This window comes from Hevea brasiliensis, chromosome 9 (assembly GCF_030052815.1).
Source record: "Hevea brasiliensis isolate MT/VB/25A 57/8 chromosome 9, ASM3005281v1, whole genome shotgun sequence".
Classification (NCBI taxonomy): Eukaryota; Viridiplantae; Streptophyta; class Magnoliopsida; order Malpighiales; family Euphorbiaceae; genus Hevea; species Hevea brasiliensis.
Genome location: NC_079501.1, coordinates 15,646,341 through 15,717,435, shown reverse-complemented (window position 1 = coordinate 15,717,435; position 71,095 = coordinate 15,646,341). Strand labels below are relative to the sequence as shown.

At 33.9% G+C, this 71,095-nt stretch overlaps 6 protein-coding genes across 8 annotated transcripts in view; 2 read left to right on the top strand and 4 right to left on the bottom strand.

Moving 5' to 3' along the window:
• LOC110663892 (protein EARLY-RESPONSIVE TO DEHYDRATION 7, chloroplastic) overlaps nt 1–10,163 on the bottom strand; it is a 14,299-nt gene extending 4,136 nt beyond the window's left edge. The window contains exons 1-3 of one of the 2 annotated variants that reach the window (XM_058153146.1): nt 9,036–10,163; nt 8,548–8,714; nt 8,032–8,137 (exon numbers count right to left, since the gene is read on the bottom strand). In XM_058153146.1, the coding sequence (XP_058009129.1) occupies nt 8,127–8,137; nt 8,548–8,714; nt 9,036–10,129 (1,272 nt within the window). In that variant the 5' untranslated portion in view covers nt 10,130–10,163 and the 3' untranslated portion in view covers nt 8,032–8,126. Of the gene's footprint in view, nt 1–8,031; nt 8,138–8,547; nt 8,715–9,035 lie in introns of those variants that run through there. The other variant, XM_021823367.2, reaches the window with a different exon arrangement.
• Nucleotides 10,164–13,123: 2,960 nt separating this feature from the next.
• On the top strand, nt 13,124–18,580 carry LOC110643223 (nuclear/nucleolar GTPase 2). The gene is made up of 11 exons (XM_021795516.2): nt 13,124–13,518; nt 13,729–13,862; nt 14,307–14,436; nt 14,855–15,015; nt 15,390–15,491; nt 15,592–15,696; nt 16,302–16,430; nt 16,526–16,666; nt 17,367–17,467; nt 17,841–17,898; nt 18,008–18,580. Exons 1-11 carry the CDS (start codon nt 13,290–13,292, stop codon nt 18,395–18,397), a joined length of 1,680 nt encoding a protein of 559 aa, XP_021651208.2. The 5' UTR covers nt 13,124–13,289; the 3' UTR covers nt 18,398–18,580.
• Nucleotides 18,581–19,643: 1,063 nt separating this feature from the next.
• LOC110643212 (MLO-like protein 4) lies at nt 19,644–25,548 on the bottom strand. The gene is made up of 15 exons (XM_021795493.2): nt 25,031–25,548; nt 24,885–24,942; nt 24,582–24,778; nt 24,255–24,371; nt 24,098–24,158; nt 23,867–23,973; nt 23,064–23,138; nt 22,605–22,690; nt 22,202–22,251; nt 21,122–21,162; nt 20,859–21,029; nt 20,736–20,771; nt 20,350–20,417; nt 20,171–20,231; nt 19,644–20,086 (listed from the first exon to the last, which is right to left on the bottom strand). Exons 1-15 carry the CDS (start codon nt 25,157–25,159, stop codon nt 19,739–19,741), a joined length of 1,605 nt encoding a protein of 534 aa, XP_021651185.2. The 5' UTR covers nt 25,160–25,548; the 3' UTR covers nt 19,644–19,738.
• A 1,940-nt stretch (nt 25,549–27,488) lies between these two features.
• On the bottom strand, nt 27,489–33,894 carry LOC110643215 (receptor homology region, transmembrane domain- and RING domain-containing protein 1). Its single transcript, XM_058152138.1, has 13 exons — nt 33,845–33,894; nt 33,224–33,333; nt 32,840–33,070; nt 32,202–32,597; nt 31,938–32,035; nt 29,829–29,926; nt 29,055–29,105; nt 28,707–28,901; nt 28,524–28,604; nt 28,359–28,438; nt 28,179–28,249; nt 28,036–28,089; nt 27,489–27,749 (listed from the first exon to the last, which is right to left on the bottom strand). The coding sequence occupies exons 1-13, from the start codon at nt 33,892–33,894 to the stop codon at nt 27,642–27,644; spliced, it is 1,623 nt and encodes a 540-aa protein (XP_058008121.1). The 3' UTR covers nt 27,489–27,641.
• Nucleotides 33,895–33,913: 19 nt separating this feature from the next.
• LOC110643230 (uncharacterized) lies at nt 33,914–37,839 on the top strand. Of its 2 annotated transcripts, none has more exons than XM_058153145.1 (10): nt 33,914–34,077; nt 34,254–34,398; nt 34,604–34,694; nt 35,331–35,486; nt 35,608–35,846; nt 35,970–36,101; nt 36,588–36,655; nt 36,741–36,802; nt 37,229–37,367; nt 37,475–37,839. In XM_058153145.1, exons 1-9 carry the CDS (start codon nt 33,965–33,967, stop codon nt 37,360–37,362), a joined length of 1,140 nt encoding a protein of 379 aa, XP_058009128.1. In that variant the 5' UTR covers nt 33,914–33,964; the 3' UTR covers nt 37,363–37,367; nt 37,475–37,839. The 2 variants fall into 2 exon arrangements, with proteins under 2 accessions (XP_058009128.1, XP_021651216.2); XM_021795524.2 differs by having other exon boundaries at nt 35,289–35,486.
• A 953-nt stretch (nt 37,840–38,792) lies between these two features.
• Nucleotides 38,793–43,052, bottom strand: LOC110643226 (V-type proton ATPase subunit E). Its single transcript, XM_021795518.2, has 6 exons — nt 42,810–43,052; nt 42,529–42,629; nt 41,770–41,926; nt 41,232–41,428; nt 40,795–40,894; nt 38,793–39,054 (listed from the first exon to the last, which is right to left on the bottom strand). Exons 1-6 carry the CDS (start codon nt 42,909–42,911, stop codon nt 39,019–39,021), a joined length of 693 nt encoding a protein of 230 aa, XP_021651210.1. The 5' UTR covers nt 42,912–43,052; the 3' UTR covers nt 38,793–39,018.
• Between the last annotated feature and the right edge of the window lie 28,043 nt (nt 43,053–71,095).

Genomic DNA, 71,095 nt, shown 5'->3' with positions numbered 1-71,095 from the left:
ATTGGACTTAATTAACTTTGATCTAAAAATAGACTAAGGATTAAAAAGATTAACAGATTGATTAAAAAATCTAATGGGTCTTAATTAATTTTAAAGGCACAAAAGTAGGATTGAGTTAATTAAGACACTCTTTGTTTCACTCGAAAGAATATTCAAAAGATTTAAGAATTAATCTCCTTGAAACCTTTGATTTCCATGTGTTTGGCTAACCAATTTGAAATCCCAAAATAGCTTAAATATGAACCCATTAACTCCGGAATCGCATTTTACCATTATTGATTATTAATCGATTTTAATTACTTGCACTTTTATTCTTGCTATATTGCATTTAGCTCAATATATTTCTTATAATTTAGTGAAATTTTATATTCAACCAATTTTTTTATTGAATTAACAATTATACTCCTTAATTTTCAATCTCTTCATCTAATTGAAAACACAACTTTTGGTGAGAACGATATCTTTTTCTATACTACTTGAACGATCCGTATACTTGCGGTTGGGCCACATCAAGTTTTTGGCGCTTTGCCAAGGAGTTGTTGTTTGATATTAGATGATTTGGTTGATTGGTTAATTTAAATATTTTCTTTTTAATTTTCTTTATTATTACTTTACTTTGTGTTTTTCTTTTTGAATTTTTCTTTTATATTTCTAATTTTGTTTTCGTTTGCTTATCTTGTGAGGTTCATTGAAATGTTTCATGTACAAGTCTTCACAAGTTTTGCTCAACTACATTTGGAGCCCTTTTATGCCACTTGGGGAAGATTCAATGATATAATAGAGATTTTCTAACCACAACCTTTCAAATCAGTCTCTAATTCTTTGTTTCTACAATAGTTTGGATGAAGCAACAAGAAATTAGTTAGATTACGGAGTTTGGGCATCTGGTGATCACATTCTTCAAAGAGGACACGAGGATGTCATTCACTTATTGAATGACATGGCGGATTTTGATTACCATTGGCATTGGGACCCACACTGCAAAGTTGGAGTCACCAATATCCCCCATACCACTACCAATTTAATATTTCACACCAACCATTTGAGTTTGAAGAAAAGAAAGGAGTGGGACTTGATAAGGAAAAAGAAAATTTTGAAAGTTTCTTTAACCAATTATCGAAGATTCAAGAAGATCAGCAAATGAAACTCAAAGAAATAATAGTTAAATTGGATGATCTTGAAACATCAATGAATAAAAATAAGCTATCAATCAAGGGGATGAATGGACCTTATGAGAAGGAACTAAAAAATCAATGTGAGGACAATGAGTTAAGCTATGACAAATCTTCATGGGAATTTGAATCTGCAGAAAAAGTGGAGCCTCAATCAGGAAAAAAAAAAGCATTGAATATGAGTTTCCAATAAAGTTCCCACAAGAAAAGAAGTTACTTGAAGAAGAAATGGAATTTAAAGTTGAAGAAAACAACTCTTTTATCATTGGAGGGTTATTGGAAGAGGGCTTATATGTAAATGAGTCAGAAATAAAGTTGGTAGTTGAGGAAATTGATAAAACCATAGACTTAAGCTCAATGATGGTGCCATACATACACCACCAGAAGACCCTTTTCTCTCATGGATACCTCCTTCACCATTTTATATCTTCCATAAGCTAAAACTTTCTTCAACCCAAGCATATGATTCCACTCCAAGTGTTGTTCGTGCTACATGCAATTTTGCTTCAAATTTTACCAATCTTGAGGACACTTTATATCAAGATCCATATGTCATGCTATATAACAATTATTATGGAAGGAAGCCGTTTTTTGATTAGCATATCTAAAGGGGTCAAGCTAAAGACCATAAATTAGCACTCTTGAGAGGCACCCCAAGTTTTTTTATTTTGTTTTGGTTAATTTTATTTTATATGTTTTGTTTTATTTTATTTTCAATCACCTCTCAATTCAATTTTTGATAATTGTCTCATTTTATTTTATACAAACGCTTATAAGATGGAAAATACAAAATTGTAGATTGAGCATATTTTGTCAAATTGACAATAAGGAGAGCTGTTGTCAAGAGTTTACATTCTATATCGAGACAGCATTTAAAGGAGTTCATCTCTTACTTTTCATTCTAAGGGTGTGTTTGGTATGAGGTTAATAAGGGTTAATAATTAACCTTGTAATTTTTAATACTATTTAGACGCTTTAAAGTAAGTAGGTTAATTTTTAACCTTATTAATATTTAACCTCCTTTTAGGGGTTAAATGTTAACCTTAGGGTGGGTAGGTTAACAGAAGCTAAACACACTATTTATATATCCTGTTTCTATTTCTTCTCAACTTGTTTTATTTTTTTGGTTCCTTCATCTCCAAAAACTCTTCCTCTCCTACAACAACAAGAAAGTACGCTTTGTTTTTCAATCACATAAGCAAGACTATAAATTTTCTGGGTGTAAAAAATATAGATTTCTATCTTGTTTATTCCATTATGAATTGAAAAAAATTATATATATATATTCAATTTTCCTTTGCTTGCTATGACCTAATGAAATCTGTATATATAATCTGCAAATTGATAAAATTTTTTCTTTTTGTACTAGACCAATCAAAACATACAGGCATCTCTTGATCTATATATATATATATATATATATATATATATATATATATATATATATATATAAAATAAATTTTTTAAATTAAATTATTTACAAATAAAAAATAATATTACCAAAAATAAAAATAAAAAAATAATTTTGATATTTGTTATTAAAATATAAAAAATAGATGTTTATATATTTTCATGTGAGCTCAATTTTTTAACCTTGTACCAAACATCATTAATTGTTACACCATTAAATATCTTTTACCCCCTTAATAATTACTCCTTAAATTTTACAAGGTTAACACTTAACCCTCAATTTTTTAACCTTATACCAAACACACCCTAATAAGTAGTTGAGGTGATGTAACAAATTTATTTTCTTGATGTTGATTTTTGATGTGAGAGGGTGTGTTTGGATTGAAGAGTTGAATGATTCATTTATTTGTGGAATCGAGAATTGAGTTAGTGTGTATATTTTGATTTTAATGTGTTGGGTTTGAATCCAGATTTTTGATATGGATATTTCTTATTGCAAATACTGATTCGATTAAATTTTGAGCTTTGGAATGTGTGTTCTTTGAATGAGAGTGAGTTGGCATTATTTGAGATGATTTTTAGTATTTTAATGTTGCTTATTAAGTGTAAAAATTTAGAATTCTAAAGAATTACTATTCACATTTTCTGTAAAATTAACTGTTCACAAGGCAAATTCTACAAAAAAAAAAAAAACTATTTACAGAGCAATTTTGTAGTAATTAATACTATTCACATGCATATTTGTGTAGAAACTACTGTTCGCAGCAGAATTTGGTGCTTTTACTTTGCAAAATAGTGTATTCGTTCATGTTTGGTCTTAATTTTGATGTTAATGGATTTTATGCAGTTGATATTTTTCATTTCAATTGAGTTTTAAGCACCACCAGCCATTTTGGAATGCATTTTTAAGTTTGCAAGACTGTTTATGCCTTTTATTTATTCTGCTAAAAAATGCACAACCTACTGCACAACTTATACAGTTTTACTGCCACAGGTTTAGTTCTGTAAAATTTACTATTCATCGTGTATATTTTTATAGAATTTCTGTATAATTTACTATTCATAGCAGTTTTTGTACAGTCCATGCACTAATCTATGTAGCAACTCTTTTTTAAGAAATCCATTCACTTTAATAGCATTGTTGAGAGACTTTTTGACCTTAATTACCTCTCAATTGTCAATTCTTTATTCAAGGTAAATTCTTTTCCCTTTATGCAACATGTTATACATCATTACCATCACAAGTAAGCTTTATTTATATTCTAATACTGTGGGATATTTCATTTTCATTTTATGCAATTGCCTATTTTATTCCTTACTTGTGATTTATTAATTTTTGCACCTTCATGAGTCTTTTGAATTCCTTCATTCATTAAATCTTATTATTTCTTTTGACATGGAGGACAATGTCCACTTTGAGTTTGGGGATGTATATAAAATTTTTGCAAAAATTTTTAGAATTTTTAGTCTAAGTGCATTTCATTTCATTTCATTTCATGCAATACATACATCATATATTCACAATGTAAATAGTATACATACATACATACATACATACTATACCATGCTTCATATAGTAATCATATAGAAATTTTTATATAGATTTCTTTTATTTAGTTAATGCATTACTCAGTTTTAGGAATCATATATTCATAAAATAAAATTTTTGCTAAGTCCCTTGAGTAATGAGAGTTACTTAGTAGAGTAATTTAGCCTACCTTTGATTGGGTTTGTGGATTGAAAATTTCCTAAGAGATGCAAAGTCTTTAAGTGTTTACCTTTGCCTATATCTTCTTAGCAAAAAAGTCACCCAACTAGTCATTTACAAATGAGAGTGTTTAGAAATAGCTATAAGATAAAAGGTAGTCAAATGATATCTCACCAATCCTAGAACAAATTTTCTAAACCTTTTAAGGCGAAATACCAGCCTGTACTTGAAAAGAGAAATGATTAGGCATTCTTTCATTAAAACCTCTTATTTTAAACCTTTGGCCCCCTTTAACCAAAATTATTATTCTTTGCAAACCCCTTTGAGCCAATATTATACATATTTTTCTTGGAACCCTTACTTTTACCTAGCCAACAACCAAATGCTCCAACCCTTTTTCATGAGAATAAGTAATTATAGAATTTGGTACACTAAAAAAAAAAAAAACATATATTTACAAATAAAATAAAATATATATTTTTGAAAAGGAAAATAAATGCATACCATGTTGTAAAAGTGCTAGTATATGTATGTGCAATCCACTGTTATTATTAGAATTGAAAGAATCCGCCCAAGTTAATGAAGAAAATGAGTTTGGGGGTGGGATTTTTAGGAACAATCATCAAGAAAAGATGTAAGATACAAATTTAAAGTGTAAAAGAAGTCCCTTTATTTTGTGCATTTTGGAGCATGTGCTAACACTGAATTATTTTTAGTGTCTCTTTTCCTTTTCATATTATATTATATATATATATATTATGGTTATCTAAAAAAAGGAAAAATAAAAATATATTAAAAAAAAAGAGAAAAAGAAGAAAAGAGTGTACCTTAAGTCTTCAAGGTTGAACATTATTCTCATGCTTTAAATCCTTTTTAGACTATTCTTAGCCTCATTTTAAACCTCTTAGCCCCATTACATCCCTAAAAAGACCTTTGATCTTTTGATAGTACTTGCTTCATTAGTAGAGATAGAGGTAGGAAATTTGCCTATGGGATTGAAACTTATTCATACATTCATCAAATTCCACCATTTTATATAGAGGCACTTTAGTTATTGATTATTCTAGAGTTCTTTTTGCGCATAACTTTCTCTTATGATTAGTTGGTTTGGGAATTTTGAATGATTAATTGATTTGAGGCTAAGTGGTGAAAGCTTAGGTAAAACATTAGATTCTTTGCATCTTGAAGGATAGGTGATGAATTGTTGGTATGGCTAAAAGCGAGTTAAGTTGCTTTAGGGTCTGTTTGAATGAGGGTGAGGGAGGGGTAAATAAAGGTAAGGAGAGGTAAGCAATTATTTTACCCTTATTTGGAAAGAGATAAATTAATAGAGGGTAAGGGTAAGTAAGGGTAAGCCTTACCCTCCCTTGCCCCTCAATTCTCAATTTTTTTTACACCCCAAATTGAGGGGTAAGGAGGGAGAGATAATAGTTATGAATATTTCTATTTCTACATCTCTTAAATTTACCCTTCCTTCACCTCTTCCTAAACATAAAGAATATATATATCTCCTTACTTTTCCATTAATTCACTTCTTCCCAAACATGAGATTTTTTTTATTATAACTCTCCTTACCCTTCCCCTTCCTTACACTTTCTTACCCTTCCATTACTTACCTTTCCCTCACCTCATCCAAACAGACCCTTAGTAGGTGATTTTCATAACTCTTTAGACAAGGCACCCCAAAAATTGCATTATATTTCCAGGCTTGCTTAAGAACATGCAAAGATTTGAGTTTGTAAGTATTTGATACATGCATTTTATATAGTCATTTAAGTTAAATTTCATAATCATTTTATTGATTTCATAGTCAATTTTGGTTAATTTTAGTAATTATTTAGTTACTTTTGCATAATCATTAATTTTTTGACTAATTTGTAATTTTACTTTTGTTTTGTAGATAAAAAGTGTTTTTGAGGGACTGAAGAGTAATTGTGCAAGTGAGGAGTGGTTTTCAGGTCCAAAAGTATTAAAATGAAGCTTAAAAATTAAAGAACATAAAACCAACAAACTTGCACAACGTACTGCACAACTTATGCACTTTCACGCCAACCTTATGCAGCTTCACAAAAGGAGTTTTCAAACTGTCAAAACTCATACAACATGCTGCACAGCTTGTGCAAGTCGATTGTGCACCTTCACGGAAAATTGTCAGACATGCAGAAACTTGCACAGCCTCTTGCATAGCTTGTACAGTTCAGTTGTGCACTTTCACAGAAAAACTCCAAAATGTTGAAACCTACACAGGTAACCCGCACAGCCTGTGCATACCCTTATTAAATTTTTGAAGGTAGAATTTTCTCACATAGGATTACCTAAGACACACCATTTTTAGGCCAAGCTAGGGTTATCTGTCAGGGGGATATAAAAGCGACGCTTACCTCATTTTGCTAGGGAGAAGGAAAGACAAAGAAAAGGAGAAAAAGGAGAACAATAGCCGACACTTCCATTTTTGGACCAAAATCCAGCTTCTTCTTCTTCTTCTTCTTCTTCCTATTTTTCTACACTCTATCTATTGGGTTTATTTAGTTTTACTTTATTTTCATGATTTATTTCCTCTTTTACCTAGGATTTGTTGTACTAAATATGGCTAAAGAGTAGTTTTTCTAAGATTTTGAAGTTTAGGTATGTAATATTTAAGATATTTTGTGGATTTTAATTGGGTAATCCATATTTTATGATTTTTATGAGTTTTTATCCATTTCTTGTATGTCTAATGATATACTTAGTGTAGAATCCCATTAAGTATTGTTCATAATCCTTTGTTGGGCCACATTTGAATTAATTAAGACACACTTTATCTCACTCGAAAGAGCATTCAAAGAATTTAAAAATTAATCTCCTTAAAATCTATGATTTTCATGTGTTTGGATAATCAATTTGAAATCCCAAAATAGCTTAAATATGACCCATTAACTCTGGAATCGCCTTTTACCATTATTGATTGTTAATCGATTTTAATTACTTGCACTTTTATTCTTGCTATATTGCATTTAGTTCAATCTATTTCTTATATTTTAGTGAAATTTTATATTCAAGTAATTTCTTTATTGAATTTACAATTATACTCTTTAATTTTCAATCTCTTCATCTAATTGAAAATACAACTCTTCGAGGGAACGACATCTTTTTTTATACTACTTGAACGACCCGTGCATTTGCGGTTGGACCACATCAACTATATCTAAGTATAATCACTCCTATGGCTTCCAATCTCATCTCATGAACTCTAACCAATTAGATCTCCCACTTCTGCAATCATTTAATGTGATGTGAGTTAACTCAATTACTAGCTGAACATAACAAACATTTGAGTTCAACTTTTTCTAAAGAAAAAAATGATTAGTGGCTAAGAGTACAATTACAATTATAAATATAGACATATAATTCTTTTGCATTGGAGAACTAATCAATTAATTTCATGCTTAGCTAACTTTCTCCACCAATTAATTTATTTCAAAAATTTATAGAAGGGTTCATATTATCACTTCATATCTTGGATAAATTTCAACAACTGTCTCTGAACTTATATAGTTATAACACTACAGTCCTTCAATTTTAAAATGTAACATAAAACCTCCTAAACTTTCATATTTTGCATAATTAAAATCATTCTGACTTTTAATTACTAATTTTTCAGTTAGAAACTGACGTGAACAGCTTTCACATGGCGCTTAATCAACATTTCTCTCTCCTCTCTTATGCAAAGTGTAAAATTATTCTCTCTAAACATAAAAAAATTATTCTGTCTATAGAGAGAAAAATGATTCAATTTACACATGACTTGAGAGAAAAAAGAAAAATACCGACTAAGTTCCATGCTGAAATTGCTCAGGTCAGCGTCTAACTGAAAAAATGGTAATTGGAGGTTAGAGGGATTTTAATGTGCAAAATTTAAAAGTTGATGAGGTTTTATGTTACATTTTTAAGTTAATTAATTGTAATGTTACAACTAGATAAGTTTAAAGTCAGTTATCAAAATTTATTCTTCATATCTTACTAAAACTTTACAAACATCCTTTGAACACAGTTTGAGATGAGCTTTTGAGATGAAAAAAGGGGCAAAAGAAAAGGCCAATGAAATTTGGACAACCAAATACTTACAAAAGGCAACGCATCCTAAATAATTTTTTTAACTATTAAACTATAAACGCAAAGGATGTAATGCGGCTAAAAAAAATAGTGATAAATCGAATTCAATGCTAACTATCATTCAATGTGCAATATTAAACGAAAGGTTTAAAACTGGTAACATACTAAACCCATCCAGGGATGCAAGCACAATTTCCCCTGGCAGAAGGCCAAAGAATTTCTTGCCCACTTTTGAATTCGCAACTTTACTAGTGAAAATTCCAGACACTTTCACAACCCCAGAAAGAACTCCATTGGCAACTTTCTCCGTCCTTTTTGTCATCTTCTTAACTCTGCAAGATAATCAAAGTAAAATATCACTATGCAATTGTTCCAAATTAAAAAATTTATTAGTAAGACCACAGTTAAAAAAGCTATAACTATAGCTTTCTAGTCTATAACGGAAGGTTCTGATAAAAAAAAAAAAAAAAAGTCTATAACGGAAGGTAAGGACCATGGTCCATGGCCATCAAGGACAATGGTTCCCGTGCGGCAACAGATAAAACAGAACAAATACAGACAAAGGGAAAGACGAACCAAGCAAGTCCACAAACATCAGCAAATAAAACAGAGCAAATACAAAGTGAACTCTAAACTGCTACTAGTTTTCACACCTTCTAATCCTCTTCATAGTGTCAGGACTAATCTCTGACTTCGACTTGGGACTCATCCTTCTCTTCATGACCTCATTCCCCCATTTCATCCTATCGACAGTCACATCCCCACACCACAAAATGCCCTTAATCAGATGCCCTGAACCCGCAGCAATTACCTTCGCAGCAGTGCTACTATAATCCTCCACATTGGGCGCCAATGTGGTCCAATACGCGGCACTCTTCCCCTCCATCGACTTTTTCTTCTCCTCATAATGCAAATCGGCCGGTGAAGTCTCCTTCACTGTCAATTCATCCAACAAAGACTCTCCCTTAGCTTTCGCCTTCTCTGAAACTCTATGAACCGTAAAACAGCTATAAGCCTGTAAAATGACATCGAACTCCTTCAACAACGCCTCCTGCCCTTTGGATGCAATGGTCAAACCATAATTCAATATATCATTCGAATCACTAATGTTTTTGTTTCTACTCTTCTTGTCCTCCTCATCACTGCTCGAATCCGAACCCTGATGCTCCTTGGGCAACCGGAGGGAGAAAAAGTAATGCGAATCGTCTAGTTTTACAGCGGCCCCGTCCTTGGCTAACGGCCATTGGATCTCGTCCGCGATTCGAGCGAGAACAGCGACGATATTATCACCCTGGCAGAGGCGGACAATGGAGAGATCTCCACAAGCGAGCTCGACACTGTAGTTTTTATCGATGAGATTAAGAATGGCACCGGGAATTTTGATCAATACTTCCTCGATGGCCTCCGGCGGGGCAGAGGGGGCTCGTTGATTGTATTCTTCGGGGTCAGGGAACAGATTTTCGACGAGGTCGCGCATGTCTATGGTAGGGTAGAGGTTGGAAGATGAGGATTGAGGATTAGGGTTTGAGTGGAGATGAGAAGGGGAATCGGTATTTGATAGCATCACTTCTGGATATAGGGAATTTTTGGGACTATGGCTTTGAGACGCCATTGTTTTGTTCAAAGGGAAATGCGGAGAGAATGATGAATTCTTGCTTTGCTTGCTGGAAACGAAGGGAACGGTAACGACGGTTGAGAGTTGAAACTCGACTGATTGGATAGTGATGTGCGTGAAGTAAACGCGCATTTATTTCCCGTGGAAACGCGGGATGTGGGATACGATTTTTTTTTTAATAATTTTCTTCGGAACTTCCCGCGTTTGGGTTGTAGCCTTCTGCAGGTTAGTATTTTTTAGAAGAAAAAATCCATTTTATTTTTCTATTCGTTATAGCCTTCTGCTGTTTATAATTTTTTTTATAAGAAATATATTTTTATTAATAACAATTATTAAATGCATTATTAAAATTTAATCAATAAATTTAAGTAAGTATAAATAAAATAATTTGAAAATAAAATAAATTTTTTTAATAAGACATTTATCTTATTTTTGTGGATACTTTTTTTTATTATTATATCCAAGATTCAAATTTTAATATTTATTTCTTGAAAAAAATTAATATTTATTAAATAATTAAGTAATTTTAATAATTATACGTGATGTTACTTTAAAAAAAATTTAATTTAAAATCGTGAACCAAATTTTTTTAAAAATCTTGAGAATTGTGTTTTTAAAAAATAATTTATAAAATAACCTTTAAAATGTATTAAAAAATAATTATATTCTTATTATTTAAAAGTATAATAATTTAGTCACTCATATTTTATTTTATTTATTAATTTTTTTATGCCCTTCATCTTGCTTTTACTCACTTCTTTCACTTTAATTTCTCTTTTTTTAAAGCAACTTTCATATTAATTTCTTTTCTTTTTGCTTTTTTTTTTATGAATACCTTGATCGCCTTTAAATGTTTATGTTTATTTAAAATTAATTATATGCATTATAAAAATACTTTATAAAATATAAACGATAATAAAAAATTATTATGTTATATATAGTATTGTTTTTATTTTTTTATTATTTAAAAAAGTGATTTTTTTTAAATTTATTTGACTTTAATTAATATTTAAATTTAAGATTTTACCACTTTAAAATTAATTTTTAATATTATCGAATTAAAACTATTAATTGTTATTTTTTGTGAGGATGGGTCTATTTCCACTATTTTAATAGTTAATGTCACAACTTCTTAAATGTGATTTTATTTGTTAGACTTAACTGCCTCTATAAAATGTCATCAATAAAAGGTAATATAATTTCTCATTATATTAAGTGCAAAACGTTAGCAAGTTTTCATTTTAATTGTAAAAAATTTTTTCAAAATAAATTAAACGTAATTAATTTTCATTTTTCATAAATAGAAATGCCCCGTCATGTAAGTATGGATGTTTCCATGTAATCTCCTGTTTTCATGTAATCTCTTTTAAATATGTATAAAAAAAATCTGACAATTTTATTTTTTTCATTTTGTTCCTTTTTATCCATTTTTGGACATTATTAAATGCTGTGCAAATTTTTGTATAGAGCTCCAATTAATCACAATTATTAACTTAAAACAAAAATTTGTTCATGCATTTAAAAAAAAAAAAAATCTTGCAAAACCATAATTTAGATATTTTAGGAAAATAAAATACAAAAGGGATAGAATCTTAGAAAAAGATAAAATATGTTAAATATTAATTGAAAATATTCATATAAAAATTTTTAAAAGGATATTTTTTTTAATGTGAAAAAAGAATGGAAACATAAATAATGAGATTTTTTTGTAACTTTAAAAAAAATGAAAAATAATAAATGAAAAATTAAATAGAGAGATTTTAGGAAAATAAAATACAAAAGGGATAGCATCTTAGAAAAAGATAAAAATTTTAAAAGGATATTTTTTTAATGTGAAAAAAGAATGAAAACATAAATAATGAGATTTTTTTGTAACTTTTAAAAAATGAAAAATAATAAATGAAAAATTAAATAGATACTATATTAAAATTTTATTTGTGAAATGTGAATAGTTAATTAATTTATGGAGGAAACAAATTATTCATAATAATAATGAAAATATTTTATATTTTTATATAAAAAAATTGCATTAATTACACTACAAAATGACAATTCATTTTAAGACTTGTTTGATTTAATTTTATAATAAAATTTATTTTATTTATAAATGATTTTTTTATTTAGTATATTTTATATTAAATATAAAATTTATTTTAAATAAGATAAATTTTATATTTATAGTAAATAAAATAAAATAATATATAATAAAAATAATATTTTTGCCACTTGAAATAATTTTGTTATTTAAAATATATATAATTTTAAATTTAAAATTTATTTATAAATTTCATCAATTTTAATGAAATTTAATTTTATTATAATAAATTTTATAAAAAATAATTATTAAAAATTTTAAATAAATTTTTATTTAAATTAAATATTAAAATTTTAAATTTATAAATAAATTTTACAAAATTTTATAAAATTTATTTTTACAAAACACTACATAAAAGTTAGAATTAGGTTTAAGAAGTTGTTGAATTAGTCATTTTCGTTGTGTAAATAGACTCACTTAAAAGGTAATTACCATAAACTTAATTTTATATAAAAATAATTTTAGCAGTTTTTAAATTAAATATTTATATTTAAATTTATATAAAGTTAATCAAAAAATATATATATATATAATTAAAATAATAAATATATATATATATATATATATTTATATAAATATTTAATCATGAATAAAATCTGCTAAACTCATTTTTATATAAAATTAATACACTATTTTACTTATATATTATTTTTCAAATATGTTAATTATTTGATTAAATCTATTAAAATGGTTAAAAATTTCAACTCAAACTAATTACCATAAAAATCAAGTAATATTATTTAGTATTTTTTTAACTACTTTTCTTTTTTTTTTTTTCTGATAATGATCATGAGTAAATAAATTCCATTTATTTTGCAAAATGCTATTGCTATTATGAAAATTATAATTATTTGATAATATTTTAGTTAACAAAAATTTAATTTGAGATATGGATTCAACTAATTTTATGATTATAATCAGCCAGTAATTTCCAATTAATCAGACCAGCAATTATTCTTTCTGTTAGCTCTGGGCTCTACTTTTATTTTTGTTTTTTTTTTTCCCAGACATTTCAGGCCTAAAAAACATTTGCAAAAGCCGTCGAAGTTAACTATAAAATCTTATTTCTTTGGCTTTCTGTTATTATTTTCGAAACCCTAGCTATCAGCCCAGCCTGCGGTTTCAGGCCGCCACATGCTCATCATCTCATCTCTCAAGAAATTTCTCTCTAGCAGCAAGTGAAACGAAGTGAAGAAGATGGTGAAGAAGGAGAAGAAAACGAACGTGTCAGGGAAACCGAAGCACTCTCTGGACATAAATCGCGGCAATGGAACGAACAATGGCTCGCGAAGCGCTTCCACCGTTCGCCGCCTCAAGATGTACAATACCAAACCCCAGCGCAACAGCAAGGGGAAAATTTTGAAGCATGAATTGCAATCTAAGGAGCTCCCCAACACGCGCATCCAACCCGATCGCCGATGGTTTGGTAAGTTTCCTTGATAACAAACTCATGATTTGGATGGATTTTTCATTTTTCTATTGTATTGATTGGTCCAATGAATATATAGATTTTTATATGTATTACTTTTGCAGTGATACAGCAGTTTTTGCCTTTACTGTCTAATTTTATTTATTTATTTTTTTTAAAGGAAAAAAGTCAGGTGGAGAAGTAATGGTTGGCTTTTTTTTTTTTTAGGAAATACAAGAGTAGTAAATCAAAAGGAGCTTGAATTTTTCCGTGAAGAGCTACAAAATCGAATGTCAAGTAGCTATAATGTCATCTTGAAGGAGAGAAAGCTGCCATTATCCCTTTTAAATGACCACCAGAAGGTATGGATACCTTTGTAAATTGGAACTAGGTTTGCTGTTTTAAAGTAGCACATTTATTTTGATCATTTTGATGTAGTTGTATGTAAAACTAAAGCAATTCACTGTTTTGATTAATTTTGAGAATTGGGAAATGTATATTCAATTTATGGTTTGTGGTGAAATATTAATATACTCTTGCACATAGGAACATACTCTTGGACATGCTGAATGTTCAAATTAGATACCATGTGTTTGGTGGACTGCCTTAAATTAGGAGCTCATTTACTTCCATATGATGCATGTTTTCAAATGCACTGTCTATGAGTTGAAACCTGGTCTTACAAGTCCCATTAAGGAATTTAGAGCTTTCTCTGTCTAATTGTGCCATTTAAAATGGTCATGAAAATTGATTGTTGAGTTGCATTTTCACTTGTGTTTCATTTTTCTTATTTTTAATATGTGAAGCAAGCTAGAGTACATCTTCTTGATATGGAGCCTTTTGAGGATGCATTTGGACCTAAGAGGAAGAGGAAGCGTCCAAAGCTCTTGGCAGCAGATTATGAGTCTTTAATTAAGAGAGCTGATGGTTCTCAGGGTAAATGAACGGGTTGCTTTTCTTATTCGTGGGATGGGGAAAATTCCCCTAGGTGCCTATTTATGTTATATTTTTGTTTCATTTCAATGTAGTGTGTGTGTGTGTGGAAAATTCCCCTAGGTGCCTATTTATGTTATATTTTTGTTTCATTTCAATATAAGGTGTGTTATGTTATATATTTGTTTCATTTCAATGTAATGTGTGTGAGTGCGCGCGCGCGCGTGCTTGTTTCATTTCAATGCAATGTGTGTGTGTGTGTGTGCGTGCGCGTGTGTGTGTGCATGTGTTTGTTTCATTTCAATGTAATGTGTGTGCGTGCGCGTGTGCGTGCGTGTGTGTTTAAAGATCTGAATATTTATGGATCAACAAAGAAATTAAAGGCACAGTATGCTGAATAATTTCCTTTGTAACTTTGCAGACGCTTTTGAGATGAGCCATGGTACTATTGCATCTGCAGAAGGAAGTGAAGGAGATGGATTTAGGGAACTGGTTCGGCATACAATGTTTGAAAAGGGCCAAAGTAAGCGTATATGGGGTGAACTGTACAAAGTTGTAGACTCATCAGATGTTGTTGTTCAGGTTATTCCACTTTTCTTTGGCCAAATGAAAGAACATTTAATTCCTTGTTGTTTCCTCATTCATGAAGAAAGATATTATTGGGGGAAAAAATCTGAGATTAAGCTTTATTGTCTGTTTTGGCTACTTTTTGAATTATGATGTGAATGGTATGACATTAGGCTGGTGTGCGATGTGTGCATTCCTGCTGTGCCTGTTATATTTTCAGGCTTATGGAGATCCAGTTTATGGATCTTTCTCCAGAAAGTTCCAATTCCAATTTTCATATGCATATGCTTTGTTGTTGATTGCCTAGGCTCCTTTCTCTTTTGATGAGTCATTTATTCAGATGATTTGAAGAAGATTCTCAATCCTTTTTATTTGTTTATATATTATAGGTTTTAGATGCCAGGGATCCCCAAGGTACGAGGTGCTATCATTTGGAGAAGCATTTGAAAGAGCATTGTAAGCATAAGCACATGATTCTTCTGTTGAACAAGGTCATATTCCATATTTGATCTTATGATGAGGAATTACTGTTCATTCTTTTGCTTGTTCCCTTTGAAACTTTATTAAAAAATTGATGCTCCCTTTATCCAGTGTGATCTTGTTCCAGCGTGGGCTACAAAAGGTTGGTTAAGGATATTATCCAAGGAATATCCAACTCTTGCATTCCATGCAAGCATCAACAAGTCTTTTGGCAAGGTACACATCAATGTGGAATTTAGATGCACTGAAGTGTAGTTGCTGCAGTTTTTACCTCTTAAAATTCAATTTTGAACACAATGACATGCTTTTCCCCTATAAGCCAACAGTCTGTAGCATGCCTCCTCATCTGTACACGTTAATCTTGAATTTAGATGCGCTGAATTCTCCCTTCTGATGTTTTTGCATCTTGCAATTCAATGAAAACCATGATGGTTTTTGCCCATATAATCCAAAATCTGTACCATTTTTTGGTATCGAGATTTTGCACTTTGCTTTTAGTTGTTCTTGTTACATGATGCAGTTTCACACTTTCTCCCTTTATATAGACTTGCATTCTGTTGTTTAATCTCAATTGCCCATTTACTCTTCAGGGAACTATTTCTTTTATGCAAGCCTGCTGCATATATATAAGATCATAATAATACTAGAAAAAATATGAAGCAAAAAAAAAAAAAAAATCTACCTTCAGATTTTTCAAAATTGTTTACTCTTCTCTGTGTGTAAACTTTCTGTATTGCATCAAATTCTAATTTTCAGTCATTTTGTTTAAGCATTTTGTATTCTCTATCCAAATTTGTCGAACTTATTCTTGTTAAATTCAGGGCTCTCTTCTATCAGTATTGAGACAATTTGCCCGCTTGAAAAATGACAAGCAAGCAATATCTGTGGGATTTGTTGGGTATCCTAATGTTGGGAAGTCATCAGTTATCAATACACTGCGCACTAAGAATGTAATACTTCCTTTCACTTCTTGTTCTAATTAGATGTTGATGCAAGCTATTAGGTGATACAATTTAATTGATCAATTTATTTTCTTCTTTATTAGGTTTGCAAGGTTGCTCCTATCCCAGGGGAGACTAAGGTCTGGCAGTATATAACATTAACAAAACGGATTTTCTTGATTGATTGCCCTGGAGTTGTTTACCAGAACAGCGACTCTGAAACTGATATTGTATTAAAGGGTGTGGTATGTGGCTTGTCTGTTTGCCTATGAAGTGATTATCTGCATGAATTTTGCGGCTGTTAAACCATTGTTTTGGTTCTCTGTCTTGTCTGAGTATTAATTCTTTTTGCAAGGTCTTATGCTTAGTTTTTGTTCATTTTTTCACTCTTTTTTTCTTTTTTTCTTTTTTTTTGGGGCCGGGCGCGAGGATGTGTTTGGTTGAAGGTGTTGGTTCTGATAAGAAATCATCGCTGAAGGCTAAACCAAATGGGCCTCCACGCTCTGTAGCACGAGATTTTGAGTCTTGCATGTCTACCATTTCACCGCCAAGACGTCATGAAAGTGAATCGTATTTCATGAATATGATATCTATCTAGTATGATGTATGGAATATATGACAAAGGTGGGGTGTTGGAGTTTCCTGGAGGCTTGTATTAAAGATATGCCTACTTTTGAGACAGTAAAGAATTGTATTCTGTGATTTCAGAACTACTCATTGGATGCTAGGTGGAGACAAATATCATTAGAAAAAAAAAGCTGAGCAACAAGAAATAATGAAAAGCCATTCCCATTTTGGGAGAACATAAAATTGAAAAATGAGCCTAGTGTTTTCATTAGTTTCTGTTCCACTAGATGTGTGCTCAAATCTCAACCTTCCCTTCATTATGCTGATCTAATCACTATTTAGCTATTTATATTTGTGTATGACTGGGGCCCTCTACAGGTACGAGTAACAAACTTGCAAGATGCTGCTGAACACATAGGAGAAGTCCTGAACCGTGTCAAGAAGGAGCACCTTGAAAGAGCATATAAAATAAAAGATTGGTAAGCTGCCATTCGTCTATGATTGCTTTGTTCTGCGTTAATCAACTACCTAAGGTCTTCTGAATCCAAATGAGTTTTCAGAGCATTATGGCCTTGTTTGTTTACACATCATCATTCCTTATCGTCATAAGATCTGTAGCCATAATTAGTTGTACCAATTTCCACTTCTGAAATGATGTATTTTCCTTAAAACTGCTGTGGTGTATTTGTGTTCCAACAGATGAAAGAATTTCTAGGCGTTAAAAATATCAAGATTTTTTTCCCTTTATTGCTAGACATTTTCCCAGCCCTTTTGGCTTTTGAAATCAATTCACTTCAATGAAATTAGATGCAGAAATGCTGTGAATGAACCATTACATCTTACTGTTGTCAGGGATGATGAGAATGATTTTCTGGTTCAGCTGTGCAAATTAACAGGCAAACTTTTAAAGGTATATTTCATTTTTTAACGCTTAATTTCGGGTTCCATAGTTACAAAAGCAAGTACCTTTGAAAAATCGTATAAATGCATGTTCTGAAATCTGAATATGTTGATTTCAGGGTGGTGAACCTGACTTGATGACTGCAGCAAAGATGGTCCTTCATGATTGGCAGAGAGGTAGGATACCTTTCTTTGTCCCACCTCCACAGCAAGAAGAAAGCAACTTAGAGGAACCTAGTACATATGGTATAGATGAGGAAGCTATGGAAAATAATAATCAAGCTACTGCAGCTTTTAGAGCCATTGCGAATGTCATTTCATCTCAGCAACAAAAAAGTGTCCCTGTCCAAAAGGATCTTTTTTGCGAGAATGATTTGATAGCTGATCGGCTTCCAACCGCTGAGGGCGAGTTGCATGTGCAAGCATTAGGCATGGAGGATGAGATAGCTAACAAGCTTCCGGATAGAGAGGGCAAAATAGACGAGAATGTCGGAGCAACTGAATCATAGCTGGCAGGATTTTTCTTTATATTTATTTTTTTTTATAGAGATTAATTTTGGGATATTTGGTAGATTAAGTCAGGCCTGTTTATAGCTTAAGAGGGTAAAATAGATGAAAGTGCATCTGCCTTACGGGGGCGAGTTTTTAATTATTTTTTATAGTGAGATAATTTTTAAATATTTCTTAGGTTACATGAGGCCTATTTGGTTATACTGTTAGAGTAATTATTAAAATAATATAAAATAAGAAACTTTTTAACAAACTAATGCAAAAACTAAAATTCACTAATATAATGTGGTACTGAATCTATGAATGAGTGAACCAAGACAAAGTGTAAATTAAGAAAATGTCACTCAAACTGGAGTTTTCTCCAGTAATATTTTGGTACGATATAAGTGCCAAGAAAAATGCTAAATAAATTGGCAACATGACTGACACTTTTTGGTATAAGAAAACGCCAATGACATTTTATTTTTTTATGTTGTTGACTAGGGATGACCACGTATTTTATTTTTATTTGACTCGTGATAAAATAAGTTTGGATAATATATAATTGAATTTAAAATAAATATAAATTTAAAAAATAATATTTATTTTAAATTTAAATTGAATTTGAATATTTATATGTTGAATATGCGTTATTTAAATTTATTTATATAAATTATTAATTAAATATAAAATATAATTTTTTATAATAATATTTATAAATTTTTATATATTATATTTTAAATAAATAAAATTTTAATGTTTTAAAGAATTATTAATTTTTTAAAATATAAATTATTAATAAAAAATATTTTTTATGTAAATTATTAATTAAAATATAAAAGATTAAACAAATTTAGTTATAATAATCAGAAGAATAAATTTTAATCGGATTTAAAATGAGTTTAAATATTAAAAATATTAATAAAATCGACTTTGAATAGAGTAATTTTTATGGATACCTTACTCATTACTATTATACTATATAATTAAATAAAATGAAAAAAATAAACTTTTTTTTAATTCACAATTTATACTATATAGTTGTTTAAAATTAAAAAATAAATCTAAAAATTATACAATAATAATAATATAAAAAAATTTTTAACTGTGTAAAAAAAGTGAGTAGAAGAAAAGTAAGATAATTTATAAATTAATTCCATCATGTCAAAAGATACAGGCAAGTCCCTGCTTTTTAATTTGTAATAATTTTAATCCCTAATATACATATTAGTCATTGTGTCTAAATTGGCTGTCAATTTTTTTCAATTTAAAATAATTTAGTCTTTTAAATTTTATTTTATTAATAAAATAATCCTTACATTTGATTTTATATTTAAATAATTATATATTTTATAAAAATATTAAAGATTTTTAAATTCTCTCCCAGGCAAATTATTAGTACTACTGTTAGCCTGTTGAGCGTCGGCCTCTTGACATGAGGTTGGTCTATCTGCAATTCCTGGTGTGCTTTTATGCTTGCTGCTGCTTGAGGCAGAATCACTGTTTTTGCGCTTATGCGTCGTAGAACTCGAGGACTTGAATGATAAACCTTTCAGGTGTGCAGAAGTGGAACTATGTGAGGACCTAAACGGTATCCCATTCAGGCGTGCAGAAGAGGAACTGTGCCTGGCCCTCACTCTCCTTTTCCATCCATGCAGAGATTCCCTTACATTTTCAGAGATTACAGTTTTCTTGAACTTTGCATCCATCTGTAATGCCATAAACCCACAAATGAGATAAAGAGAAAGAGCAGAACAAGAACCTGAAAGAGGAAGAAAAAAAAAAAGTCCCACCTGTGTAATGATTATATAGAGTGGGAATGTGATGAAGCTGCACCAGAACTGGGTGACTACCCTGCATTTATTGTAAGATCAAAAGTCAAAATAACATTTTTGCCCCCCTTTTTGTGGTCAGAATTAAGTAATATTTGATTCAATGAGATCAGAGAATATGCAGAGAGATAACAGTTTACCCGAATATCAACCTGACGATGACAAACAGTTCATTACTCATGAAACAAGAAGAATCTCTGATCTCCCACTGCAAATGAAAAATAACATCTAGCAAAACAAAATCTGAAATGCAGGCTATATATCTATCAAATATGAAGAATGGACTTATGAAGCACAAAATAATAACATTTCCCGCGATTATGGTCACTTTACATGTCATAAAATATCAGAACATTCTGAAAATTAGGATGGTCAAAATCTCTTTCACAGACAAAGGCTGATGTGGCGTGGTGGAAGTGTAGATTTGAGCTTCAATTCCTCAACGATGTTGCCTAATGCTCATGTTACATATTATTTATTGATATTTAATTTGCAGTTATGCTACAATCTATCATCAAAATCTTACCAGGGACCATATGAATGTTGCCATCTCAAATGCATTCTGCAAAAACAAATGATCATTGAAGGATAAGATGTAATTTTTGTAATAAAAATTCAAGGCAACATAGATTGCTATTGCTTCGCTCACCTGAAATGATATTAATTGAATTAGCCACAAAAGAAGTTTAGGCTTCCCAAACCAAAATAGCTTATCCCTAAGGTTTAACTGCTGATTTCCTAACCCTGTAGCTGCATCCAAGATTTCAACAGCCAACTTGATGACTACCCGGTGAAGTTTTGTACCAATTAGCAGTATTAACTTTTATTTCCAAGAAAACAGAAGCATATCAATATAGAATTATCAAATGCATGAAAAAATAAAAATCAAAGGAGACGTGTTTGAGGACTTACAATGGCAGGAAGAAAGGAGAGCCAAAAGTAAACCTCAGTCTCTGAACAAAAATTCAGAAAATTGATTATCTCATTAATGATATATGCAATTAACTTTCATAATAGAATACTCAACTCAACTAAACCTTTATCCCAAAAATATATTGGGGTCGATTATATGGATTCTTTTTCTCCACTCTAAATGATTTTGGGTTAAATCCTCGGAGATGTGTAATGCTTTTAGGTCATGTTGTACTCTCCTCTAAGTCAGTTTAGGTCTACCCCGTCTTTTCTTCCTATCTTCTAACCCAATGTGCTCTGCTTGTCTAACTGGAGCCTCCATATATCTACGCTTCACATGACCAAATTACCTCAATCTCCCTTCACTTAACTTATCCTCAATTAACAACACTCCTATATTTTCTCTAATACTCTAATTACGGACTTTATCTAGTCTAGTGTGACCACTCATTCACCTTAACATTCTCATCTCCACAACTTTCATCTTAGACACATACCCATATAATATGGCCAGTCGTATGGCTGTACGGTAAAATTTTTCTTTCAACTTATTGGGAATCTTGCGATCAAATAAAACTCTCGTGTCACGTCTCCATTTCAACCATCCGGCTTTAATCCTGTGACTAACATCCTCCTTATATCCCCCATCTACTTAACTTTCATAATAGAATGGTTAATAAAATTTAGTTTGAAGTGCATTCCTGTATTTCCTAAGGATATGAATGTATTTTACAAGAAATTTGCTATAAAACCAACACCAAGAATGGTGCTGATATAAAATGACAAATTTCATGTCTTTGATTATAAAAGTTTGCAGCACTATTATTTAACAAAAGCCTGAAAAAGCAAAAAAAATGTCATTTCTAACACACGTAAAACCCATTTAGGCATCTAATTTCAATTGGAAGGGAACTTCAATAACATGAATTTGGACAGCTGGAAATGAAAACCCATGCATTCACAGGTATGCAACTAAGATCTAAGATGGTGTTTCCTTGCTTCAATAGAGCTCAAACACTGTAAAGGCAATGCAAATCAAAGATGACCATTCAATATGGTTTTGTTGAAAATGCAAATTACCATGGAAATCCAGGAAAATGCAACATATAGCATAGATCCAGAGAGGCAAGCTGCAAGAGAAACCCAAAAAAGGGTAATCAATTTAATTTGTATGAGAAATAATAACAAAAATTTGGAGCCCAAACCCAACCCCCCAAAAAAAAGAAGAATTTTAGAAGGCATTCTACAGAAAGACAATATTGGAGTTGCCAGAAACTTCCATTTGCCTCTAATTTCAAAAAATTTATGACCAAGATGTTGACTATTACCTAAATGCCAATATTTGGAATATACAATCAACTTGTACCTGCAATGCAGGCATAATTCACACTTAACCTTGTTGAGCTGCATGGTCTTCAATGCAGCTTTTGGACAGTTAAAATATGTTTGATTGATCTATTTGCAGAAGAATCTGAGATATTACCTAATGCCAACAATATCACGAAATTCTTCCTCCATGCTTCGAAGCATATAACTATGAAAATCATATGCCAAAGGAAGTTCATGTGTCTGCAAATAGGAAAAGACATTAAAGACAAATTTGAGTCAATTACTAGGCAAAGCATGCTCAGCCATATTCCAGCTGCTAAATAGATAGATGAGAAGTTCTATTATGATTTTCTTCTTTTAAAGATGCGATCATTTTGCATCAATAAGATCTCAGAAGTAAAAACAAGCTCTTTCTTCTACTACTATGAAACACTTCCTTTGCACCCAACAAGATGTTGATTTTGTCACATACATGATTCCCTGGCTATTCAAGCCCTGCCCTCCACTGTGAGTTAATGTGCAGATTAAGTGGAAAAGATAATATAATAAGCTTATCAATTATTCTTGATCAAAATATATAAGAAAAACTCTAGTGGATTTAGAAAGAACCTACAGTGATAAATCCATAGCGCAAAGCCATGTAATCAGCGTAGTTTATAGAACTCCAGAATTGTCGGCTGAAACAGAGCTGCAAATTGACATCTTATCATTCAAGTAATTGCTCAACATTAAAATATATCCAGGTAAAAGAAGCATCTGTCAAGCTACATGCATCTGTAATCAGAAATGCAGAATCTGATCTAAAGCACAGACAACTTTCATTTTCTTTTTTCAAAAAAAAAAAAAGAAGGAAACTGAAAGAAAATCCAATTGAATGGATTAAGTAATATTTCAAGAGTTAAAAAATAATAATAATAAGAGAGATAGCGAGAGAGAGAGAGAGAGAGAGAGAGAGAGATCACATAAATTTTCACACAAGGCACCAACATGTGGATTCTCAATCTCACAAGTAGAATCTTCACCGAGAGAAAGAAAAGGAGAAGGTTAAAGGTAGAGATTGGTGACACTATACTATGATCAGGGCATATAAAAAATAAAAAAGCAAAATGATAAAGTGAATTTTAGTTACTGATCCTACTCAAGACATTTCATCTGAAGAGATCTTCAAAATCATATGCTTAATATAGATACCTTTTGTATTAATGATGTATTCATTTGCACACTAAATCTTACTTAACTGGCTCCTATGGCTATGGTTGAAATTAATTAACAGCATCACTGCCTCCTAGTTCCCTCTCTTGTTCCTAAAGGAAATAAATATAAGTAAAATTTTTAGAAGATTTGGTCTATGTGTTACAAAACCATGAATAGGAATCATAATGAAGGGTACATATGAGTTTGAGCAAGTGAAAATACCAGCCAAACAAGCACTCTGTGCCGACTCCATGGATGGGATGTATGGTGAGAGATGAAAGTAGATAATCGTGAGAAACTTCTATTAAACAATGCAGCTTGAGAATAATCTGGCACTCGGAAAATTTATGCAATTTATTTATGAAAGCATTCAAGAAATGGTAGACTCAAAATAGAAAGAAAAAAAAAAAAAAGAAAAAACTCTTTATCATTTTGGAATATAAAATTCTGTACCAGGTGCACTCCGAGTAGCCATATCCCTAGCTTGTTTTTCCCAAATTCTCCAGCTATAAATCTGAAGAATTAAAATGGGAAGTTCGAGCTCTCTTGAGAAATGTTAATTTTTAATGGCATAACAAAATAAATTGTACTCGTAAGAGAATACAGGAACCTTAATCATGGCCAGGGCAACGGCAATAAAGCTATACAAAACATGGATAATGCCCAGAACAAACATCAAATGGTGAAGCTGCTCCAGACTTTCTTGTGAAGCAAAAGACTCATGACCCTTCAAAACATATAACATATCGATGTAAGTTAGAGCAAGATACAGTTCTTCTTGCAAAATATGTTACAGGAACTTCTGTCACATGCTTTGGTGGTCCCCACATCCATGAAAGTGGCTTGTAAATCCTACATTTCTTGGAGTGTTAATGTATGGATGTAAAAAGTGTATCGAGTGCTCCGAATAAAATCTTAAGATGTAGAAAAGAGTTACCTCGGGGCAGTGATCATGTTCCTGTCTATCAGAGGAATTATTTGAATAACTTGAAGCTGAATCAACCCTGCCTTCCAATTTGTATATTGCACATGGGAAAAATCTGCTGCTCAAAGCAGATGTTTTGACACAAATCTTGGCCACCAATACGACCCAGTGACCCATCAGCAATGACAGAAACCCAAAAAGCATTAACTCTGCTCACAGATTCACAATAACAAAAAAAATTTCGGGTAACATCTTTTAACAAGATTTATCAAAGAAAACCCACTATTGGATATCCATTGAGTTCTTGTTACTTACCATCTTTGATTTTTTCCAGAGCTGAAAGTAGTGCTTTCCTCTTAGTCTTATCTAACCACTATTAAAAACAGAAGAAGTTAGAAATTGGAGAAAAATCTAGAGATATCCACAAATATAAAGGGAAATTTCTTTTTTGCTTCTTTTACCTTTCCAAACTGATTCAAAGAGGCTTGGCAGAAGAACCCAAAACAAACCATAACAGTGATAACTGTAGCCAAAGCCCATGTCGGGGTTAAGGCCAAAGATTTGTCTTCATCAATCTCTACTTCATCCATTACCTAAACAGAAACTGGCAGATCCTGATTCACTTGAACTTCCAGGCATTCAAATATAGAAGCATCAATTCCAAAAATCCCATCAATCTCTTCGAATGCTTCTTATGAAGAGCTCATTTCAGAATTCAGGGCCATGAATGCCAGCAGGTGAGGGTTTGGTTGCCACCTTGAATGGAGACTGCATCCATGGGGCATTTAAGAGATCAAGCAAAGGGTGTTATGTAACAAATGGGCATGATGGGTCCCACTATTACAACACCTCCACTACCATGTCATGCATGTTGAGAAGGAACCAACGTGCCTTTGTCTTCTGCTTTTCATCTTTCAATTGGGAATCATCTCATATGAACACCAGATAACCACTGCACAGGGTAGTATTAATTTAGGACTTCTCTTTTCTTAATCAATAAATCGTCACTTTTTTTAACTCATTACCTCGTCTTATTAATTAAGAAAATATTGTAAAACGTTTAATGGCCAAAAATATATTATAATATGTGAGCATATATAAGTTAAAATTAAAGTAATAAAAGGTAAAATACAAAATTTTAATTCATTTGAAACAAGCTCTTACTTATCTTATTTAGATCCAGGTTTGAATTTTTATTTTTTCGATTCTCATATTAAAAAAAAATTAAAAAAAAATCATTACTAAAATAGAAAACTGTACTAACAATTGATTCTAATATAAGATTATTGGTCATCTCACGGGCGCAATAATTACATTATATGCCAATTAAATTTTATATCAAATATGATAATTAGTTATTTTGTAATTATTGGATCATGTAGGATTTGTTCTTTTATTATTTTCAATTTTAGCATGATGGATTTGGTCTACAACAACCTAAGAAATATTTGCAAATGACAACATTTGGCATGACTAAGTTGCAGCTAAATTAAATTTTTCTATTTTTATTTTTTTTTTTATGTAAACTGGGTTGACTACTGTCCATTAATCTGGTGGCCAACCTCTTGCTGTTTTGATAATGTGATTTTGTGACAGTGTAATAATTAATCATATAATAATTTGCCATAAGGCATTAGATTATTAATAAACTTGATATTTATTCCTTAGTTAATGCTGTGATACTATGGCGTTTTGGTGGTTAGTTGATGCCTATGATATATCATCTGCACGCTTGTCAATTAATAAGATGTTACGCTTCCTATCATTGAAAGAATCCATGCTTCCATAGCAAAGGATGTAAACAAGAAAATCATCCATCTAACATCTTGGTGATGGCAGTGTGATTATTGCCCCAGTTTGAAGCTTACGTGCGTAGATTATCTAATGCCAAGGAAGAATTTCCCAGTGGGGGGCAAAATTTGTTGAAAATTTCTATTCTCGTCAAGGCAGAAACTCATGAAGGGATCGATGGAGCAGAGCTTCAACATGTATTGCTGCAGACTATATCAATTGCTGCCCGTAAAGCCTTGCCGAAAGCTTTTTTTTCTTTTTTCCTCAGTAGTTAGCTTTAGTGACCTGAACGTAGGCAGATGCCACAGCTACCAAGCCAACAGGATTTTTCACATTTTATCCTTGCTTCAACAAGAACCAAGCAAGCTTGTGATGCTGCTTCTGATAGAGAACTGATCGAATCGAAGAAATGTATCAATATACCAGTGTGCTTTAACTCGTAAATATTGCTAGTCTCTGCTTCTGTCAAAAGCCTTGGGAGAGATGGGTAGAAAATAGAATACTAACTTGACCATTAAAGGATTGTCAGTGGAGTAAAATTCGACACTTCTTTGATTCTTCTCTGTTTTGCAGGTCTCAGATAATCTATTTGTCAAGTAATTAAACAATCTACATCACTGCTTAATTTCCTTTAGCAAAGTTACGAATAGAATGTTCACCTTTTCTCTTTAAAAGAAGGATCAGAGGTCTTGTACTTTCCAATTAAGCCCTTCTATTAAGAAAGTGATTATAGAGATTCATGTTAAGCTTAATGGCTGTGACGAGATTTCCTTTTCTTGCATAACTTTGAGGTGAAAATGCAGAAAAAATCCCTCTACACCTCTGCTTTAATTAAGTGCAATAAACTCATAATACACCAACTCTAATATATATATATATATATATATATATATATATATATATATATATATATATATATATATATATATATATATATATATATATATATTTGCATCTACACCTAATGCTTTCTAAAGATATTAGATTATTAGTTGTGTTCTGATGGACTGGTAAGGCACTGGCACAGGAAAGATGCAACATCCACCAACTTTGAGGCATCAATCCCCTGCTTATGCTTAATTATATGCTCTCTTACACTAGATTGGATTTAGAATAAAGCCAATGACGTGTGCAATGGAAGTTGCATTTGAACCTGTTTTGCCAATATATGCAGAACAGGATTCAGGATTGATTAAATATAAAAGACAGAAATCTGTGCTTATCTAGACATATGTGGATATAATATTTAGCCAAAGCAAATATTGGTAGACCATGGTAAACCTATAATAGATCAGAGTTCAGTTTTTTCCCCTCTTCTACCTTTAGGGGAAACTCGTTCTGCACCCAAGCAAGATAACCTCCTCCCATGTTGCTCGCATCCTTGAAACCCTATCATTTCAAACTAAACAAGTTAGTTTCTCACCATCTCGTCTCTCTGTCTCTCTATATCCAGTCATTGAAAAATTAGACCAGAAAAGAAAAAATGTAACAAATATGAACATAGTTTTAAAATATGGCACTCTATTGTATAATTGAACAACAAACAAAGGATATCCAAATTCAGTTTGAGGTTAATTAGGGGCCAAAAGAATACAGCAACAAAAGCGGAGAGCCTCCATGTTTAAACAAAATTTGGGCCAAAATATTAACCAAATTGCAGTTTATATGAACTTACAGCACTAAGAAGATCAGCAGCTGCATATAGGGATCTGACTCCACTTTGACAGCCCTGTACAGGAAAATAATTATATATATTACTAATACCTTGTAGTTAAATTAGAAAAATAATGATAAATGATCTTGAACTTGGAGGATTACCACAACAAGATGATCTTCCTCCTTGCAAACGGCTGAAACCTCATTCAAGAATTTTGGATTTTTCACCCTACCTAAACCCAAGAAAATATGATGTCATATTAATTATTGTTTACTTGTTTATCTGTCACATGTTTAGTGTAAAGAAATAAAAGAAAAGTGAATTAAGGGCTAAATTAACACCTTCTGGAGCGTTGAACATGTAAGGAATGTTGAATATCTTCTCTGCATGCACATGTCCTTTCTTGAACTCTTCCACCGTCCTGTGGGTTTAAAGACATTACAACAAAAAAGGGTTCATTTCCAAGAAACAGAATTGAATAATCCAATGGAAAGAAGATTATATACCTAACATCTAGATAAACGTAGCCAGACTCAAGAAAAACCTTGGCTGCCTTAACATCAACAGTGACGACTTCAGCTTCTAAGCTGTAATTTATCGGAAAGAGAAAAAACAACCCATGAGAGAACGCAGAATAATCCAACAGAAAACTTGGGCTTTTATATGTCCAGTGAGAAAATAACAGCAACCTTTTATCCAGAGAGCCCATGAAGATGAATTGGCGTTTTATACCAACACAAGTTGAATTGTTGACCTGGGGGACTTTTTTTTTTCCAGATCTGGCGGCTGTCTGATGCGTTTGCCTGTGAAAACTAGCTGCTGATATATAGAAGTCTGAGCTGATCAACAGCAGCTGCAGCTGTTTGTTGCACCTATTTGGTTTTCATGGGAAGACAGATAAGGACCTGGATAAACGTCACAATCCCGAAATTCAGGTCCCAATAACATGATGACACGTAATTTGTGAAAATGACATGGATGAATTGAGTACCAACTAACATTCAATCAGTCCATCGTAGATCATTATCCACAATTACAAAAGAGCACTGAAAATAGTGGACAGTGTGCTAATTATAGGCAATCGAGAACTTCTCAGTTCAAAAAAAAAAAAAAAAAAAGCAAAAATAACAATAAGAAAAGGGGTACCACAACCACCTTACAATAACTTTGGATTCTTTAATGTGTGTGCACGTTCCCAGGTGCAAACGAAAGAACAAGGATGGCAAGCCGTCTACATACAGAATCAGCTTCCAAATATTCATTCTAATATCTGAGTTAATTGCACCAATAAGCTCAATTTCAATTTATTAAAATAAACTTGTTTTTAAAAAAAATAAAATCAAGATTTCATTGATCAAGTTCAAAATCAAAGTTGAAGAATTTAATTTCAATTGAAATTAAGTGACTGAAATAAATCAATCACTAAAGTTGAGGGATAGTTAAAGCAATTAACGCCTAATCTCTAATTAAACTTATATTGTGCATGGCTGTTAGATGATTATAACGTTATAATGCATAAATTGCTTACTTAAAAAAAGAAGAAGAAGAAGAAGAAGCATAAATCAACCAATTTGAGGTACTTGTATAACAGCAAAATACTTCAACTTGAAGGCTTTAGGCTTTAACTGCTAGGATAGGAATGTGAATTTATGGAATGAGGAAGAACTTGTGATATGTAACTTAACAATTGGATAATAATAATAAGATATTACATAATACAAAACCACGTAGTATATACAACTGAAATTTTGAACACTCAATTCTCGACCAAGCCACCAAACCATCAATGAGGAAGCCTCGTGATTAAGCACTATCTACAACTTCTCTTTCCAACCAATATAGGAATAGGACACAATGAAAACCACCTGCCATTAGCTTGAAGCACCAAAGAATCTTTCAGGAATTGCTCCTACAGTAAAGATTATAGTAATTGTTAAAATATGATGCAGCAGCAGCAGTAGCATACCATATATCCAATTAAAACTTCGTAGACACATGAGATTGGCAAACTTAAAATGCAGTTCAGAAAGCCATCACAGATAAGCAGAAGATCTGTAACAGAACAAGGAAAATGGAAAAAGGAGTCAGCCATGAATTGGTACATGGATTGAAAGTCCAAAGCAATGCCTTCCGATTGTAACATAATTTCTTAAGGCATGTTGACCTGCATACCTGATTAAAAAGCTAGTCAAACCATCCTCTACATTTACTGATTCTGAAGCCAGATTCCCCTCTTGATCTGCATCAAGAATATAACAAGTATTAATCAAGAATAAACATTAGTTTGCTCATTGGCAAATCAATTTGTCAGGTAAAGGCAGGTTTTACTTTGTTCATATAAAATATTGGTCTCTTATTCTTGCTCCTCTCTGTCACCAGATAAATGTTGGGAAACATGGTGTAACATCCAAAGTTACTGTTTAAAACCTGCACCTTATTTCACCCCATCTCTTGGACGTGCAAATAAAATTTTCCCTCTACTCATTCAATCAACTAGGTGCCAGTCACTGGTATAAGGGCCTCATGAGTCATGACAGGCAGCTACAAAAAAAAAGATGGTAGCAATGTATATGCTCTAGTAATTTGAGTTAAATCTACAATAATATGAATTATTATTAAATATATTCTTTCTAATGCCTCACTTTTCATGTTTCTATAATGAGCTCAGCATGCCCTTCTTGTGACAGACTGAGAATCTATATACAAAAAGTGGCTAGAATGAGGGAAGGAAGGTTTTCAAGAAGTAAAGATCTAAAACTTCTATAACACTAAGTCAACTCCAGCCGGCTGTACACTTATATGTACCTAATCCAACCATCCCTTTATGCACTTATAAACAATGAAGTGACTGCCTTTCCTCGACAAAAATACTTGACAGACAATCAGTGAAGTGAACCAAACTATGCCCCGTATTTCCCAACATGCATCAGCTTCACTTCATGTCATAGTGTTGAAGCTCCAAATTTCCCTTAATGGCCACATAGCCCAATGTTCTCCTAAACTAATACAACTCAACTCAACTAAGCTTTTATCCCAAAAATTTGGGGTCAGCTATATGGATTCGCTTTCCCACTCTAAACGATTTTGGGTTAAATCCTCAGAAATTTGTTTTTCCTAAACTAATAAACTTCAATAAACATTGAGAAGTTGAAGCAAAATGTGAAAGCAGCTTCACAGTCGCATAAAGATATACTTTTAGCAGACTTCATGGAAACGACTAGCATATAGAAATGCTTATGTGGTCTTACTTAAAGCAAGTAAAAAATAGGTCTGGTAAGACAGCATGACTTACATATTGAGGAATATTCCTCCTTATTTCCTGGTTAACCTCACATCAAACAAATTTCATCATTGCAAAGTCAACACAGACACAGAGACATTTCTTCTTGTCTTATGACTGCCGGTACATATCAACACACTTGGTATGATGTGAAGTTATTGGGCAATGGAAATGTTTCCATTCTTCACATCAAAGATTGGGCAAAAACATCTATTACTGAACTCGCTTTAATGCCTATGGGCCAGAACTAACCCGCAAGTCAGTTACAGGAGGATGAGATCCAGAGCTGCAAGGAATCAGAAAGTTGGAGCAGCTTATGATGCTAATCACGTCAAATTAAAACATGGTTTATATTTTCTAATACTTCAACAAGACAATGCATATGCATCACTTAACCACCAAAGAGCTACTTTACTCTTGGTTTTGCAATTTGCTAGATGAGTTAAGAAAAAAGATGAGTTTTCATATGTGCATACCAGAAATCATGACCCTTTAAACAAATAAGATTGACCATTCATCACAAGCCATGCATTGAACAAGTGCCACCATAACAATAATTAACAACACAACTAAATAAAGGAACATACAAAATCCATGCCATGTCCATTCTAAAATCTAAGAATGATCTTTGTGCACTCACCTCAGAATATACAAATTGGGTTTTCATATCAAGCTTGCACACTGGGCAGGATGTCCCCCATTTACTCAGCCATGAGTCCACACAGCTTGAGTGAAATTCTGCATGTAAATTTAACATTGTCGTCAGAAAGTAAATCGCCTTTTTGAATGGGTGGGTCAGGGATGAGTGGTGCAGCCTTTGTAGATACACAAAAGTGATAAATAACATAAAAACCTTTAATTAAGTTTAGGAGTGTTGTTGTGAACAAAATAAATGAAGCCTTACCATGTTGGCAAGGGAGAACTTTAAGAATTTCCCCATCTTTGTAATCCTCAAGGCAAATGGCACAAGTTTCTCCATTGTGATTACAATTCAAATGAGCGGAGTGGAATGAGAAGAGGGGAAGGCCTGGAAGCATCCTCACATCCACACTTCTGAAGTGATAGTTTGTTCGCTGCCAATGTAGCCAGTGTCTGGGCACGACAAAGGCTATTATGAGGAAAGCTAATAGAACAAGAAGAGAAAGAAACGATATTGCTAAAATAGTCCATGCTGTATCACTATGAGACAGGTAAATGCAGCATTCAGCATCTTCGCCTCGAGCATGCTCCTTTAAAATTTCACCAGCTGCCTTAGAAACAAAAACATCATGCACTTGGATGCCATCAGGGTCCATCATCACTGCATGCAAGGGATTGCACATTCCATAATAAGCAAAGAAGCCAAAATTTTTTGTTTTTCAGAAAAAAAAAAAAAGAAACTATTTACAGTCAGTATTTGGTAAATTCTTAAAAACCTCCATATGTTGATGCATATATCGATACAAATATAACCCAAGCACTATTTGCTAAACACTTCAAAGAGATTGGGAAATTAATAAATAAATAAACAAATGGGAAGTCGAAGATGCTATGAAAACTCACTGTAAACCAAATTCCTCTTATCTCTATCGTCAAATACAATTGCAGCATCAAATCCCCCATTTTGAGCATTTCGAATTTTGTTCTCAAAAGGGCATTCACCTCTTACAATCAAAGCCATTCTCACTTGCTCAGTTTCGTTGAACCCAAAAGGATTACGCAGCGAAGAACAAGAGTCCAAAGGATTCGCCACATGCAAAGCTCCACATATGCCAGACCTATGGACTCCAACAGCTTTACAAAGAAGTAATTTTTAATAAACAAAAATAAATCTCACATTAAACACAAACGAGAGAGCAATAATTTCAGTTCCAATTTTCATTTTTTTCTCGCGTTTCCCAACATTTTCTGAGCAGCCACACAGCGGAAGAGCTTAAAGAAAATTACCAAATTTGGCGGGAAGGTCCGGAAAGGAAAAGAAGAAGGGTTTTAGAACAACAGTAGCCGAAGTGAATCGAATAACGTAACAAAGAAAAAGCAATACACATCCATGTAGGCTTTATCTCATCTTTTTTAATTTCTTTTCTCTAAAATGAGAAATAATTTCTCGATCCCGCAGATTCGAATTCGAACATCGGATTTCAGACGAGTAGTTCTGAGGTGGGAGTTCGAGGTTGGAGGCCAGAGGCGATGGCCATTGGTTAGGAGAAAAATGAAAAATGGATAAAAGCTCCCTGAACTTTTTGCCATATACAGTTTTATCCACTTTTAAATTTTTTATTTAATTTACTCAAATTTTTTAATTCAAATTCAAATTAATCACTATATATATATTATTTTTTTAAATATTTTTTAATACTAATTAACAAAAAAAATATAAATTACTTCCAAAGGGTTAATTTAAGTTTAAATTTAAAATTAGATTAATTGAACTAAAAATTTAAAAAGGATACAATTAAACATGAATAAAAAATTAAGGGACTTTCTTAAAAAAAAAAAAAAAAACAGTGCGCTTTTTATCCAATGCATTTCACACTGCAGGCAGAAGAACGGCTTGCCGTTTCAGACGTGATCTTATTCAGAAAACGGTATGTCGTTTTTAAGTGATAGTTTTTCATTATATGCTGCCGCCTGTGCTAGACCAAGACACCAGCAGTCAGAATCAGAAAAGCTTTAGGTTTGTGTTAGATGGAAGAAATTTCCAAGTTACCATTGCCAGAAGCTTTCCTAAATTTCCTCCAAGCAAATGGGCTTGACACTTCTATTTATACTACCAGCGATACTACCCCTCGCTATATAAGGTACCTGAGTTTCAATATCATACAATTCTAATTCCTGCGACTTATGCTTGTATACAGTTCTGTGTTGCAAGTTTCCTTTTGCTTGCTCTTCGAATTGATAGTTTGTTTTTAGGTTTGTCTTGAAAAGTTTTCTTCTTTTCCTAATTTTAGTAGTTAATTTTCGTTTTATGGGAAAGGTTGAAGCCTGGGAGTGAAGATGATCTTCAAGAGATTGAGGCAGAGATAAACTGTAAGCTTCAGAGAGTTGTTTGGTTACCTGGTTTTTATTCTCTTCCACCTCACCTTCAGATTGCTAATTCAAGGGCATACAAGGAAGGAAAGGTAATAGACCAAAATAATAGTAAGAATTTAGTTCCTGTGGCATGGAAAATTTTTTAAATTGGCTTGGAAATTTGGCAAAATTCAGTATTTGACTCATTTAGCAGTATTAATAGGTCTTTCTGCAATTGATTATAAATTTATCTAGCCATTGTGTCTATTGAGATTGTTTTATTAGTGTTGTTATTTGCTTTTTATGGTCATTCAGATTTACGGAATTGATGCGGCTTCTGGGGCTGCTGTTTTAGCGTTAAATATCTCAAGAGGAGATCATGTTCTGGATCTCTGCGCTGCTCCTGGTAAGTGATCTGTGGTTCCTCTTACAGTCAATAGCTCCGGTAGATTTAATCATGACCCTTTGTTGGTTCAAAAAATTGATCACTCCGCTAAACCCCACTCTAGCATGAAATGAATTCTATTTCTGTTTTCATACGAGAACTCATTTTGATATTGAATGTTGCATGAGTGCTGAATGGGACTCGCTTTTGTGTTTCAATACTAGCGCTTGGTTTTTCCATGAACAATCTTTGTTACCTGGCCTATCTGGGACTGTTTTGCTAGAGCATGAAGATATAAAGTTGGCTTGGTTCTGAGCTTAGGAAAAGGCAGAGCAAGCAAGCACTCATTTTAAAAAGTTTTAAATGCTGAAGAGTGTTTTGGAAGGAGCTAAGCAATGGTACTTTCTGACCACATTCATGTCAAATGCGCATCTCCACTCAAAACTAAGAACAGAGGGAATGCCTTACTCTAGAAATATCTAATTGCAAGTGGATAGTTTTTCAGAATTGAATCTCTAAGCTACTTTTTTATATCATGATTTTGGAATGCTTATACATCAGATTATCTTATGAAATGCTTGCCAAGCTTACTTGTAATATGTTCTTGATCTTCAGGTGCTAAACTTTGCATGATATCCGACCTTCTTGGTGATTCAGGATCTGTAACAGGGGTTGATATTGCAAGGCATCGCCTAGCTGCTTGTAGAACAATGCTGCAGAAATATGCACTAGGTGATAGATGCCGACTGTTTGTTGCTGATGGAACAACATTTTCCCTTATTCCCGTGACAGAACATTCAAATTCTAGATCATGTAAGCAGCTTGGAAAGTAGTTTTGTACATTTATGTCAAGCTTCAAAGTTAATCTTCTTAACTCTTAGGAACTCTTGCTACCTGTTTTTGACGTGTTATCAATCTGTCAAGTATTGAACAGGTGAATCTGGATGTCAAGAAAAGGAAGACACATTTAAGGAGTGGACGTCAAGGAGACCATGGAAAGAAAGGAAAAAAGCAAGTAAAGCAACGAAACATGCTGCTTCAGCATTTGTTGCAGAAAGTGATCGTCCCGAACTAATTTTTTATGGGCGGAATTCCGGGGTACTTGGGATTAGCAAAAGTGAATTATATCAAATTGTGTGTAGTTGTGAAGTTTTGAGCTGTGGCTATGATAAGGTGAAGTTATGTTGTAGCTTGTTTACTTTCACATATTGCACCCAATTTCAGAAAGTATTACTCTCCTTTTGATTAGATTTTGCTGAATGACAGAAGCTAGTGACCAGTTGACATTTGATTCAGGTTCTTGTGGATGCAGAGTGCACTCATGATGGGTCAATTAGACATATCCAAAAATTTGAGCATTGGGGATGGGATACCCTTCATCAACGTGTATTGAATGCAGAGAGAACTGATAGTTTGACCAATCTTCAGGTTACTTATCTATTGTTAATCACATAATAACCATTTTCCATTTGTGTTGTTCGTAATTCTAATTCTCAGTGAGCTAATGGCACAATTAGATAGTTAGTATTATGGATTAAGAACTGAAAGTTATGTAACTCCATAGCTAATATAATGGAACATTCATCTATTACTTAATGAAGCTAGTTTAATGGAAGATTCACCTATTACATAATGCTTTATGTGTTTTAATTATCTTTATCTTGGATTCCTCTAAACATCTATTAGGTGCTGAACCACTATTGGAACATTTCAGTGCAGTTCTTCCCTATGCATTTTGGGACTGAACCTTCTGTTGTACTTTCATAGTAACATTCCATTTCAATTCTTCCCTGTGCATCTGCATCTGGGGTATCGAAGTTTATGCTTTATGGTTTTTTGTCCAAAGCATATTCTCAACCTTGTGGGTGATTTATCTTTTTCTTTCACATTAGATATATTTGTCTTCTGTTGCAGTTCAAACTTCTAACAAATGGTTTTAAGCTGCTAAGACTTGGTGGTTTGCTTGTCTACAGCACTTGCAGGTGTGTTCCATATTCAAATCCATTTTTTGCAAAAAATAGTCACAATTTTATTAACTTTATATGAATTTACCTTTTTCATCATCAGTTTAACAGTTTCTCAGAATGAAGATGTGGTAGAAAGATTTCTCAAGGAAAATGCTTCTGCTGGTAGGATTCTCCATTCTCTAAAGATGATGAATCATGATCTCAATATTAATTTGTTGAGCTTTCCAATTTTTTAAGATAGAATGATCAAATTTAAAATGGTTTCCCTTCCCAGCATATTATTCTACCAATTGTAGTTCCATGAAAGAAAATTGCATTCATCTTAAGCCATAACCCTTTTTTTTTGGGGGTCGGTGGTGGTTGTGGGGGAGAACCAAAGTCTCAAATCTCTTATCCTTCATTTTGAGAGAAGTACTAGAATAACCCTGATGTCATGCCAAGTTTTTTTATCTCTTATTGTCACCATGGGGAATTTCTTTATATCTGCAGTCCCTAAAGTCTAAAGACCTTGTCTTTTTAAAGTTTTTATTACAACAAAAAAGAGCCTCATGGAGTTGCCATATAATGATGCTTCCATTAATCGTACAGAGTTGCAGGAGATAGAAGCTGCTAAAGATTGGCCATGTAAAAGTGGGGGGATACTCAAGACCTTGCGCTTTGGCCCTGTAACTTCACAAACCAGTGGACTTTTTGTTGCGAAGTTCACAAAACTAGCCTTGTAATTGAGGTTTGTAGTTCCTTGGAAGATGAACCTGCTAAATCTGTTTATTACTGTATTTCTGTCGCTAGTTATTAAGGCAGCAGAAGGTAAAATGAATTTGTTGCCTAATGCAGATTCTTCTGGTTGATGTTCACCCTATGATCCTGTGAAGAAATTGATTTTCTGTCAGAACCCTGTCGAAGTATTTGGCTTGGGTGATGGAATTAATTGGTATTATTTGCTATCATTGGAGAAAATGGCGACGCGTATTATTTTGGTTTCATGCTGTGTTGGTTAATGCTTCATTCAGGCGTGAGCAGGCGAGCAGCCCATCGAGCCATCATTCTTTAGAGAACCTACTCGGGTCAAGTTGGATTACAGTGCAAGGGCAAAAATAGAAGGATCAAGATTGTCTAATTTTGGTTGCTCAATCTTATGTAAGGCTGGGAGACATTAATTTTATGATGGAACAAGCTAATTAGTCTTGGTTTGCATGCTATTTAGTATTATTATTATTATTATTATTATTATTATTATTATTATTCATAAAAATTTGCTTTAACTCATCCCTTTTTTTATGTTAATTTTTAATTCTAAATAACTCCTAAAAGTAAAAGCACAAGCTCAACTGACTATGACGCTATCAACAAGCCATGGAGCAAAGGAAAATCAGCCCCTGAATCATGTACTGCATGCCATTAATCGTCCATCTTCATCTTCTTAAGGATAATCGAGTTCCAACCTGCAGATCTTTAGGGACCATAGATGACGCTTAGGACTTTATTGTAAAATTGATTTACTTTTAACTTTTAGGACATCTAGTGTTGTTATAATGCTGGGTAACTCTCTTTCATGAGTAATTACAAAGGCATCCATACACTCAGATGTGGCATGATCGATATGCTAAAAACTGAAAACTGATTAAAAAAATTAGGAGACTTAATAAACGAATAAATTTCATCAATTTTTCCTGATCTTATATAATTGTAATACTATAGTCTTTCAACTTTAAAATATAATATAAAATCCTCTAAATTTTCAAATTTTACGCAGCAAAATTCTTCTGACTTTCAATTATTAATTTTCCAGTTAAAAATTAATGTGAACGTCTTCTATGTAATGTGTTGTCAACATTTCTCTCTCCTCTCTTATGTAAAGTATAAAATTATTCTCTCTATACATTAAAAATTATTTTGTTTATAAAAAAGAGAATTATTCAATTTACACATGACTTGAGAGAGGAGAAATACTGATTAAACTCCATGTTGAAACCGTCCAGGTCAACATTTAACTCAAAAATCAGTAATTAGAGGTTATAAAAATTTTACTGTACAAAATGTGAAAATTGATGAAATTTTATGTTACATTTTTAAATTAAGAGACTGTAATATTATAACAAGATAAATTCAGAAACGGTCATTAAAATTTATCCCTCGATAAACATAAATCCTGCGCAAAAGACTAGACGTCGGCTTATTATTAAACAAGAGTACATTGCCATGCCCCACAAAAATTACCAGAACTAAACAAGTACCAGCTACCCTAATTTCAGAAACAACCGGATTCTGCAAAAATGAATATTAGAAAAAATACAGGACCAAGCAATTAATAATAGATTCTGATCTTTAAACACTGGACATAAATTATCCGGGGTGAAACAAAAATGTACGCCAACCCATCATGTAGCCACCTGACCAAAAAGCCTCTTTCGGATCTGCAGTGGGAAGCAAACATGGTTATAGTAATTGCTACAAAACAAAGTAAGGATATAATGTGTGTTGGGCAAATGGTAGGTTTATGCAAAGTTACTACATATAGCACAGCTACAGAAGATGTTAATTTAATTATATGATTTACGCTGTTTGAATTTTGATTGGCTATTCCAAAAATTACTAAATTTCAGCAATTTGCAGATATGAAAAAACACCAGCCAAACAACCAAGTCCCACTATCAACCTCTGAAAGTCTAGATAGGGGGAAAAAAAAGGGAGAAAAGCAACAGAAAGAGAGCTGCTCTACTCAGATTAATGAAAACATATGGAATTATGAATAGATGAGGCTTGGTGAAGAAGCTCCAAATCTTACAATGGTAACAACTTAGAAAAAGAAAAACTGGTGAAGCATTTTTAAAGCTTGATCAATTTAAATGCCAAAATTTCATGTCTTCCCTGAAAGTCATACCAGGAAAATAGGGAGGAAAAAACACAACTAAAGAAGAACAGATTTGGTTTAATACCAGATGCGGGACGCCAATGCCCAAAGTATCATTTAGAGATCACTGCCTCGTACTTCTTTGTGAAAGTAAGTCCTCAGATTTAAAGGTGTAAACAAACCAAGCTAAACCAAGTACAAAGATGTTCTAGCTGGATTTATTTAATTTTTAGCTTGAGTTTGAAATCAAAGCTTAAAATGAGATTAGTGAGTTTTAATTTAATTGTCAAGCTTGAGCCAAGTTTAATGCTCTAACCAAGCCTAAATAAAAACAAAACGTTTTACGTATTTTACATATTTTATATTAAATAATAATACTTTAACTACACAGGACTCCAACTTTACTTACAAGAGAGGAACACTCCTTTCATATTGTTTTACAGTCAATGTGATACAAAATTCCATGTTTTCTCATGATTCACGTTTCCTTATTCATGCACCCATTCAAAAACAAATATCTTATACTAATAATTTATTTTTCATATATTATTGTCAGAATCCCAAACTGAATATGACTTGAGGCAACATTCTACTAAATCTATCATTAAAACACTAAATTTTGATAGTTTCAATTTGCTTATCTATTAAGTTTTTAAAGAGTAACTAAACAAGCAGTCTGTCCACAAACATAATAGAGCCAAGCTCACCTTTGTTCATGTTCATTCATTTATTAACCGAGCCCCAAGAAAAAAAAAATCAAACTTTTTCATTTAACGCAACAAACAGATATAAATAATTTTTTATCAAGTATTTTCATGAGCCATTCATTGAGTGCACTAGTTTACTCACACCTCTATTCAGATTTAACAACTAGGAGCCAGCACTTTACTGAAATCACTCAAAACTTCTCTATTCATTGGATTATCCAGTGATAGCAAAGAAACCCATTTAAACCAACTCACACTTGGATATAGAATGACAGAAAACTAAAAGAAAATGATATTCCATGTGTGTAACCAAAATAATCCAAATTGTTAAAAGGATCTTAAGTTGGACATAATAGTAAAAGACCACTTTTTCCAATTTTGAATAGCGCCAAAATCCTGAAATATTCAATAATATAGATACCAGGGATTATTTTTTCTTTATCAAAGAATGGCCATTTTTCTCTCTTTTCTTCCCTTTTCTCAATATGAACTTCCTTTCTTTTTTTTCATTTTCAAGAATAAATGGCGCATCTAAAGAGTGCGGGAACAACAGAAACAGCAAATGACAATAATAAAAATAGTTTAATGAAGCATACCTCAGGAAGCTTTTTACGGAACACGACATCCAACCGTGCATCAAGGGTATTCTCACACACAATTTTCCCATCTCGAGAAGCCAGGACCACACCTCCAGAGCTGAAGGATTAAATACATTAAATTTAACATGTTTTTCCATCACTGGGATTTCACATAACATAGGAAACTGTTTGAGAAAATGAAATATGGTCTAATTTCAAGGCTTATCCTCAGCTGCTAGCTATTCTACAATTAACCGTATGCATTCAGAATTATAATACTAGAAGACTCTAGAAAATCCTATAAGCATTACCATGTTGGCCACCAGAAATCTACAACAAAATCAACCCAGACAATAGCTAATTTCCTAGAAATCCCATACAAATAGCAAATGATACATGAACAAGTACATGCACTCAAAAGTCTTAAGGACTTTGGGATGAAACAGTGAAATTACCAGTAAGGACCATGGGCATCATGATGACTAGGAGCAGGTGGAAGATAGACGTGATTATCAACTATGATTTCTGGTGCATGAACATTTACTTTCTCTGCATATTCCTGCTTTGCAGAATCCAGGACAGACTGCACCAAATGCAGGTCATCTTTTCGGCAGCGCAGCAGGACAGAAGGCTCCTTCAGTCTGAGCAAACTCTGGGATAATTAAAAAAAAAAAAAAAAAAATTGCTAAAATTCCTCGCTCAGAGAAATTATGGCATTTCTATTAAGCATATCCTAATAATTACGGCAATAATTTGTTTCATCAAACTGAAAAGCAATGGCCCATCTTCAAGAATGAGACCAGTGAAAAATTAGATTGTTCACTACATAATGACTTAAATATCAGGCTGTGATGATGATGCTAGATTGCTACCGATATTTACCAATTTGCTCCAATTTCTATAAAAAGAATAATATTCTTAGTTTGAAAATTCGATATAAATGTATCTAGCCCACTGAGATGGAATAGAAAGACAGCTCAGGTATTCACCAACCTGAACTATCAGATCTTTCAGAAGCTTTTTGTAAACATGATGATCATGGCTCACATTCAGAAGATCATTTCCTGCTGCCTCTTTCATGGCATTAACCACATCATCTTGGGCTTGAAGAACTTTAATTCGAGAAGCATTAAGCTGCATGGAGTATTCACTGCCAAAAACAAATACCAAGAACTTTCATCTATACCATTTTTGGGGAAAAAAGGGTAACCTTTATTATTTGTCAAAACAATTTGACAGCAGAGGAGCAGAAAGTAGCTCTCATTCAACATATGTTAGTGACAGTGAACTCCAAAATTTCAAACTCCATTCATAATCAAACTCAACTAATTGGTCTCTAGATATCTGACTACACACTCTACAAATTGAGTCATCATAATTTTTTCATAAAATTCATAAATATGTAAAGCACACATAACTCCCAATTTTTTATACCAACTCTCATGTACAATTTAGTTATGCACTGGTTGAAGTTGGGATCTGCTCTATAAAGCTTTACTCAACAGACAGGCTGATCTAAAAAATTGAGGACTAAAGAGATCAGTAATTGAGTAAAAGGGAAAAACAAACATCGATTTCATGGCTAAGAAACTTACTGATTGGCTTCATTGAAGCCAAGCAACAATAGATAACTACCAATACCAAAATACCAACTGAACAATCTAAAACTGATCTCTCAGAAATCATATTCTGACTCAATAAATATATGCCAATAGCAAAACAGCAATTAAACAAAAAGTAGAAGCAAATTACATCTTCTTTCGAACATCGACTTGCTTCTCTTTACGCTCATACTCTTGCCTGATCTTCTTCTTCTCTGCCTCTACCAGCTGCAACTTTTCAATATTGAATTCCTACCAAAACATCAAATCAAATCAAACGCCTTAAAATCACGTCAATTACACGCTCTCCCTAATCGTGAAAACAGATCAACGAAATCAAACTAAATTACTAGATTACACAAAAATCCGATAATCGCCTACAATATATATATACAGTCCTAGAAAAAAATACTACTATGGAAATTGGGTTACTTCTTCAGCAGAAACTGAGATCTCGTTGGCCTTCTCTTCAGCTTCCTGACGGATGAATCTGACCATCTGCTGGATCTGTTTGGAGACATCTGCATCGTTCATCGTGGGTGATTGAGAGAAAGAGGAAGAGGGAGTTCAGAAAGGGTAGGTATTTGCGAATGATGTAGTAGACTCTCTGTAATTTGTAATATAAATTATGATGGAGCGATGCTAAGAATGAGAGGAAGAAAAACAGATGAGTTGATAGAGGAAATTTCTGTGGTACCCCACCCGCTTTTACCAATACGGCAATATTCCCCTCACTTTTAACCAAAAGCTGCCACGTTATCGTATTTATTTAATATCCCCTAAATATATATTTATTTAATATATTATTAATAGATTTATTTAAAAAGTTAATATAATTTTTTATATTTTCATGTAATTAATAAATCATATTATAATTGTACATCCTAAAATTATATATATATGCACATAACTTAAATTAAGGTGATAATTGAAAACAAAAAAAATCAATGTGATACATTAAATAATAATGACAAGTTTATTGGGGGAAAAATTAGTAAATTTTATTTAATTAAATGTTTAGTTTTAAAAAAAATTGGACTGGGCTTGCGCGTTACACCCTTTATACCAGTGAACATATTTTACTTGGGCTAGTTGAAGCCCGACAACATGGGCCAATTCTATTAAGCATCTTATGGGCCAAAATGGGCAAAATGGATATATTTTACAAATCAAAGTTCTAAAATTGCACCAAGAACCTACAATTAATTTATACACACATTTGTATTTAGATGGAAAATTATATTTGATAGGTATGAAAATAAAAATGTAAAGTTTTAATAGGCCAAAATTAAAGGGCCCAATTTTTTTTTGTTTTTTTCCATTTTTATGATCATCCAAAAAGACTTCTTATAAAATTTAGTTGTTAATTATAAAAGCTAACATATTCAAGCATTTAAAGGAAATTATAAATATATATTTTAATGAAAATTTAATTAGTTGAATAATAATTAATAAATTATATATTAAAACGTAGTTCTTTTTTAATAATATTTAAAAGAAATAATAAATATAAAAATTTAACAATTAAAAATATAATGATTAACCTTTATTCTTTTACTTAAAAAAAAAACTCAAAATTTAAATTTATATGTCATCGATTATTAATATATCTATATGATATATAAATGTGTGAAAGGAAGGGAACATTAATTTTAGCTAAATTGCTTTTCATTATTTATAATATCTATAATTATATTTTTTATTATTTAATTTAATTTAATAATTTATATAAATTTAAAATTTTTATGACTTAAAATTTAATTATTTATATAATTTTAGAGTTTATATAAATTTAAAATTTTTAATCCTACTTATATTTAAATTCCAATTAATTAAATTTTTAAAAATAAAATTTTATAAAAATACTTTTACGATTTATATTATTTACAAAAATAAGAATGCATTTTATTTATATAAATAATTTTTTTTATGAATTTCAATATATTTTTATTTCTATCTTATTATTTTTTATGTAAAAATATTTTAATATAATTACATTTGAATTTGCGTAAATGAACAAGAAAATAAATTAATTTTGGACAGCTAAATATAAGAATTCTTTTATTGATATTTTTAAAGTTTTCTTTTAATTTAATTTTTAATAAGTTCATTTCAAAAAATATTTCATATAAAATGAATTTATATTTTTTAATTATAGATATATTTTTAAAATTTTTAATTATTACATTAATATATAAGTTAGCTATAATCAAAATTGAATTTATAAATTCTATGTAAATATTACTACATTTATATATATATATATATATATATATATATATATATATATATATAGCAATGGAAAAATATTATTAAAAAAATTCATTTTCGTTGATTTATAAAAAGAATATTTAATTAGTATGTAATATACAATAAAATTATGTGAATATAAAATTTTTAAATAATATATAATTATACATAAAGCATATAAAGTAAATTATATATATGAGAAAAAAGTTAAATAGAAAAATATTTAATTAAAAAATTAATAATTAATATAATATATTAGACTTGAGTTTAATTATAAAATTTAATATAATTAATGAAATGATTGAAATTTATAATACTAATTTTAATACTAAATTTTTATTTTTAAATAATACATTATTAAAAACTTAAAAAATGCTAATGTTTGTACATATCAAAAAATATAATAATTTTTTAAATTTTTTTAATATTATAATTTTGTTTTAGGATGGAAAATTATTATTTTAATCAAATAAGTTTATATTGAAATATAAATTTAAATTGATATTTTAATTTAAAAATAATCTAATTTTCATATGAATATAAGTATTATATCATTTATTATATTTTTTATTTATTTAAATTCAATAATTCTCTTTATTTAAATTTGACGTTTATTTTTAAAAAAATAATTATAAAAAGTTTAATTTAAAAATACGTTATAAATTAGTTTAACAAAATATTTATTATAAATCGAATAATTATCTATATATTTTTTAATACAATCATTCTAATTAAAAAATAATAATATATGTTTTTTATTTTATTAATATTGATTTTTTATTTTTTATATAAAAATAAAATTTTAGTTATTAATTTATTAGTATTAATATATTTATCAATATTATTTTTTAAAATTTTTTATCATATCATAAGAAAATATAAAACTATGAAAAATATTATATATATAATAAAAATTAATAATATTAATACTTATTGATATAAGTGTCTGCATATAATTTTATTAAATAAAATAAAAAAATCAATTTGAAAATAACTAGAAATTCAATATTATATGAAATTATACTATATTGAATTTATTTTATTATTATATGTATAGACTTTTCAATGGTGTTGGAAAAAAGTTAGATTTTTCATGTAAATTATATTTATTTTATAAAAAAATTATATGATGTTAAAAATTAATTAGTCTTGATAAATTTATGCATTTTATTATAGAATAAATTAACATGAAAATATATAAATTAATAAAATAATAAATAGTTAAATTTATATATTTATAAAAATACTCATAATTATAAAATTATATTATAATAATAATTTTTTCATAATTAATTTTACTAAAATAATTTATTATTTTCATTGACATATGTAACACCCCTGATTTTTTATATATTATTATTGGGCTACGTGTAGGTATCCTCAATTCGCGAAAATTCGCGATTTAATGGGATGCAGAATTTCCGGCGAACAGGCCACTCTGGAAAAGTCTCCGAATTGGATCGAGGTTTTGGCTACCCCACCATTGTCAGGCATCCCGAGCGCATTCCCGAAGTTGGAATCGGCAAAGGTAAACCCGAACCTTACTTTTTCGTAATTTTCTAGTGCTTAAATAGGATTAAAAATTCATAAAATATTCGTGGTAGCTTAGAAAATTACGATTCTTTTTGTAATAGCTTAGTAATATTTCTAAGGACCGCGGGGCAGAGTTTTATAATTTTTAGGGCTTATTTGAGCAGTTTTTGCAAAAATGATCAATTATAAGGACTAAATTGAAATTTTACATATTGTGATGGATGATTGATTTGATGGGCCCAGGAGGGGCTGTGTGACGTGATTGAGTTGTGGATATGTGGATTGTGGATATAGAAGTGTGTTTTAAGCCCTTTTGCAGGTTGGGTAGGTCCTAGGTATAGGGGAGACTCTGCCGGATTTTCGGCACGACTTAGGACGTATTTGGTCTTTTTCCTTGTTTGTATGGAGTCAAATTTATTAAATGATTGTAATAAAATTGTCAGGTGAGCCGGGACAGCCTTCTTCCTCCGCCCAGCCGCCTCAGTGACCACCGTCAAGTCTGTGAGTAAAATATTAATTTTAATTGTAATTTCGATATTATTATATGTTCAAGCATGCCCATGCATCACTTATATGCATATTTATGTAGTTAAACTCTAGGCACGATTTATGTTGCATTCATAACTGTTAACGTGCCATGGATGTTGTTGTGGTAATTTGGAGCAGTGTGCGTGCGTTGGCGTGCGTGTGATGTGGTGTGGACTATGGACAGGACGGGTAGTCACGGCTTGAGTTCTTCGCTGGGACCCGATCCTTCGGGGGGTAGTCACGGCTTGAGTTCTTCGCTGGGACCCCCGATTTGGTTTATTAAGCGAAAGTCCGGCTTGAGTTCTTCGCTGGCACCAGGTTGGATTTAAGAGGGCTGTATAGGGGATCAGCTCCCATATATTATGATTGATGTTACAGGGTGCGTGAGTGCTCCAAATTACCTTTTTGATGTTATGATGTGAAAATGTTGTTGATGTTGCATTTCACTCTACAGGGTGCATTAGTTTTAGATAGTTATAGAGATTATGGTTAAAATTGATATTTTACTCTCTGAGTCGAACGCTCACTCCTGTTCAATATTTTTCCAGGCCACAGGAGGATATTTTTAAGGTTAACATGCTTTCTCCCTCGCAGGTCGATTATTAATGTTTGTATAAACTTGTTAAATATTAGAATTTCCACATGTGTTAGAAATGTTTATTTGATTTGGGTATGTAAACTCAATTATTATTTTGGACCTATAAACTTAATATGCTATGCATGTTTGATGGATTGGATGAGGGAGCTGAGCTCCCATTTATTTTTATGATGTTATGAGTATGTGGAGGGTGAGCTGAGCTCCCCAATTGATGATATAACGTGTTTACAGGTCGGGTGAGTAAAAAAACTCCCCGTTGAAAGGTCCATTTTATGGCCGGACTCTGTCCGGTTGATTTCTTGATATTGGGCCCAAATGGGCCTTTGAGTTGGGTTAATGAACAGTTAGGCTTACTACGGGCCTTGGGGGCTTTAGGCTGGCCCAGGTCCTAGTGCCGGTCCGGCCCATAGGTTGGGTCATGACAAATGTGGTATCAGAGCTTAGGCTCCAGATTCATAGGGAAAAATTATCTAAGTGTTGGAAAGAGTCTACTAGGAGTCACATGCGGAGTATAGGATTCTGTTTCGTCTTTTCCTGTAATTCTTTGTTTCTAGATTCTACGTTATACCTCGGGAAATATAAGATTACCTCAGTTAGTGTCTTGATTTTCGTGGAGTACACAGAAATGTGAAATAGAGTTAGTAGACATGTGAGGTCTATCATGAGGATACGTACTCCAAGAAATGTTATATTTTTGTCAGTATGGGTTTAAATGGTGTGCCCATTTCGTGTAAGGCACGAGTACATAAAAGTGAGTCTTAAAAGTACAGTTGCCCTAGATAAGGATGAGGATACCACTCGCGGTCATCGGTAGATGACCACTGTCGTAATAAGTTTGTGATAATAGAAGATTCGGAGAGATAAGAAATTAGGAGACCTAGTGCACGGGCGTATCGTAGTAACTATACAATGTTCTCGATGTATGCGCTCTAAGCTGCAGATTACGATGCAGACATGAGATTATTGTGTAGAGCTGCGTGCATCCCCGTGGTGCTCCATAATGAGGGTGTTTGAGATGGCTTCTGTTTTGGTATAGTTATGCCAGAACAGAGTTCTATATTTGCAGAGGAGTTGGGAACTCCTGGTTAAGAGTCTAGAGTTAGAATATTGAAAGGTCACAGTTGGGTGATAACTAGAGTCAGTGACTCAGTTATCCCTGCATGAGCTAGAGTTACATCAAGAGTTGCCATCGGACTGCAGGTTTGGACTAGTTGCAAAGTAAAGGTGACACTTATAGAGTGAGAATAGTATACCTTGTGTGTATCAGTATGGAATAAAGTACAACTCTACTACCTAGAGAAGGTCGAAGCTATGAATTGATGATTTATAGAGCTATGATATGATAAAAGAGTCATTAACTTGACATGGTTCTGGCAAGGTGGTAGATGTAGTACCTTTGTTGCAGCAAGTTAGGATATAGTCCTATCTTTTCAGAATGGATCAAAGGTTATTACTGATAATGATGACTTATGGAATAGTGTCCCAGATGGGACTGTAGAGTGTGGTAGAGAGTAGTTGGCTCGGGTATCCTGGAGAGGATACAAGTTCCATTATAGGAATCATATATAATCAGATCATGATGGATGTAAATCCTTTGAATTGGATGACAGGTTTGGGTGCCCGGAATCTTAAGTTTTGGCTAGTTGAGTAAACATGGAAAATAATAATAATAATAATAATAATAATAATAATAATAATAATAATAATAATAATAATAATAATAATAATAATAATAATAATAAAATTACTGCAAAATTAGTTCTCGAGGTAGTAAGGGTATTATGTAAGCTAAAGGATAAGAATAGAGATCATACAATAAAAGTATGACTGTAATTTGCTGAGTTCCTTTCTAATTTCAAATTATTCAAAACAATAGTATAATCTAATTATAATAGTGTTAAGAGTAATAAATTAGTGAAGATAAATCACAGAAGGCCAATGGATAAAGAAAGTGCAGAATGAAAGTTTGGACAATTGATTGCAGATGCAATATAATCTAAATGCTAGTGGAAGTACTAGCTAGAGTGGTCAAAGGACCAAATCTGAGTAGCACAGACATATGATAACGCGATAGAGACTCTGAAAGATATAGTTAGCAAGTACAGCTATTATGTTAGGAAGAAGAATGGAACCAGGGATAGAATAGTCAAGTTCTATTTTGGGTAAGACAAAGGAAATAAATGAAAGGACAACCTAAAGAGCGTATAATAAAAGGAACAAAGTTAAGATATAGGATAGGCTAAGTGTTATTCTTGGCAAGGAGAATGACAATGATGGAAAACCCAAAATGGGACCACATTAGTGAGAAAAGTGATGGAGGTATAGAATACAGTAATAATGAGTAAATGTTAGAAGGTGTGCGATGGTATTGCGGACTACCTAAATAGGTAGAGAAAGAGAAGTTAGTAAGCAGTAAGTTGAATAAAAGTCAGTCTAATGGATCAAATAGGTATGATGAGAGGAAAAGAATGATAGATAATGACACATAGGTTTTAGGTTAGACTTTTGAGATAGTGAGAAGGTAGTTAGAGGTTCGTTATGAATGTCAGGCAAACATTTTTAGTGTGATCAACAGAATCACTTTGTAATGAAGCAATAACGACAGGACAATAGTAGGGGTAGAACGAAAAGTGACAAGTCTGGATGGTTATAAATCACTAGAAAGTTCAAGGATCAAATTAATGACCCTAGATAAGGGTGGAATTAGTGTTGGAAGAATTTATTAGTGAGAGAAATCTTTCAGGAATCAACAAAAGTTTAGGTGACAATAAAATCGATGTTATTTATGAATCATAGGTCGAGTATAAGTAAAGTTAATAAATTATAAAATATTATGTCAAGAAGGAAAATGGTACAGAAAGGGTTCATGCAGATGATACCTTATAGGTAGAGCATAATTGTGCTAGGAGATGATGAAATTTGGAGAGAAAGACCAAGAAACTTAGGTGAAATGTTATAATATGACAATCGGGTGTAGTTGAATATAAGAGGATATTTTCTTTCTTTTCAAGTTTAGCTTGTGCTTTTGGTTCTAGAAGGTTATATAAGGAACAGAAACTGAGTCAAGGAGACCTAGTTATTGAGAGTTTGGTAGGCACAAATTCATACATAATTTCCTGATATGAGAATGACAGTAAGTGCATACCTAGTATTAAGTATGAAAGGACGAACAGAGTAATGACAGGAGTTAAATTGAGTTAGCTACTAAGGCTTGCAACTGTTTTAAACTATGAGCTGGAGGAAATACTAATTGTGGATGAGTTTCAATAGATGAAATTATTGCTAATGGGTAATTTGAGGTTGAAGTTTGAAAAGTTGTGGGCAGTATATGTGATTATATTAAGGAGAATAAACACGTGAAGTATCTTATTTAGAATTAAGGCATGACACACATTTCCCACAAATTGTTAGTTCAGATGGAACTTATAGTTTCTGGAGCTCCTATCCATCCAGGATGAGCAATTTCCTACTAAGGCTGGTAGGGAATGATAATGTTCTGATAGTTAAGTTGGGAAAGGGGTTACAAAAACGAATTTTCTATTGTTAATTATAAGTGTTACAAAAGGTGAAGAATGTGCTGGTAGGAGAAAATTATAAGGTTAGAATCCCCGAAGTAATGGAACTAGTAATCAAGATAAGACTAAGAAATAAAAAGAAAGTTAAAGTTGATGATGGGATAGACATCTTTGAAGGAAAAGGTGTAAGGATGAGATAGGACTAAAATTAAGGAATAAATACAGCAGGTTGAAAAGATACCAATAATACCAAAAATAGGAAAAGGGAAGTGGATAAGATGCAAAGGACAGGAAGAGAGCTCGATAGAGTCAGTTATAATGATGAGGATAAGGAGTGTCTAACCACTGCCCCTGTGTTAACACTACCTATGAGCGGTGAAGGATACACCGCAATCGTGGACGCCTTGAGTTGGCCTAGGGTGTGTTTTGATGCGGAATGGAAAAGTAGTGGCTTATGCTTCAAGGCAGCTGAAGAGGCATGAGCAGAACTATTCCACCCATGATTTGGAAATGGCAGCTGTAGTCTTTGCACTAAAAATCTGGAGACACTACCTGTATGGTGAAGTGTGCGAGATATACACCGACTATAAGAGTTTGAACTACATCTTCCAACAGAGGGATTTAAACTTGAGACAGAGGAGATGGATGGAGCTTCTGGAAGACTATGATTGCACCATCTAGTACCACCCTGGGAAGGACAATGTAGTAGCAGATGCTTTAAGCAGAAAATCTTCTGGCAGTTTGGCGCACATTTCAGCAGAGAAGAGACCGTTGATTCAGGAAGTACATGAGTTGATGGATCAAGGTTTAATCCTAGATCTTTCAGATGAGGGGGTCTTGTTGGCTCATTTTTCAGTGAGGCCAGACTTGCGAGATAAAGTTAGAGTTTCCCAACGCAGAGACCAACAATTAATGAAGATCATAGAAAGAGTACAGCAATGTGAAGGTGGTGAGTTTGGATTTGCCAATGATGGCGCCCTAGTGCAAGGTTCTAGGATATGTGTGCTCAATGTGGACAACCTCAGGAATGAAATCATGCGAGAGGCACACTATACACTGTACAATGTCCACCCAGGTTCCACCAAAATGTACCATGATGTGAAAGATAGTTACTGGTGGAATGGCATGAAGAAAGACATAGCAGACTTTGTGTCCAAGTGCTTGACTTGTCAGAAGGTGAAGTTTGAACACCAGAGACCGTCAGGGAAGCTGCAAGAGCTCCCTATCCTAGAATGGAAGTGGGAAATGATTACTATGGATTTTGTGACTGGGTTGCCTCGTACCACGCGAGGATATGATTCGATATGGGTAATTGTAGACCGTCTAACCAAATCAGCTCACTTCTTGCAGAAGACTACATACTCTGTGGCACAGTATGCCCGGCTCTACATTCGAGAAATAGTCAGATTGCATGGAGTTCCTGCTTCCATAATATCTGATAGAGGGCCCCAGTTCACTTCTCGGTTTTGGAGAAAGTTACAGGAGGCACTTGGCACACAGTTGAACTTCAGTACGGCTTTCCACCCTCAGACAAACGGACAGTCCGAAAGGACAATCCAAACACTGGAAGACATGCTTCGCATGAGTGTTTTGGATTTTGGATGTCAATGGGATGAGCAGCTAGCTTTGGTGGAGTTTGCCTACAACAACAGTTACCATTCCAGCATAGGGATGGCACCCTATGAGGCACTATATGGAAGGAAGTGTAGGTCTCCTCTGTGTTGGACGGAAATGGGGGAAGCGAAGGTGCATGATGTAGACCTAGTGTAGTACACTTCAGAGGTAGTTCCTTTAATCAGGGAACGATCAAAACAAATTTTCGAGAGGCGTAAGAGTTATGCACCCTGACGAGGGATGTGGAGTTTGCGATGGCGACTATGTATTCTGAAGGTTTCTCCAATGAAGGGAGTCATGAGATTTGGAAAGAAGGGCAAGTTGGCACCTCGCTATATTGGACCTTTGAGGTTACGGATAGAGTTGGAGCGAGCTCACCGCTGGAGCTACCACCCAACCTTTCTCACGTTCATCCCGTGTTTCACATCTCCATGCTCAGAAAATACATTCCAGATTCTTCTCATATACTACAACCAGATGTAATAGAGCTAAAAGAGAACTTGACATTTGAGGAGCAACCTGTAGCCATAGTGGACTACCAAGTGAGACAGTTAAGATCAAAACAGATCCCTATGGTTAAGGTTTTGTGGAGGAGCCAGTCAGTGGAAGAGTGCACCTGGGAGTCAGAACGGGACATGCGTAGCAAGTACCCTTATCTATTCAATGTGTAATCATGTACTTTATTCTGCCTTGTGTAAAATTCGAGGACGAATTTTTTTTAAGGGGGGAAGAATGTAACACCCCTGATTTTTTATATATTATTATTGGGCTACGTGTAGGTATCCTCAATTCGCGGAAATTCGAGCTTGTCCGGATTCGTGAATTTCCGCCGCATGCACTACCTACCGGAAAAGTCTCCGAATTGGATCGAGGTTTTGGCTACCCCACCATTGTCAGGCATCCCGAGCGCATTCCCGAAGTTGGAATCGGCAAAGGTAAACCCGAACCTTGCTTTTTCGTAATTTTCTAGTGCTTAAATAGGATTAAAAATCCATAAAATATTCGTGGTAGCTTAGAAAATTACGATTCTTTTTGCAATAGCTTAGTAATATTTCTAAGGACAGCGGGGCAGAGTTTTATAATTTTTAGGGCTTATTTGAGCAGTTTTTGCAAAAATGATAAATTATACGGACTAAATTGAAATTTTACATATTGTGATGGATGATTGATTTGATGGGCCCAGGAGGGGCTGTGTGACGTGATTGAGTTGTGGATATGTGGATTGTGGATATAGAAGTGTGTTTTAAGCCCTTTACAAAGTTGGGTAGGTCCTAGGTATAGGGAGACTCACGGATTTTCGCACGACTTAGGACGATTTGGTCTTTTTTCCTGTTTGTATGGAGTCAAATTTATTAAATGATTGTAATAAAATTGTCGTGTGAGCCGACAGCCTTCTTCCTCCGCCTCACCGGTGACCACCACAAGTCTGTGAGTAAAATATTAATTTTAATTGTAATTTCGATATTATTATATGTTCAAGCATGCCCATACATCACTTATATGCATATTTATGTAGTTAAACTCTAGGCACGATTTATGTTGCATTCATAACTGTTAACGTGCCATGGATGTTGTTGTGGTAATTTGGAGCAGTGTGCGTGCGTTGGCGTGCGTGTGATGTGGTGTGGACTATGGACAGGACGGGTAGTCACGGCTTGAGTTCTTCGCTGGGACCCGATCCTTCGGGGGGTAGTCACGGCTTGAGTTCTTCGCTGGGACTCCCGATTTGGTTTATTAAGCGAAAGTCCAGCTTGAGTTCTTCGCTGGCACCAGGTTGGATTTAAGAGGGTCAGATAGGGATCAGCTCCCATATATTATGATTGATGTTACAGGGTGCGTGAGTGCTCCAAATTACCTTTTTGATGTTATGATATGAAAATGTTGTTGATGTTGCATTTCACTTTACAGGGTGCATTAGTTTTAGATAGTTATAGAGATTATGGTTAAAATTGATATTTTACTCTCTGAGTCGAACGCTCACTCCTATTCAATATTTTTCCAGGCCATAGAAGGATATTTTTAAGGTTAACCTGCTTTCTCCCTCGCAGGTCGATTATTAATGTTTGTATAAACTTGTTAAATCTTAGAATTTCCGCATGTGTTATAAATGTTTATTTGATTTGGGTCTGTAAACTAAATTATTATTTTGGACCTGTAAACTTAATATGCTATGCATGTTTGATGGATTGGATGAGGGAGCTGAGCTCCCATTTATTTTTATGATGTTATGAGTATGTGGAGGGTGAGCTGAGCTCCCCAATTGATGATATAACGTGTTTACAGGTCGGGTGAGTAAAAAAACTCCCCGTTGAAAGGTCCATTTTATGGCCGGACTTTGTCCGGTTGATTTCTTGATATTGGGCCCAAATGGGCCTTTGAGTTGGGTTAATGAACAGTTAGGCTTACTACGGGCCTCGGGGGCTTTAGGCTGGCCCAGGTCCTAGTGCCGGTCCGGCCCATAGGTTGGGTCGTGACAACATACTTTTATTTTCATTAACTTAATTTAAAAATAACAAATGCACATATAACATATATATCATAAAAAATTAAAAATTATTATATAATTATAATAATAATTAATATATTATAATAATAATAATATATCAATATAAAAATTAATAAAAAAATTATATATAATAATATTAAGTTATAATATATACAACAAGTACATAAAATATGTAATGCACATTTAAAAATAACTAGTCCAACCTAAATAAATGAAATCTAATTAACAAAAACTTGACACTTGTATCCATAAAAATTTATATATGGCATAATTAAAAAGTAAAATATTTAGATTTTATTAATTTAAAATATTTAAAATTTCATTTTAATTTTTCTTCATTATAAATTTAATTATTGATATTAGATAAATTTCAACTTAATTAAGATAATTATTCAATTTATGAAAGCCAAAATATATCTATTTAATAATAAATTTGTTCAATTTTTTTTTTTGTTTTCAGTAAAAAAAAGTCAAATATCTAATTGTTCAAACTTCATCATTGAAGAAAAATATTCTTAATAATGTGTTGTCAATTATGTTTTTTTTTTTAAATTATAATAAAAATTTTAATAGAAGATTGAACATAAAAGTTTGAAGCTTTGAGATAGCAAAACTCATTCTAACAATTTGTATTCACTAATAATTTATGCTTGACATAATTAAAAAAATAAATTTATTTATAAATACAAGATATTTGAAATTATAAAAAAAATGAAATATTTAAATTTTCATTTTAATTCATTTTCTTTAAATTTTTAGTATAAAATATTTAAAATTTCATTTTAAATTTTTTTTTTTTTTTAATATCAAGTTGATATAAAAAAAAAAAGTTTTTTTTTTAATAGTAAAATCATGGATTAGAAGTCTTAGATCAAAGGGCAATTTTCCTAACCAGAACAAGGGGACTTCAATCAAATCATAAGAGGCTATTTAGCTATGATTCAAGCAATCTCCAGTAACTCTAAATTTCTGTTAATTCAATGAATTATCTTAAATATTTTGCAGATAGGCGATTGACAAAGATGTAATTTGTTTTCAATATGTGAATATGCTTTATAATGGGTAGCCCATAGTCTTGCCTTCATGATAATTTTTTCTAATATAATATTGTGTCTCAAATTAGTTTTATTTGCAATGAGATAATTTTTGTGAGATTTTGTTTGGCATTTCAATTACATGTATCCATTATTAAATCTAATGACTTAAAAACTAATAATCAAAATTTAAAAATTGTATCCACTATTAATTACTACGTAATATAACTAAAAATAATAATTTTATTTAATAAATAGATAAATATATTGTCATACCTTATCCTCCGTAAGGCATAACATGATCTCGTAGTACTCCTAATGGATTATCGAACTTCGCCCATCGATAACTCATTAAATATACTACTAAGGATTTTAAAACAATTTCCTTTTATTTTTAAAGTGGTGGGTAATTTTTAATAGATATTAAAATCCTTTAATTAAAGTCAAATCATAAATCAAATTTTTAGTTAATTTAAAATCTTCGTAATTTTTATAGAAATTTCATCAGAGTGCAGTCTATTTAGGAAAATAGTTTTTCAAAAACCTGTGAAAACACTTTCAATATGCAATTAATCCCTCAACTCCAATATTCTCAACTCAAATCAATTTCAACAACGCAATTCAAACTCAATTCAATATTATTTCTAGCAATTCTAAAAAAATTTCAAAATAACTGAGCATTTCATAATTTGAGATAAGAGGTTTATATTACAATATTTTTACATATCAAAATAATTTACAAACTTTATTATACAACTGCTCAAGTCCGAATAATGTACATACATACAGTTTATATACATTAAAATAAAAATTTACAAAGGAGTATAATCTATATACCCTGCAAAATCTAAATTGCAGTCACTTATAGTCACAAGCAGCCTACTCTACTACTTTATCTGCCTCTCCACCTGCGACAATAATGAAAAGCTATCGCTAAGTCAATGTCTCAGTGGTGCACAACATAAAGAAAATGATAATTTAAACAACAAATAATTCACAAGTAAACCACTTGATATGTTAACACATAAAATCATGCTGAATTTCGAAAATCTGGAAATTTCTTAAAGGAATCAAATTTCATTTTATAATTCACAAAATAATTTTTTTGACAAGTCACACAGCTTAATCATGACACCAATGTCCAATTCGTCCTAATAGCCAACGGCTAATGAGGAATACCATAGCTAGCTAGCAAAATATATGAGTACTCATCTTATTCGTCCTCAACTGGCACACAATTCAAAACAAATTCGTCCTACTAGACAAGCTAGTGATGAATTCAATCAATTAATTATAATCGCTATGGTTTCAAACTATTTTGCAAGTTTTCTTAGCATCAAAGTATCCATCAAATTACATTCAAACTAATTTCTCAAGAATTAAGTCAATAGCATATATATTGTATCATTCAACATTTTTTATAGACGAAAGCCATAAATTTATTTCACAATTTAATCCAATCAAAATTCAAATTGAAAATCAAAAGAAAGCAATCGTTGTGTACAAACTTTTTATGAGTCGCCTCTTAGCCTTGACTCACTTTCTCTTTATACTTCCTAACGTGTTTTTCTACTGAAACACACAATTTAAAGTATTTCAGTACTCTATTAAATCACTTCTAATAAGAATTTCTAACAATTAAAGTTTTGCATACTTAATCTACCCAATACGATTTATAAAGTTTGGGTCCTTTACATTTTTTGTTATGGTGGTATTATTCATTACACCATTCAAGTTAAAATATTGACTTTTCCATCTTTAATAGGCATATTAATTCTAAATACACCCACATACCATATTTTTTGTCATAATTATGTTGGCATTGATTGCCAATCTAAATTCAAAACTTATTAGGAGGAAATTCAAAAATTCAGATTTGGTCTCCTAAGTTTACTGTTCCATTGGCCTTTTTTACAGTGGGAATTTGGCTAAATGTCCTTCATCAAAGTTGTTCCTTATTGTGTCTAGTTTAATTACCTTTTTGAATCACTCCATTTAGAGTTTTGTATCTCAAGTTATGCTATTTTCTAATGTGGTTATCCAGATTGATAAAATCCAGAATTTTGGGCACAATTCTGATTCTAGCAGATTTGAGAACCAAACTTTGGGTGGTCATTGACTAGGTTATGGTCAGAATTTGGGGTTATATTCTTTACAAAAATTGTTCTACTATGTCATAGCTTTCTAATGGTTCAAAAATCAGGTCATTTGGACTTTTTACACCAAGTTATAGCTATTTGAACAAGTACTGTTCATATGGTCAATTATGTACAGGGGCAAGGTGTATAATCCGGATTCAACCCAGTTTTCCACTAACTTAAGGTCAGTTTTAGGGCAAGATTTCCACATGAAAATTGTTGCATTATGTCTTAATTTTCATCTCCAATTGGCCTTACACCAATTAGAGCAACATAATTCAATTTATGGCCACCTAAGTGGACCAAGGTCAAACTGCCCAGTTTGGGGCAGCACCCCATTTACCATTTCAATTCAATCTATGCATTCAATCACACTTTAAATTACACCAATTGACCAATTTAAACCTCAATTAGGTCAATTGGCAGCAATTCCCCAAATCCCTAATTTTTCCCCCAAATTTCCAATTACCATAAACCCTAATTTTGTAATTTGCTACATTTCATGAAATTAAAATGTCCAAGACACATTTCTATACTCAATTGAACTTAGATACATACTTAATTGAAATGAAACACATCATTTCCCCAACATCCATGGCTGGCCGAAATCCTCTATGGTTCTTTAACTTAGCATTTTGTTTTAATTTTCTCCAACTCTAACTCAAATTAAATGTCTAAAGATAAATTTAAAGAGAGAATTAGGAAAATCTTCACTAACCTTTTTGATGAGCCTTTGAAGTTGCAATTCCCTTCAACTTTCTTCAATTTTCTTTCTCCCAACTTCTTATTGGAGTTTAATTTGAAGGTTTCTACAAGTTTTACTAGGGTTTATGGGATGGATTCAAGCTTTGAACGCTTGGAAAAATCTTGGCTATGGAGGAAATTAGAGTGAAGAAAGAGAGAGGAGAGATGGACGGTAACAAGGAAGAAGACACTTTTAATTTTTGGGTTTTTTAATTGGTAATTATCCCCTTCATATATTTATCCCATAATTTAAATAATTAGAAATTAAAATGTTTAATTATGTTATGCTTACATAGGTTTGATGATGTTGTAATTCCTTTATTTCAATTTTTTTTTTCTTTTCTTATCATATACCTTTCCTCTTTTATACTATTTTTCAAAATATTATTTTCCTATATTTTATTGGACATTTAGGTCATAAGTCACCTCTAAGGGTGAATTGACCAAATTAACCCTTATCGGTTTAATTTGATTTTCCAATAACAATGTATTGCTTCTTGAACCCTGATCTAATTATTTGACCTAGTTCTCAAATTTTTTTTGTGGTTCTTTCATTCCCCCCTAGCTTCGCAATTATCCCAAGCCTGCAGTGTCACAATATCCCATACAAATTTAGGGTTTTGACTAATCTCGTAGTCACTTTCCGGTACGATCACCCATCGTGTGACCCCGGCTCATTTAACCTTTTATGCTTTATTTTTTTTTTTTTTGTATTTTACCTTCAGGTAATTGCTATTAATTTTTATTTAGCACTTTTCTAGATAGTACAGACATACGTTTAGATATCCTGACTGTCCGGATAGAAATTAGTCACCAAAACAGTAGAAGCTTAATATAAGAGTGTTACATATATATGTAATTTAAAAAATATAAAATATTTAAAAATTTATTTTAAAAATAAAATTAATTTTATTAGATAAAACCTAACTCAATTTTAAAATTTATTTTAATTTTTTTAATTATAATTTTAATGATTAATATTAGATAATACATAACTTAATAATGTTACGTTTGTCGCAAGGGGTTTTGCGGTCGCCTGGACGATCACTCACCGAAGTGGGAAAAAGTGAGGAGTCGCCACCTTAGTTTTGAGGGAAACTAAAGAAAACCATTTGAGAAGTTAAATTAAAAATGAAACCACTTCAAAACAGAGATTCTAAGTTCGGGGTCCGTAAACGGGTGGGGAAGGTGTTGGGCACCCCACCTTCGTCCCTTAATAAGGGTAAGTAGATTTAATTCTGCGTCCTTTATAAATTAGTTAGGAGGGCTTAGGCGGCAATGTTAATCCTTTTGGTAGAAGGAATATTTGATTTTTCACTAAATTTGGATCACCCAGATACATAAGTAAATGAGACAACCTTAGTGAATGGGTGTGAGAATCGGATAAGAACTCTCCTCCAATCTCTTTTAAGTTATTTATTAAAATTTTGAGGGGAGACCGGATAAGAACCCTCCTCCGATCTCTTTTAAGTTATTTATTAAAATTTTGAGGGGAGACCGGATAAGAACCCTCCTCCGATCTCCTTTAGAGTTATTTATTAATGTTCCGAGTTGAGACCGGATAAGAACTCTCCTCCGATCCCTATTTAATGTTTATTAGAATTTTGAGTTGAGACCGGATAAGAACTCTCCTCCGATCTCTATTTAATAGTTATTAAAATTTTGGATTGAGACCGGATAAGAACTCTCCTCCGATCTCTTTTAAATTAGAATTTTGAGTTGAGACCGGATAAGAACTCTCCTCCGATCTCTTTTAAATTAGAAAGGAGCCTGAAAGGGATTTTTCCGATCTCCCGAATTTTGGTGTCCTAAGAACCTAAGGATAAGGATCCTTAAATTTAAAGAGGTTGGGGATAAGATTTCTCGATACCTTTTGGCTAGATGGGGAAAACTAGACTTGATTTACCGACCTTCCATGTATTCATTTTACCAATATCTATTAACATCCGATCTATTCTGTTATGTTTACTTTGGTTCTATTTCGCTTTATGACATCTTGCCGAATTGCTGTTTACGTCAGCCTAATAGTTTGGCTATCTTCCTGACGTGTTATTCATGTTCTCTCTTTTAAAAGAGACCCCTAAGTTGCAGCTACCTACGTTTACCCAACCATTTACATACTACTAGGAGTTAGAAAACTTGTTTTCAGAAATGACGGAGATCAATAAAATGAACTGATCACTAAAAAGATGATTTGAGAGTGACTTTCTTTGGGATTGCTTGTGCAGAAATGATCTTGAAGAAAATCGCAGATGTAAGAAGAACAAGGAAAATGCGGGAAATAAACGTAGACACTTAATAAAACAGTAGCATGAACTCTTACAACAACATTTTTCTTGGGTTCTCTCGTACAAAATAATCTTGAAGAAAATTGCAGATATATGAAGAACAAAGGAAGTGCAGAAAATAAACGTAAACAACGAGATGAACTCTTACCTGTGATGAGCCTGGTCTACTAAAATAGTTACGGGGTGGCAAACAGGGATGATACAGAAGGCTGATTAGCCAGATGTTGGTGTTCTTCGTGAACTGGAGGGTACTTAGCTAAAGAAATGAGTGATATGAAGTTGATCTTGGGCAGTGAAAACAGAGATGATAAAAGACAGAAAGTGAGAGTATGACCAGATAATGAACAAACTGGAAATATAGGGTTCCAGTATTCAAAATCTCTTCAAGAAAACACTTCAGAAAACTAGTTTCCAAAGTCCTTTTAATCAACACTTCTAAATAGCAGAGTAACAAACTAAATGAATTTTCAGAGTTCCTCTTGCTATAATAACAGCCTCTCGTCTGTTTTTCCGTCCCTCACTTGAACAGTTTTTATGCCGGTATTTATAGGAATCGGGTGCTCTTTGTGAAGGGTCAGGATTTATTTGAGGGAGATGGAGGGTCGAGATCTCGAAGGACATGATCGGAGGTTCAGGAATTAAAGAGAATCGAAATGAATGGTTGAGATCACTCTTCATAATATTTGTCCTTTTCTTCTTTCCATCTGACGGTCCAGTTTCCTTGTCCGAATGATCCGAGGGCTAAGAGTGAAAGACGCCGGTATTGTCGTCTTCTCTCTTGATCTAAGGGTTCCGGTTTGTCCTTACAAGTGGGATCAACGGTGGAGATTGGGATGTCTGGATCGTCATGACATACCCCGCACTGTCAAGATTGCGGGGATTCTTAGGCGTGCGGTGGGGATCGCGTCGCCACGCTTTAACTACCTCGGCTCGATTTCGGCGGCGGTTATTGGGATTTGTCTTATTCTTTTTGTCTTCCGATCCTCCCTAGCTCCTATTCCGATCTCTCATGCTGATCTCCTATCTCCGATCTCTATTATCCCTTAATCGACGGATTCGGTCCAAGCATTAATTACATCTCGATTCTCAAGCGTCCGCTGTTTTCCGCCGACATTAAATGCCCATTTCCCCTATATATACCTGTCGACGGAGACATTTTCTTCATCGACTTTCCTCTCTTCTTGTCGTTCTTTCTCTGTTCTAGCTGCTCCGGTGGAAGTTCTGTCTATTACTGTGTCATTGATCTTTTTCCGATGAACTTCTTGACTTACCGACTGAAAATTCACGATCCCGGTGATCTAATGACCTTTACTGATGATGGTGAGAGGACTGGATTCGATCGATGTATTGCGGACTTTGGTTGTACCGATCTCGAGTCGCTCTCACGAGTTCATTCGGCTTCTCATCGCATTGGGTGTTCCGGCGGCGTCTTTCCTCCACATTGGGTGTTCCGACAGTCGGTTCAGTGGTAACATCGGTGGCGATGTCTCTCATCTTCATGGGAGTCATAGTCACCCCATATGAGCTGCACATCTATCCGATGCCAACAAGGTCTCTGGTCAAACACATCTTTTGATTCACCACAAGACTAGGCTCTGACATAGGCCTTTTAGATTGGATGGTCCACCGGTCTCTAGAGATCGCCCAAATGATGTAATCCTGAAATGTAATCAGATCTCTAGAGATTGCCCAAATGATGTAGTTAGACCTTTATTGTAGTCCGATCCCTAGAGATCGCCCAAATGATGTATTTTATTTTCAATGCAATCCGATCTCTAGAGATCACGAAATGATGTGATCAATGTTAGTGTAATCCGATCCTAGAGATCGCCCAAATGATGTAATCGAACTTTTGAAAATAAAGACTTTATTTTGTGGTTATCATCTTATTATTTTTGCATAGATTATTTTCCGATCTCTAATGTGGTTATCCGATCTGGTTCTTTACGAATGACACTTAAGCGATCCTTTATTCAAAATATTTAGTTCATTATGCGATCTCTAATTAACCGATCTCTGAACATTCGGATATTTGAGAGAAGTGTCGAGCAGTGTCGAGTTCCACCAATCGATCTGTTGCCTAGAACCTCGCGAGCATTAAATGCTCGGACTAGTATAAATAGGGGTGGGAGGTTAGCGGTTGTTCTCTCATTCCATTTTCAATCCTCTGCTCACAACTTGAAGTTCTCTCATTTTCTCAAGTTCTTCCAGCGCCGATCGGACTCGGTAAGGGCTTTGATCCTCTTTTAATTTAAATTCTTTGTTTCTTTTGAAAATGAGCGGTGCAGAAGGTCGAGAGTGGCGAGCCCTCCTTCGATTCGATTCGTGGTCATAAATGCGAAGAAGAGGCGATCGGGCCAGCGTTCAACAAGAACCTCCGGGGCCTCCGTTCCAACTCGGGCGGGTCATACCATCGAGGCTCGCACCTTCTTCAAGGAGAGAGACCCTTCCTATAGACGAGCTTCCGTCGGTTCTTGAGAATCCGATCTGCAATCGTTTGTTCAAGAATACAATATTTGTCTGATTCATATGGTGATCAAGTGCCATGGCGATCTTCGTGTCGATCACTCTTTTGAAGAGAATGACATGGTCATGGTGTCACGAGGAAACGATTAAAGGCGATCGAGGTTCCCTCTAGCCGATTTCTATAAGGAGGTCCTAAAACTTCACGAGCATCCATTGTTCAAATCCACCCCAACTCGTGGCGGATCTTGGTAGCTTTCAGAGGTCTATGCCGAGCTAAGGGAATCGGACCTACGGCTAAGGTGTTCCCAGCTGCCTGGACTAACTCAGAAAGGATGGCGAACACCTTTGGTTCTTTCAGTGAAGCCTCATTGCGGACTCTTTTCCGATCTGCCCTCATCCCTTAAGAATTGGAAGAACCGGTTCTTCATTACGAGGAGTAAAGATCCAGCTGCTTTGAGGACTTTCCTCGTATTTGGTGGTACCGAGGGCCCTGCCGAAGCACATTACCACGAGTCAAGAGGAAAGCTTAATAGTGATGGAGCTGAAAAGTCGGGCCGCCACTTTAAAATATTCTGTCCAAATGCGGTGGCCGAATCGCACCATTGGACCATGCAAGCGATCACGGCCGAGATCGCGAACTTCCGCTCTCGACCTCGGCATTGGTATTTTCTATATCTCGGTTCGGGACCTTAGCGATCTCACTAACCTCTTTTACGTGCGGTATGGCGGGTGGTGAGGTTCTAGGAAGCGGAAGAAGGAAAGAGAGATTTCGGAAGGTAAAGGAGATGAAGCGTTGAGCGTCTTCAAACACGATCCACGAACACAGGAGATACAAAGAGACCCGCCTCAACCTTGGTCCGCCGACCATTGAAGGCTGTCGAGATCTCCTCCTAGATCGGAAGAAGCGACCCCGCCTCTCGATTATTCCAAGCACGGAAATGGAGCCTTCTCAATCTTACAGGAGGACCTCTTCTCGTGGCGCTCGAATCTTGATCATTGCTTGAAGAATAACGGTGTTAGGGAGAACTCCGATTTTGCCAAAGTCACAGGATCTACCATCTTCTTTCAAGAGGATCGGGACAGGCTATCCGGAATGGTCTCGATGATATCTTGACTCGAACCATGAGCTTGAATGTGGAGTGTCAGTGAACCGGACCATGGTTGAGAAAAGATTCAACGTGCAGGTAAGGAGGTCGGGAGGAAAAATCAGGAGCTGGCTTCCCTCCGATCCCAAATCTCATCCGCTCGAGATTATATATCTCAAGTCGAGGGGCGGGCAAAGTACCATGAAGACCGGTGGCGAAAAGTCTCGTGACACTGGTGAAAGAGAGCGGGCTCTCGGAGAAGTCCGGGCACTTCAGCCATGACGGCTCAGTCGCTCAACTTATAGAGGAGCTTAACGCGAAGGATAAGGAGCTTACGAGAAAGACAAAGAGCTTAAGGAAAAGATGAAGAGATGGTGTCGGGAATAGCGGAGCCTATGTGAATGCTCATAAGGATCTCTTGGCCGAACTCCAAAGCGCTACCACGAAGAGGACTTCTCTGGATGGATGACACGGCTCCAGGGCGGCGGCGAAGATAGTGAGGAGGAAGCCGAAGGTGAGGAGAGAGGGAGAGTGATCCAAATGTAGATCAGTGGGGTGATCCCCGGCGAAAACTTGTCTGATTATGACATGAAATGAAATGCCTCTTTGTTCAATGAATGATTGTGATCGGAAAATTTTAAACCATTGTTTATGCGAGTATTTGATTGTATGAGCACAACAAAACAAAAACTAAATGTGATTATTAATCTAAGTATGAGAGATCGGAAAGCACTTTAAGCATGAGATCGGTAGGAAGAAATCTTTGAGCGGAACTTGATCGAAAATTTAACTCGAACACTTAAGATCGGAATCCTCATTAAATCGAATTAAAACTTTAGCTCTTAAACCTTGGAAAGGAGGTCGGCAATAAAAGCGGTAGGAAAAGATCTAGTGCCGATTCATTTTATTTATCAACGAGATCAGGAATATACTTGACAGGTCCGGAAATTCGACAACGGGTTTGAGAGGTCGGTAAATGATTTGAGAGATCGGCGAGGCTTTAATGAATGTGAGGACTTAGCATTGATTCAATCCTTTGTGAGGAGAGATCGGAAATGTGACCGCCTATCAAAGAGGGATCGGAAACGTGATTAGCTGTTCAAAGAAGAATTTTTATTGATTCTAGGGGTCGGCCAAAATATGGTGTCGACAGCTGCCCCTCTTTACATAATTTCTATTAAAGGAAAATTTTCCGTATAGGAATTATGTAAAGATTCCGACTCATATTTTGGACGATTAGGTGTTTGAAGTTAAGGAACTAAAGCACACCTAAGTTAATGACCTAGAAATAGGCAACAGAAGTTAGACCCAAATTAACTTGGATCAAAGAATCGGGGAATAAAAATTAAAATCAACTTAGATCAGGGATCCAGAGGTTGATGACGGAAAACGTAAACTGCAGGAAATTAAAATCAACTTAGATCAAGGAACCAGAGGTTGATAGCAGAAATGTAAATTGCATGAAATTAAAATCAACTTAGACCAAGGAACCAGAGGTTGATGGTGGAAATGTAAATTGCATGAAATTAAAATCAACTTAGATCAAGGAACCAGAGGTTGATGGTGGAAATGTAAATTGCAAGAAATTAAAATCAACTTAGATCAAGGAACCAGAGGTTGATAGCAGAAATGTAAATTGCATGAAATTAAAATCAACTTAGATCAAGGAACCAGAGGTTGATAGCAGAAATGTAAATTGCATGAAATTAAAATCAACTTAGATCAAGGAACCAGAGGTTGATAGCAGAAATGTAAATTGCATGAAATTAAAATCAACTTAGATCAAGGAACCAGAGGTTGATGGTGGAAATGTAAACCGCAAGAAATTAAAATCAACTTAGATCAAGGAACCAGAGGTTGATAGCAGAAATGTAAATTGCATGAAATTAAAATCAACTTAGATCAAGGAACCAGAGGTTGATGGTGGAAATGTGAATTGCATGAAATTAAAATCAACTTAGATCAAGGAACCAGAGGTTGATGGCAGAAATGTAAATTGCATGAAATTAAAATCAAATTAGATCAAGGAACCAGAGGTTGATAGCAGAAATGTAAATTGCATGAAATTAAAATCAACTTAGATCAAGGAACCAGAGGTTGATGGTGGAAATGTGAATTGCATGAAATTAAAATCAACTTAGATCAAGGAACCAGAGGTTGATGGTGGAAATGTAAATTGCATGAAATTAAAATCAACTTAGATCAAGGAACCAGAGGTTGATGGTGGAAATGTGAATTGCATGAAATTAAAATCAACTTAGATCAAGGAACCAGAGGTTGATGGTGGAAATGTGAATTGCATGAAATTAAAATCAACTTAGATCAAGGAACCAGAGGTTGATGGCAGAAATGTAAATTGCAGGAAATTAAGATCAACTTACAAGGCAAGTCTAACCCTGACACATGAAGTTTTCCTTGTGAAGTGTACTTAACAAGATACGAAGTAGATGATTAACGGAAAAGAAGTTGCAAGACTTGACCTATAACCCCATTTTCTTCAAATGCCCCTCTTACATTCCGATTTTCTTCTTTTTCTTTGGAAAGCGCCCTCGCGGGTTTTCACTTTATTTACTTACATTTAACCAGCAGCGCCCTTTCGGGTTTTCACCTCTAGTTTTTTTTTTTTTTTTTTTTTTAACGGCCATTCCATGCAAATATAATAATAAAGTTTGTGTGGTTATAAATTTTTTAATTAAAATATTATGGCAAAAATTTAAATAATTAAAAGAACATTAAAAAAGGAAATTATTAAAAGGTGAGTAAATAGGAAAACAAAAGCGGAAGGAATAAAGTATGACTTTATTATGGTGAAAGGAAGGTACAAGGATAGATTTCACATAATCCTTATAGTTGGTTTTGAAGTCTTTTAAGCGCCATTATTTGAGTTCTCTGAAGCCTCTGTCATGTGGTCTCCATCCTTGGTTTCATACCCCCTTCCTTATTTCTCCGTTTTGGTTCTTGGGATGCCCTTTCGGTTTTCACCCCAAGTTTTTTTTTTTTTTTTTTTTTTTGGGCGCCCTTTGGGTTTCATCCATCACTTGTTTATGCATAATACCTCTTGTGATGTCGGCATTCACGAGTCTCTGAAACTCTTCGCCGTCCATTTGGGTCAAGATCAAGGCTCCTCGGAAAATGCCCTTTTAACCACATAGGGTCCCTCGTATGTTGGTGACCATTTGCCGTGGATCGTTTTGGTTTGTGACACTTTCTTGAGAACTAAGTCCCGGTTTGGAATTCGGCGTGGCGACGCGTTTATCAAATGCCCTAGCCATTCTCCTCGATATAATTGCCCATGACATGCATTGCTAACCTTTTCTCATCAAGCAAGTTTAACTGATCCAACCTTGACTGAATCCATTCTGACTCATCAATTCCTGACTCCTTCAGGATTCTTAGGGAAGGGATTTCAACTTCAATGGGCAATACTGCCTCCATACCGTAGACCAGCGAGTATGGAGTTGCCCCGGTCGAAGTCCTCACGGAAGTCCGGTATGCGTGAAGAGCGTAAGGGAGCATATCATGCCAATCCCTATATGTGACCGTCATTTTTCGGATTATCCTCTTTAAATTTTTGTTTGCAGCTTCCACTGCTCCATTCATCTGGGGACGGTACGGGGAGGAATTGAGATGCCGGATTTTGTATTGATCACATAATTCTTGAATCTTTGGACCATTCAAGTTCTTGGCATTATCAGTGACAATTTCATTCGGGAGACCATGCCGGCAGATGATGTTGCTTTTGAAGAATTTGAGGAGCGTGTTACTGCGTGATGTGAGCATACGGCGTTGCTTGACCCATTTGGAGAAATAGTCGATGGCCACCAGGATGAATCTGTGCCCATTGGATGCCTTAGGATTGATGGGACCAATCACATCGATGCCCCACATTGCAAAAGGCCAAGGTGAGACGAGGTTGAATAACTTGTGAGGTGGTACATTTATTGGATCCGCATAAATCTGACACTTATGGCACTTTCGGAAGTACTCGACGCAATCCTTTTCCACTGTGGTCCAAAAATACCCACGTCGCATGATTTGCTTAGCCATCATGTGTCCATTGGCATGGGTCGCACAATTTCCCTCATGTGTCTCAAAGAGGATTCTCTTTGCTTCTTTCGCATCTACACATCTCGATGGTCGCCGTTGGAGCTCCTCTTGTATAGGGTTTCTCCACTGGGGAAGTATCCCAATGCTAATCTCCGAATCATCTTCTTTTCATTTCTGCTTGCCCCCAAAGGGAATTCTCTGGTTTTACAGTAGACCAGGATGTCATGATACCAGGGCTTTCCATTGGGCTCTTCTTCAATCATAAAGCAATAAGCTGGCTCATCCCTTGCTTTAACCCTCAATGCTTGAGTTGTCTGCCCTTCTTCCATTTGGGCCATAACGGCTAGAGTAGCTAAAGCATCGACAAATTGATTCTTGTCCCTGCTCAGTTGAGTGAAAGAGATTACCTCGAATTCATTGATCGACTCGATGAAGTACTTACGATATGGGATCAACTTGGGATCCTTAGTTTGCCATTCTCCCTTGACTTGATAAATTATCGAGCCAGTCTCCGTACACTTCCAACTTTCGATTTTCATTTTGATAGCGACTTGTAGACCCATCACACAAGCTTCATATTCTGCGACATTGTTGAGTGCAGTCAAACCTCAACTTGGCTATCGGGAAGTGCTTTCGTCCGGGATACGATGCGACTCAGATTCCGTTTCGGATAAATTGTTGCTCCATCAAAATACATTTCCCATACATCGGCGGGCCCCTCTTCTTGCGATCTACTTCATTAATATGCTCGTCGGGAACTCAAAATCGAGCTTCATAATCACGGATAGGATTTTTCGCTAGGAAGTCGGCGATCACGCTACCTTTCACCGCTTTTGGTCATGTAGACTATGTCGTCTTTGGGAGAGTATAACCTGCCACTTGGCTATCCTTCCTGGCACGAATGGGCTTTCAAAAACATACTTGATAGGATCCATCCTGGAGATGAGCCATGTCTTGTGATTCAACATGTAGTGCTTGAGGCGATTTCTTTGTCGAGCTAGCAGCGACAAGTCTTTTCTAAGGAAGAATACCTTGACTCACAATCGTTGAATTTCTTGCTTAGGTAATAAATGGCCCTCTCTCTTGGCGGTATCATCATGTTGTCCCAAAACACATCCCATTGAATTCTTTGAGCGCCATGTATGCAGATCAAAGGCACACTGCCCGCAGGTGGAACCAATACCGTGGATTTGTGAATCTTGCTTGATTTTCTCAAAAGCCTCCTGGCAAACTGAATCCCACTGAGTAGTGTTATTTTTCAGTAATGTCGAAAATAGGCTCGGCTTTGGCGATAAGATTAGAAATAAACCTCGAAATGTAGTTGACTTTCCCGAGCTGCGCACCTCCTTTCTGTTTTGGGGATGGCATTTCTTGAATAGCTCGAACCTTATGCGGATCTACTTCTATCCCTTTCTAAACACTATGAATCCCAACAACTTTCCCGATTTAGCTCGAATATGCATTTAGCGGGGTTGACTTCAAGTGGTACTTCACGAGCCTTTCGAATACCCTCCTCATCACTGAACGTGGCTCTCTTCTCCCCTGGATTTAATGATCATATCATCCACGTACACCTCCACTTCTTTATGCATCATGTCATGGAATAATGTGACCATTGCACGCTGGTAAGTAGCCCCTGCATTTTTCAACCCGAAGGGCATGACCCGATAGCAGAACACTCCCCATTGAGTGATGAAAGCGGTTTATCCTTGTCTTCTTCGTCCATTGGGATCGATTGTACCATTAAGCCCCGTCAATAAACGAACACCTAACCAATCCCGCAGCATTGTCAACTAGCAAATAAATGTGGGTGAGAGTGAAATAGTCTATCAAGATAGCTTTATTAAGGTCCATGTATACAACTCACACACTGACTCTCCCGTCTTTCTTCATTCTGGAGCAGCGTTAGCCACCCATTGGGGATATTTGACCACTTCCAAGAATCCGCGTCATCTTGTTTCTTGACTTCATCCGAACCTTAAGCGGTGTGTGGGATTCATTCTCCTTAGTTTACCTTCACCGGAATTGTTCACGGATTAAGGGAATTTTGTGCGTTACTATCTGAGGGTCCAAACCCACCATATCCTCATAGCTCCAGGAAAACACGTCGAGGAATTCCTTAAGCAGACAGATCATATCTCCCAATTCCTCACTCTCCACTACCTTAAGTTCCCTTTTTACTTCCTCCGTGCCTAAGTTTATTGTGCGCGTTTCGTTTTCACAAGGCATGAGGGAGGGTTCATGTTTTTCATCGTCTTCTTACGTAAGGTCTTCCTCAGAATCACTTGAAGTAATGGCGATTATGGGGATTTCAAAATTAACGGAGGATTTTCTGAATCTATTGGATTATTAGGTGCTAATTGATGAATGGT

What these genes read in the sequence shown, in the direction of transcription:
- LOC110643223 (XM_021795516.2), top strand. Translation starts at nt 13,290, where the DNA reads ATGGTGAAGAAGGAGAAGAAAACGAACGTGTCAGGGAAACCGAAGCAC. An exon ending in CATCAGATGTTGTTGTTCAG is followed by an intron (nt 15,016 to 15,389) that starts GTTATTCCACTT and finishes TATATATTATAG; the next exon opens with GTTTTAGATGCCAGGGATCC. An exon ending in ATATTGTATTAAAGGGTGTG is followed by an intron (nt 16,667 to 17,366) that starts GTATGTGGCTTG and finishes GGCCCTCTACAG; the next exon opens with GTACGAGTAACAAACTTGCA.
- LOC110643212 (XM_021795493.2), bottom strand. Translation starts at nt 25,159, where the DNA reads ATGGATGAAGTAGAGATTGATGAAGACAAATCTTTGGCCTTAACCCCG. An exon ending in AACATGATCACTGCCCCGAG is followed by an intron (nt 24,372 to 24,581) that starts GTAACTCTTTTC and finishes TATGTTTTGAAG; the next exon opens with GGTCATGAGTCTTTTGCTTC. An exon ending in TGCGCTATGGATTTATCACT is followed by an intron (nt 22,691 to 23,063) that starts GTAGGTTCTTTC and finishes TCCTATTTGCAG; the next exon opens with ACACATGAACTTCCTTTGGC.
- LOC110643215 (XM_058152138.1), bottom strand. Translation starts at nt 33,894, where the DNA reads ATGAAAAACTATCACTTAAAAACGACATACCGTTTTCTGAATAAGATC. An exon ending in CGTTTTCTGAATAAGATCAC is followed by an intron (nt 33,334 to 33,844) that starts GTCTGAAACGGC and finishes GATGAGATAAAG; the next exon opens with CCTACATGGATGTGTATTGC. An exon ending in GGAAAGAGAAGTTGTAGATA is followed by an intron (nt 29,106 to 29,828) that starts GTGCTTAATCAC and finishes TGAACTGAGAAG; the next exon opens with TTCTCGATTGCCTATAATTA.
- LOC110643230 (XM_021795524.2), top strand. Translation starts at nt 33,965, where the DNA reads ATGGAAGAAATTTCCAAGTTACCATTGCCAGAAGCTTTCCTAAATTTC. An exon ending in ACATTCAAATTCTAGATCAT is followed by an intron (nt 35,487 to 35,607) that starts GTAAGCAGCTTG and finishes AGTATTGAACAG; the next exon opens with GTGAATCTGGATGTCAAGAA. An exon ending in TGAGCTGTGGCTATGATAAG is followed by an intron (nt 35,847 to 35,969) that starts GTGAAGTTATGT and finishes CATTTGATTCAG; the next exon opens with GTTCTTGTGGATGCAGAGTG.
- LOC110643226 (XM_021795518.2), bottom strand. Translation starts at nt 42,911, where the DNA reads ATGAACGATGCAGATGTCTCCAAACAGATCCAGCAGATGGTCAGATTC. An exon ending in TGAAAGATCTGATAGTTCAG is followed by an intron (nt 41,429 to 41,769) that starts GTTGGTGAATAC and finishes TAATTATCCCAG; the next exon opens with AGTTTGCTCAGACTGAAGGA. An exon ending in TCCGTAAAAAGCTTCCTGAG is followed by an intron (nt 39,055 to 40,794) that starts GTATGCTTCATT and finishes TTCCCACTGCAG; the next exon opens with ATCCGAAAGAGGCTTTTTGG.